Genomic DNA, 64,954 nt, shown 5'->3' with positions numbered 1-64,954 from the left:
AACTTGAGCTTGTGTTATATGTGCGTATTTGATAGCATGATCTACCTAACAGATTAATGAAGACATGTGAAATGTATACAATGACATTACAGGTGAGAAAAAAATTGGGAGTACTGAAAACTTATTGATATAACTGTACTCCAATAACGGCAAAATTTTTGAAAGGTAACGCCGGTAGAGAGAGAGAGGAGGGGGAGAGAAAGAAATGCAAAACCATAGGCACTCCCCAGATTAATTGTTAAAAATACATATCTATTGTTTATAGTATAGTAGATATATATATATTTTTTTAATAATTAAGCTGGGGATTGCCTATGGGCAAAACAGCAAGAGAAGATTGCATACAGTTTATGTAACATGAGCATTAGATTACTTAATTCAGTCAATTGCTGTAAATAAAATTCCTTATTTAAATCAATTTCAAAATTAAATGCAGATACATTGAAATTGTCCATTATTACTTTACAAGGCGTTATACATGTAATTTACCTGTATTTCAATTTGAGAAAAAGTGTTAAAAAATTAAATGTGTATTGGTAAATTCTTGAATTTACAGGAACATTTTATTTTCATAAAAAGTACTAGTTATAGTTTACGTAATTTACACTTCCCAGTCTACTTTTATCGATTTTATTCATGTAATAATCATTTAAAATGAGGATATAGCCATAGAGCGTTGCTATGAAAAACAAACTATTTTGATAACGAAGTACTATTTATAATTTTGAATACATTAACGATCTATTTTTGGTATAGGACTGTCAACTGGTGTACGTTACGGACATAATGTACTTAGACCATATACAGCTCATTCCAAAAGTGAATCGTAACATTTACCTGGACAAGGTGCTTTAGTTGTGATTATTATTATTTTTTTTTAATTATTTTTTTTCTGCTCAGGATTGAAACCGCATGGATTGGAGAGAGAGAGGATCATTTGTCTAACCTGAAAGTTTCTTCTCTGGGTTGATGAAGCAGAAGCGGGTTGTATTTTTGTTTGTTTGTTTGTTTTTATTATTATTATTTTTTTTTTGGTTATGTATTTTTTTTAAATAAACGAATGTATGGATAAATAAATACAAAAGAGAGAAAGGGTGAGGATTCTAGCATGTTTTTTCTCCAAAAATGGAGAGCTTTATATTTGTGGTATTATTACAGGAAAGGTTGGTGGGGAGTTTCCAACTGTAGTTATTTTCACGCTGAATCATCAGATACACATGTTAAAAGAAATGTTGAGTGGTCAGTGAATTTGCTAAGCCACACAGAGTTTGAAGATTCAGATTCTATGATGACTTCTTGTATGCGCACATATATATAAAAGAGACGTTAACTTCTTTCAATCCCCCCCCCCCCCTCCACACACGCACAATCAAAACGAGAAATGCTCTGGATTCAAAGAATAAGATACTAAATGTTGGCAGTCGGTGGTAGTATCCAGAAATTCATAATTTACATAAAACATTAGCCTTCTATCAATAAAGGAGTTAGGCAGAAACATAAAGAAATGAATTGAAAAATAATGTAGAAATCAACTGTATAAAAGCTGGTATCATTTAGAGTGACTGATGGAGATGAAAATAATTAAGCTAAAGGTACCCTTAATTTTTAATTTTAACCCAATGCAAGGGATGTCCATTCTAGGTTTACATATTTTTCTGATGAGAATCGACTTGAATTTTTTTTAAAAACATAATGCTTACATAACTGTATGTCTCTGTACTTACATACAAAATCCATTCAACGATGTCAGCTATTTGTGTTGACGAAATATTTGGAAAGGTGTAATTATATACATATGTACATTTACATGAATGGATTCATGGTGCCTAAACAGCACACCTTCACCAATAAGACTGTGAAATATACCCCATCCCACCCCATCCCCTTTTTTCCTAGGCTTAGCTACAGATCCCCGGACTATATGTTCATCACTCCTGCAGACATGCACGTACATGTACTCATTTTACTCTATGTACATCTAGCTATAGACGTACATGTATAATACTTAGTACATGCATATATATTGATATAACTGTCTGTACATGTACATGCATATATATTGATATAACTACATGGGAACAAATACAAAATTTAAAACATGACATAACTAGAGCTACAAACTTGCTTGAATTTCAAGAATGTCATATCTTAAGAGAGAAAGCCCCTGCTCCACCCCACCCTCCGCCTACCCCTTTTCCCCAGTGACACGTTTTATTCCATAAAAAAATGGGAAAATGTATGAAAATTATTTTGAATCCCAACTTGCAGGATATATTGCTGGTTTCTCTTAATATTCTCTTAATATTTTTCGGTTGAACGACTTAAAATGCAGTCTGACCCCCTATACACAAAAATGATACTTAAGGGTGTTATAATGTATATGCATATCTGCCTGTGGTGTTTACATCTCCCATCTTATTCAATACCCAAGTGCATGCTCCGAATACGATCAATTTTAAAAACGAGACAGGCTACTGACAAATAAATTGGTGTTACAGAGATTTTAACAGACGTTTAAAGTCAGCATTTCGTAAATTCTATGGACGTTATAATAATGACCTTGTTAGCAAATATAATCTATCACTGGGTCGCATTTTGGTTGTCGTGTTTCATATCAATTTTATAATGAATTTGACTACGGAATGTTCCGTCTATCTGATCAATACATAGGGCTCACGGCGGGTGTGACCGGTCAACAGGGGATTCTTACTCCTCCTAGGCACCTGATCCCACCTCTGGAGTTTCCAGGGGTCCGTGTTTTATGTCCTCTTCACAGATTTGTATTGTTTAGATTTTTTATGATCGATCTCTGTTTTTTGTCTTCACCTTTTTCATATGGTTATCCGACATGCTTTCAACTGTATGACAAGCGAGATGCCTCCAGCTTTTCCATCAGTTTTCCTTATTTATGTAGTACTATTGCAGAATCGCCTGCATATGGTGTTTATGTCTTCCAACTTATTCGATACTTTAAAAAAGTGCATGTTCCTACGTGCTCCGAATAGATCAACTTGATTTTTTTAACCGGGGCAGACTACTGACAAATAAGTTGACGTTACAGGGATTTAAACAACCTCGTTAAATGTCGGTATTTCGTAAATTCTGTGGTCGTTATGATGATCTTGTTTAGCAAATACAATCTTTCATTGGGTTATGTTTTGACTAATGTATTCCATACCAATTGTTTGGCCATTGTTTTTTTAAACTAAATTTAAGTACGGATTTATTCCGTCTACCCGATCAATACATATGGCTTACGGTGGGTGTGACCGGTACTCCTCCTAGGAACCTGAACCCACTTTTGGAATGTCCAGGGGTCCGCGTTTTTTTTTGTTTTGGTCCTCTTCTCAGATTTGTATTGTTTGTATAGGTTTTGTGAGAAAGGTTATTTTAAAGTTTGTCATAAGCTTATGGCTTTAAAATGGACGAAAAAATAATGGCTTGACTCGCGATTAGGATTTTTAAGACTTACACTAAATTAGCTGCAGATCTGTATACATAGCTCGCGGATCTGAAAAAAAAAATGGAATAGACGTCCATCCCAATTTTTTTTCAACCCAGCGAGCTACAGATGTGCAGCTAACACTGAATAAGATTTAAGAAGACCAGTTTGTTTCAAGTGCACTGAGATTTTTCCGGAGGGGTGGATGGGTGTATTTTTACCCACCCGAAAGAAAAATTGAAACGACTCAGAATTTTTAAATGAGCGGCAAAAAAAAAAAAAAAAAAAAGATAAATAAATATAAAGAAAAGAAAAGAAAAAAAAATTCGAACTAAAATAGGGAGGTGGAGTTGAGAGACTGGACAGTCTGCTTTCCTTTATATATCCATGACTTAATCATTCTTAGTGAAATTCGGTGGGGGGGGGGGGTCCCTTGAATCGAGTTCCTCCTGGAAAAGAGAGAATTTACATATATATTCCATGGGCAACGATCATTAAACGGCAATAGTATCATCCAGTGCTGTCAATTATTATAGCGGCGACATAAAAATAAAATATTTACCAGAGAGAGAAAGGGGGGGGGGGTGTGAACATTCTATAATTACAAAAAAAACCTTCAGAACTAACAGTCTGCGATTTACAGAAAGTAGAATTGTGTTGATTACGCTAAGAAAAAAAATTTAAAGAAAAAAAGTTTACATATATATATCGTTGGGATAATTATTGGTTTTATTTATCTTTGGCGGCTGGTACATAATTTTTGAGCGCAACTGTACTACCCACAATGCTTTGTAACCCCACCCAGTGCTGTCAATTTGACGTATGGTGGTCTTGAAATGTCGGCGATAGAGAAACATCTAGGAGATTTCTTGTGCAGATTAGACAATTTCAGCCACATGAATGGATTTATACTAGTATAGCAATATCGAAGGATATATAGAGTGTATTTTGGGTAGTGACTGGGTGTTGGTAAACCCAGGGATTTTTTTTAAGGGTCCAGTTTGTGTTGCGACACCGACCAAACAAAATTACGTCCTTTTCGTACATTATGGGATGTTTTAAGCCGAAGGGAGGACCTGACGGCGAGGATGACAAGAAGGCGAAGGAAGCGAATAAAAGAATTGAAAAGCTCTTGGCCAAAGATAAGCAGGTGTACAAAGCAACCCATCGTTTGCTTTTACTAGGTATGTAAATCGAAATCGAGTTTCTAAAGCGATATGTGTATCGGCTGTTGACCTGACATTCCCCCTCGACTTCAAAATGGACGAGTCTGTATTAAAAATAATTTTTTGCATTTTTAAGGTGCCGGGGAATCTGGAAAATCAACAATTGTAAAACAGATGAGAATATTGCATGTGAACGGATTTGGACCAGAGTAAGTAATGACATAGTCGGCCTTCTTTCAGAGACAATCTGTAGCTACTTTATGCTATATTATGTATGCAAAGTTAAGAGTCTCATGAAGGGTTACCATATTAATCTACCAAACCCAAGCAATTTTCTATGATCTGTAAGCGTCATAAGTCATATATCACTATTCTATTTCAGTGAACGAAAGCAGAAGATAGAAGATATTAAAAAGAATATCAGAGATGCAATTTTGGTAAGTAATTAAATGGAATTTTATTGATTACCACCATCTTGGAAAACATGGCCGCCAATACACATTTTGCAATCGATGGGGTTTGCGACCAATAGCAGTTTGTTAAGATAATACAGGATTTGTTTTAGTTTTTGCATGCATGCATATGGAATATGTATGCAGCAATATGTTAATGTCTTTGTTTTCTTTATGAGTAAATACAGTCTAATTCTGTCAAACTGCTTTGTGTTCGTGGAGTATGTAAAAATTTTAGTTGGAAGGTGAGATTAGTACATTTATGTACCTCATGCACAATAATTATTTTGATGAAGAACAAGGTTAATTTCCTTTTATTTATTAAATCAACATCTGTATCCCTATTATTTCTTTAACACTATGCTGATTAAGCATATTTATTTATAAAGGAAATTATAGGAAAACCTCTATAGATTTTCAAGAAATGGAAGATTCATTTGTTTAACTTTTTTTTGATAAGAAAGAAAAAAAACTTGTAATAAACAATCAAAGGGTATGCTTTAAAGTCAAGCAAAAATAATATAATATGTATGTTTGTATGCTGAATTTTATAGTAGAGAGGTCTTGAGAAGTGTTGGACCTCTAGTTCTAATCTAAGAACTTTTTAAAAGGATACATAAAAAATCATCTGTAGTCAGTCACACTTTCCTACCTTTTTTATGCCCCTCCATGAATATGTCTGGGACATGTAACTTTTGTATTGTTCATCTTCCAGCTTTTCATCCTGTCTGTCTGTCTGTCTGTTACACTTTGCATTTAGCTCAGTTTCCTATGAACTGTTCAAGATATTTGAACCAAAATATATAGTAATACACTGATATATATTGATGAGAGCTTTTCAACTTTGGTATAATTTTCTGACCTTGACCTTCCATGTGACCTGAGTTTTCTATTCCTCATTTTGTATTTAGTTTAGTCTTAAAGCAACTATTCATGATATATATAAATCAAAACTCATACACTGAAACATATTGGTGGGAGCTAATTGTTTCATAGTTTTCTGATAACCTTCCCTAGGCTATGACCTTGATTGCACTACTACTTGTTTTGCTGTGTTAGAACAGTTTGGAAGAAAGTGTTCATATTTCATAAAATTCATACATTGATACATATTCGTGGGAACTAGTCAACTATCTCTTAATTTTCTGGCTTTGACCTTCCTTATGACCCTGAACCCACTTTTTGTCATTTTGCTTGTATCTAATTATTTAAAAAAAACTGTTCAAGATATTTTAAATCAAGCTTTGTACAAAGATACAAATTGACAAGAGCAATTCAACTGTGTCATATTTTTTACCTCGATTTTTCCTATGACCTTGACCTCCCAACAGATTTTGACCTTTTTATATATTTGACCCTGGTCTCACTATTAATTGATTTGCATTTAGCAGTTTGGAAGAAACTATTTGGCGAAAGCTATTCAGGTGTGTCATAATTTTCTCTTCTTAACATTCTTTATGACTTTGACCTTCACTTTTGAAGATTTTTCTAATTCAGACTTCATATATTAAGATACATATTGGTAATAGCAATTCAACTGTGTCATTATTTTCTTACCTTGACCTTTTTGATGACCCTGACCTCACTTTTCCCTCATTTTTCAGTTACCTAAGGTTAAAAAAAAACGTTCAAAATATATTCATCCAGATATGTATATTCAATTTGATACAAACTGGTGAGAGCAATTAAAGTATATATATAAAAAATTTGACCTTCCCTATGCCCTGAAATTTTACATTCCCCCCCCCCCCCTCATTTTGCTCTTTATTCATGTAATTTAGTACCATAAAGGATTACATAAGAAACTCCAGACATTGATATATCTCTGTAAGAACATTTTTACCATAGCTACATGCTTAAGAGATCATATATATAAATTTGCTAAATCTGACATAATGAACTTGAAAAAAACTAGACTTTATTTAGCTGTTAGATCTATGTTGAATGGACTGAATCAATCTCATACTAAAGAAGGAAGGTACATTCATTACTTATTTTTTACTTTAGCAATACAAATATATCTTGGATGGAGCATTCATGTCCTATGAACATTTTTTTAGTTTATATTTTTAGTAAAAATATGACAAAATAAGAAAAGAGAGAATAGGGAAACAGACAAGGAAAAATTCCAAAAAGCTGGAAAGTAGGTTTATAGGTATACAAGAAAGGAAAATAGGCAGAATGTTATTATTAATAAAGTGCTAAAATACACTTTAATTTAACATATATGTTTTTTTCTGAATAATAATGTGGTCCTGCAGGATATAGTGAAATTCTGCAAATGTGTCCAGGGCTTAATAACCCTTGTATCTAGGTCTGGTAAAAGTACCCTGGCCCAATTAAAATTTACTCTTTTTCCCAAAATGTTGGTAAAAATTCCCAAACTACAAGCAGATTGTTTTTTGAGATTTTATTGATTTATTTAATAAGATGTGAATGGGAAATTAGCTTTCAATCTAACACTTTATTCAACAGTGAAAGATAATTAAGACATCAGTATTTCCAAATTTTGCCACATTTTGATTTAAAATTCTCTTGAAAGGGCACAGGCACTTGTATCAAAAATGGTCAATGAAGCCCTGGTTTCCTCATTTCATGTACTGGTAATTCTGAGAGCAAATTGGTGTTTCACAAGTTTGTGCCAGGTGTGAAAAAGCCTATGCAAAAGTATTTTGGGTCAATTCAGTCCAGTGTATTGGTATACACAGGGCCAAAACAAATTTTGTCAGACCGAAAACCAACACAAAACGAAGTTGAATAAAACAATAATTGAAAATGCAGAAGTGAAAAAAGGAAGTTTGGATTTGTACAACTAGGTTTTCTGATCTTCTGCAGCCTTTCAACTGGGGTTCGTCACATCATGTTTGAGTAGATCCATGTGGTTTTAGTCGCAATGATTTACAGACTTGAAGGGGTATTTTTTATAAGAATAAGAATTTATATAACACTTTGAAATAATTTAATTCAAAACCGAACAGTGGAGTTTTGGTCCTGTGTAAAGAAAGACACATTAGACCCCACACACTGCAGTGTGCGAAATTAATGCCTGTCCAATGGTATGAATCTATCTCAAGTTGAATCGGGCTACGCTGATCCGAATTGAAACAGACCGAATTGTCTATCTCAATTTGGCCATGGGTAAAATGAGATTGAAATAAAATTACCATTATATTTTTAACATGTAATTATATACAAAATGATTGTGAGAAATAGTTTGATAGTTTTTATATTTTGTGTTAGAAGAATTATTTTTATATCTCATTATTCATTATGATATAAACATTTTGCATCTTTCGGTAAATGTACTATTTTTATCTAATGCTCACTTCTTGTTTGCATCCGTCATGCTGCAAATCCTGACATTTCGTTGGAAGTGGAATGTGAAACACAAACTAAAAAAAACAAAAAGACGAGGGGGAAAAAAAGAATCTGAAAAAAGGAAAGCTACGAAGATGATACTGAAGTTCGTGTATGTCACAAACATTAACTGGTCTGCAGAGTGAAGTTCAAATACAGCAAATCTGAATACAGATTTTTGTGAAAAGCACGAAAATTTATTCATTAATTCCTTAATTTACTCCGAAGAAAATGACAAAATGCATTTACAGGAAATTGACTCTACTATGTGTTAACATATTTTAAGCTATCAAACACCATTAAATAATATTTCGTAAATAAATATTTACATAAATAGAGGTACTTATGATATTCATATAATGCCATGATCACAGGCAATCATAACATGCAACAAATTTAGTGTCTGGTCTTACAATATTCATTTTTCACTTTTATTCCTTTTAACTTATCTTCACTTTCATGTTATTTTAATTATTTTAAGTGCAGGTTATAGTTAGTTGAAAAGTTTGTAGATAAGTATTGTTGCCTTGAGGTCCCATGCAAACATCACAGTACACGTGTCTATGCCTGGAGTCATTTCATTGTCAGGGAAAATTGCTAATTAGGTCAATCTTGGGTATACAAAGCCAGTTTGAGGTAATGAGGGTAAATTACAAAAGAAAATGCATTATTGGACTGCATTTTGACTTTGAGAGATCAAGGGTTTCAAGAGATTGAGAGTTCCAGAAATCAAGAGTAAATTTGCTTGTTAGTCATATAGGAGGAAAAAAAATCGGGACCAGAGATTCACTTTGAGCGATCAAGAACTTCAAGAGATCGAAGTTCGAGCCATCAAGAGTCACCTGTTATATATTGTTATTAAGGACTTATTTGAATAGGTGAAAAAAAAACAGCATTTATAGGAGGTGATTTTGTCAAAGAAAATTGTCTAGTTTGTGGTGTCACATTTTCTTGCTTGTTTTGTAGTCAATAGTGGGAGCCATGGCCAGTCTTAATCCACCTGTCCTGTTGGAAAATCCAGAAAACCAGTTCCGTGTGGATTACATGCTGAATGTGGCAAGCCAGCCAGACTTTGACTACCCTGCAGTAAGTTTATAAACCATGTATATGTTTGGTAGATTCAAAGTTGTAATGAGTTCATTAAGCTGAGGTTATTCTCTTCAACTAGGAAGCTTTTCTCCAGGAACTTTATTATCCCCTTGCAATGAAGTTGGAGGGGATATAGTAACTTTTTTTTAAAACCTTTTAACCTGCTGCAAGAATCAGAGCTAGAAATAATTATTTTTATTTACTGGTCACTCGGGCTATTGCCTTGAATTTTTACTGGTCAGCTTAGTACTTTCACTGTCCCACCATGCCAGTAGATATTAAGAAGACTGGCCCAAAACTATAATAATAATAGTAATATTTTTATTTAATATTGTGGTATTTAGAAGTACAACTTAACAAAACAAGAAACAACAGAAGTTGGGACACACAACCCTGTCAAGTTAACTAGCCCAACTGTGAATGAATTTTATTATGCATAAAAAAATGCTGACCCAAAGGACACATGCCCTCTGCAGAGTACTTGCCCAGATTGAAAATTCATTGGCCCCAGACCAGCAGGCCATCAATTATTTTGAGCCCTGAAGAATTTTGACTAATAGATTATTCTTTATCTGTGTAGTATATAAAATGAGAAGTTTTCACACAGCGATATTGCTGAAATGCGTGATGATACCCAGATTCATTTAGATTTATTTGAAATGTTGAATTACAAGCTTTTGGGTCAAGAATACTAAGCCTTGCTAGAAATGTTTACTAGAAGAAAATTCATTTCAAAATCTCAAGTAATTAAAAATGTGAATAGCATTTGTTCAGTGTATATGGTGGGTTAATTAACATTGCTGAAAGCTATCAAAAATATATATATTGCAGTAAAGTTGTCAGTTCTTTTAAAAAGTTTCAAGTCAGAAAAAATAACATTTATTTAAGTAAGTGTTTTGCTTTCATTGTATGCTTTACTGGATTTAAATAGTCTCTGCATAGTTCAAAATTGAACACGTCGAAGTTCTCAGTTTTGATAAAGGATAATCCCCTTGGTCAATTTTTGGTCACTGATTTTTAAAAATTTTAGAGTAACTGCATGATAATAAAGATCCTAGAATTCTAGAATTGCAGATATAGAAACTTCAGTAAGTGAATTACATACAGAAAATCACACACATATTGGATCTCTATCTCTCATGTGTTGTAAGATCCTGAACACTAATCAATACAAGAATACAGGAAGAGTGCTTAACTGGTAGCTATTTTTAGAAGCCATCCCACTAAAAATAACCTGGTTCCTGATGCTGTGGACATAGTAGATGTAGCAGGGTTCCTGTTCGGTACACGTTTTACCATCACATCCACAGCTCAGATTCTGCTGACTACAGGGAGAAAGTGGCAGAAGTCTGTAGCACAAAAAAGTCTCTGAGGTTACATTTCCTTAGAGCTAAATCAGAGCATGTAAAAAAAAAAAAAAAACAACAAAAGGTTTTAAGGATTGTTTCCATGTAAGATTTTTAGTGTGTCTTAAAGAAGTTGATGAATAAGATGAAAGATGATTAGATATTTTAATGATCATTGTCTTTGAAATGTCTGATTTTGAATCTATGGGAAACCATATTAAACATTTTAAAATTGTTATTTTAAATCATGAGTATACTGTAATATAATTAAGTCCACAAATGAATTTTAAAGATTAGGTAAACATGACTATTAAAAAGGTGCACTATTTCTGTGATCGTAATCCAGAACCAAACTAGGGTGTGGCATTATTTAATCTTATTTGTTTCCTTTGGTGTTTGCTGTTTCATTGAAAAGTTTTAAGTAAGTGTGGGCTGAATAATTATAGGTAGTGTTGTAGAGTGCATTTTAAGGCAGATATATGCTGTTAGGATAAAGAAATGCATAATTCAGTTTTGGTTGTTGCCCCACTCCGTACCGATATTCACTTTGAAGTGTGAGATTTCTGTTCACTGGGATACAAAAATTAAACATAATATTGTAAATTATTTTGTACAGTATTGTACTTTATCGTGTACTTAGTATTAAATACACCAATTCCACACCCTGGGATACTTGCGACTTCACAATACCCCATATCAGCGCCCAGTACGAAAACCCATATCACATATTATTATCAGACCTGCTTGCAAAAATCCATGTCAAACCTGGAAGTAATGATTGTATGTAAAAAGTTTAAATGTTAATTAACTTGATTTTTTTTAGATATACATGTAATATAATGCTTTTACTAAAATTGTAGACTTAATACCTTTTTAAAGATCTAAAATTGGCTCTATTTGATTTTAAAGAAAAAGGCCATAAATTTTAAATATAGAATACTACATCCTAAAATCTATGTAATATGTCAACAGCCAGAGTGGCCTCATATCAGCCCAAGGCCCTTGGGCTGATATTGGGCCACTCAGGCTGATATGTCATATGGTATGGATTTTTTAGTATGTAATATTCTCTGTGTAATCATTATGTATATAATATAGCAGGGGCTGACAAATAGATTTTCCAAGCACTTGCCCAAGAGTCCTTACTGTAGATTAAAAACACTTTCACTAACATTTGAAAGATAACATTGTGTCACTTTGGTGAAAGTGACTTGGATTTTTCAATATTAAATTTTTCAGTGTTGTAAGTGTAGTTTAAATTATCATTCATGCTGAAACTTGTGTTTTTCAGAATCATATATAAATGTTAATTTTTTTTTTGAAGGGGGGGGGGGGGGGGTTAATCTACATTATATAAATTTAAAGATAGGTATATTTGAAGATGTATTACACTATACATTGCCACAGCCCGTGAAAGTCAGGTCAGCCAACTATTAATAGATTCAGATGACATAATAGAGCCAGGTAGATAATTTTAGATCAGAATTTTAAATGCAGAAACAAGTTAGAGCATGATAAGGCTACAACTCTGAATGAAGTAAAAGTGTTCAGATCTAAAATACTTAATAGTAGATCTTTTACTTTTAAATACGAAAATAAGATATGATGGTCTTATATCATCATCAGTTTAAAGATGCAACACTCATTACAAATTATTTTTTGCAAACAAGAAAAATCTGTTTGAACATTTGTAATTTGTTGATTGGATTATCTGTTTTAACTTTTTACTCGTCAGTTGACTTTTTACTCGTTAGTTGAGTACCCTGTACAATAGACAAAAATCTGATGATCCGTAAGATGCTAACAATAGCTATGTAATAATACATTTATAAGTTTCCTGTTCTTTTTTTTCAACTCATTCTTAAGAGGCATTTGTGTTGTTTTACAGGAGTTCTATGAGCACACAGAGATACTTTGGAGTGACAAGGGAGTGCAGGCTTGCTATGAGCGATCTAATGAGTACCAGCTTATTGACTGTGCCCAGTAGTAAGTTATTTTGTATCCCTTCGTATTATACATTTTCCAATTTATTGCAGAATTCCCATTGTTTTGACATGTTTGAAAAGAAGACCAGCAGCCCACTTTACCAAATTAAAAAAAAAAATGTTGAATCAGACCAAGGTATTTATTTAAAATGGAAATCCACCAGATTTTGAGAAGATCCACTAATAATTTCTGAGGCTTGACAAGTTAACATGTGGTCCATCTTGGTAAAAAAGTTAATGTCAAACCCTACCTTTATGTCATATACTTGTTGAGTGAAGAAAAGAGTTGTATTTGTTTTGCTGGATTCTTAGCACAAAACTGGCTGAAGTAAAATATGTTTTTCATTGTCCAATTGGATCTACATTGATGGAGTTGTTCAGTGAATTCAATGTGCTAGATGTTAACCAAAAAAAAAAAAATCTGTTTTGGCATTAGGGATGAAAACAGTATACCGACTTCTTGATTAAATGTGAGATTATCAACTAAACTAGTAAACTGTAATTATGGTCCTTTGGATGAGACCTTTTAAATCCAGGTCTAATGTCACAGTAGATGCTGGCAGCAAAAGGTCCTTCTCTGCTCAGTGGCCATAAGTGCCAAGTACTGGCCTAAATTTGCAACCTTCCAACAGCAATTAGTGGCATTCTGACTTGTGTTAAATATATTTGAAGAAATTTGAAGCAATCAAACATCCAAACTATACCATGCAGGGAAATTCAGATGCAGATTTCAAACGAGAGTTACTGACAATAATTGTTAAAATATATTCTTCAAATATGACCCTGCAGGTGGCCATTAGTGTTAATACAAAAGCTGTAGATTTTTTTATCATGACTGTTTGTGATGATTATTTATAAATGGAGAAAAATGGTTGAATAAATCGTAATATTATACAGTATGTATATAAAAAATCCTCATGTACACCCCCCTTTCACACAAATTGCATAGAAAAGAGGGATTAAATACAGATGGATCATAAAATAACCCTCCTCCCCACCCCTACCCCCAAACACACATCGTGTAGAGGTGGCACGATATACCAATACACTGATACATGGCGATATTTCCTGCTTAGATACGATTAACGATACATGCATTGAAATATCGGTACAAAACGATACACAAATGACTTGTCAAAAAATTGAAAATGAAAGTAGATGTTTTGGAAAATGGCGATGTGTTTACAAATGAAGCAAAGAGATGACTTTGATTTGAAAAACCACTTTGTGCTTGTAGATATGGGGAAACATATTGGCTTTTTAGCAACCTCTGAAAATGGGACAAGAAAAGGCTGACAAAAGTCAAGCAGTCTGCATAACGTTATATATGAAAGTATTTTTTCCATAGCTGATAATGTTGTTATTTGTTAGTGCCCATCTAGCACTAACAACTCAAAAGAAAGCATGGATTATTTATTTGTTGTTGTTTTTTTTGCAAACTATACTAGTTTATAGACATTTGGCAAAAGCCAACATGAATATTATTTTTGCTGAATTTTTAGTCAATTAATTATATTGATGAACTACAAGTATTAATTTCAAAGCACATGTGTTTTGATATAAAATATTTTGTTGACTTGGTGTCAAGAAGACAAATAACATAATTCTAAGTTTATTATAATTTTCTAATTAATTATAATATCAAGATACATGTATTGTATCGTGTTCCATGTATCAAGATATGTATTGTATCGCAAGACCTCTGTATTGTCCCACCCCTAATCTTGTGCTTGAATTTAGAGGAAGACATGATATACTAATTGATCATGAGTAGAAACAGTACCAGTTAATGTGATTTTTTTTATTTAGTTATATGATGCTAAATCTAGAAAGTTCAACCTCAGATTTTCATTGTAACAAAAAATCAATAGAGTCTGGAAACCAGTGAACCTCTTTACTAAATATGGTCATTATCATCAATTGATCAGTAGGTTTGCGTAGAACTTTTTTCAAATGAAGGCAGGGCTTTATTATGCCAAGGACTGCATTTGATGGGGAAAGTACGAGAAAAAGACTTTTTGCTTTTTTTTTTGGAAATTTTTATTTTTGGCATTTCCTTATAACATTTATAAAGACCATAAAAAAGTTATATCTATTGAGTGTTGAAAAATAGATCTTAGATCATGAGGCTACAAGTATAGTCAATTTGAGCTAGAAAATATGTTTACAAATCTGTTCTTTTAAGAAAGGCAGGGTCACAAATAAGTCATACAGTGTATTAATATAAAACTATCCTGATATAGTGTGGAAAACAGTTCAAATCCTTGATGCTGTAGTTAGGAAAATCTTTAAAAAATCTCGATGACAACAGGTAGGTTCACATTTAGTCAAATTGAAATGCAAGCAATCTCTTGTTTGTTCAGGGGCTAGGTAGCCACAATAGGGGGTCAGTGTAGTTTAATATCAGCTTTCCATTTCATGGCTCAAATTCTGCTAAATATGGTCAGTACTGATGTTAGCAGTAGGCAGGTTTTATAAGAAAGATGAAACTCTGTGAATGTTAACAGAAATGTTTATATAGATATATGAAAGCCTATACTCTTACAACTGTGAACAATCCCTGTCTGGTGTCTAGGTGTTGTATTCTAGGGTTGATGGGAGTGAGAATTTGTACACATTGAAGGCAGGGGGCAAGAATTATAAAAGAATATACTACTCTACTGAATGCATTCCAGATTTAAAGGAAATCTTTGTGTGGTGGTAATCCATTAAAACCACAGACTGATCGTATTGTGTGAGGCCAGAGAAATCCTTGTTCAAGTTTTGAAACGATTAGATTTCAGTAGTGTGTATTGATTACTTTCAGACAGCCTAATACACTTCAAGGCAGGCTATTTTTAGGTTTTCAATGGCTGAGAGGCCATTAATAGTAACACTACAGATTTCTTTGTTGACAAGGAATTAACTTGACTTCACATCAAAGTGAACAGGCAATGCATTCCCTTTGTCATGTGTGGTAATATTAACATTTAGCCTAGAGTTACTGTTTATACCGGTACATGTGGTTCACTTACTGGTAAATGCACAGACATAAGATCACCAATGTTGAATTTTTACAACAATCTGTAACAGTTGATTACACAGTTCTATGTAAGAGTAATGGTATATTTTGCTTTGAGATTTGCTCAGTATATTGATCTTAGTCTGACTTTCTATTATTATCCTTGCTATTGATTTTTGGAGCACATGGAATGTTTGTATGTGCATGTTGATAAAGAGACACAAACTGTATCTTAGACAGACTGATGAATAATCATTTAAGCAATTTACAAGGATAATGAAGTTCCTTATAGACTATCATCAACTAAATGGGCATGCTCTGGTTGTGGATAGATCCATTGCAAAAGTCAAATCTCTTCAGAGCACATATTATAGGTATTAAACTTGAGTTTGCGCAGTAGTTGGAACCTAGGTATTCTCTTTAGAGAAGTGGACAGGCTTTCGCCTACATCCACTTCTCTTCGCAAGCCTTCATGTTTTGATTCTGGAAAACGTGTAAATCTCGAACTGGTGACGGTGTACACTTCAACTGACATTTCGTCTAAAACACGTCTGAATGTACGTAATAGACGTGTTGTATTATCAATTTTAACATGAATACACACAATTGTCACAAGAAAACTGACCTTTAAGTATTGTTAATCCATTTTCACAAGTTCTCCATCCCGGATTTAAATTATGTGCAAGTAACTCTTGAAGTATTCAAAAATCTCTAATTCGGATAAAAATGGAAACTATTTTTACAAAATAATAATGAAACAAGAGAAATCGTCTACTTTGTTTAACCTAAGGAGACAGTAATTCCTCAAGTTTCGTTCAAATTCTTTTGATCTTTGTTTTAAATTTTTTTTCATTTCTTGGGAAAGGTAGAGTTATTATCGTTTAAAAAAAAAAAGAAAATATTTTTTTAGTATTGTCAGTGAGGAAGTAATGAAGTATTTTTTAAGCTCAAATTTACATTTAAATTGTATTAAAATAGTAAAAATAAGTATAGGTAATAATATTAATTTTGAATAATATGCTAAATCAAAAGTGAATTGTCAAAAACTTTTTTTGAACATTAAAATACGTCTTCGCCAATTTTTCCAAATTATCCGACTTAAAATTTTCAATTTTTTCTAATAAGCTGTGGTAGATAAACATTAGTTTAAATCCGGGATGGAGAACTTGTGAAAATGGATTAACAATACTTAAAGGTCAGTTTTCTTGTGACAATTGTGTGTATTTGTGTTAAGATTGATAATATAGCACGTTTATTACATAAATTCAGACGTATTTTAGACGAAATGTCAGCTGAAGTGTAGACCGTCACCGGTTCGAGATTTACACGTTTTCCAGAATCAAAACATGAAGGCTTGCGAAGAGAAGTGGATGTAGGCGAAAGCCTGTCCACTTCTCTAAAGAGAATAGAACCTAGGTTTTATTGTATAGTATGCAGTAAAATTTTGCTTCCTAAAGAAGAAATTTTCCTCTGTCTCTTAATCCTTTTGTGTATTTGAAGCCTGAATGATGGTGAATGTAATGTTTAGTTTCTCTCTCTCTCTCTCTTTGTATGTTGCTAAAATTAAAGGAAGTCAACTGACATTTTGAGGATAAGGGGAGGGGGATTTACTAACATGAGACCCTGTCATTCTGAGGGTGATTGGCTAACATGACTTAGCTGTGAGCGTTAATTTTTCAGTTTGTCTCTGCTGAGCAGAACACAATTTTCAATCATTTTTAAAGCTTTATTTTTGGTGTCTGTTTACCATTCAATCTTTTATGTCTGATGGCCACTTCTTTTCCTCATCCCAGGAGGTATATCATTTTAATATAACTCAATTTAAAAAGTATTTATATAAAAATTATACTGACTGGGAGGCAGGTAGTGCCTGTTCTTAATTAGTTCAAGGTCACGTAATAATGAGAATTAAGAGCAACCTGGAGAGAATATTTTTTTAACTATTACTTTTAGATAAAAAAAGAATTTATAATGATCACATTTCTATGTCTGATTTTTATATTTTTTATTTATTTACTTTTTTTGAGAAATAAGAAACAGTAGAAATGTTTGGTTTTTTGTTGGAGAAGCATTAACATCCATGGATTGTATCCATGCTTGTCACCTGAGCATTGTTTTTGAGCAATATATACTCCTACTTATGACAGGAGGCTTTGCTGATATGTTCTGATTACGCCCTTCTGTGGCATTGACTTCTTTCAGGAGTGTAAAGTTTGCACACATTGTTTTGGTCAAAAATCTAAGAAATGAAATGATATACTAAATGTAAGAATATTATCATACCAGGTTATGTATTTTGAGCTTTGCATTCTGCCATTTTTCTAGGAGTACATAGATTATTAAACTGTGCTTGTACTTTTGTTTTGTCAGATTTACAAGTACAACTCTCTTTGTATGTGGAGGCTATATTTGATTAAGCTGAAGCATTAGCTGAAAATGAGAGCTTAATTTTAGAAACACATCCCCTAAGTTAAATAAGAGAGTGTTTAATCAATCTATAAGCATATTTAATTTTGTTTTTATGAAATCCAAGATCTCTTTACTTACATTAAGTATGTACTACCCTGAGTTTAATTAATGGATGTTGGATGATTAAATAACACTCTGTTGACAGATTGGCCAAAGATCTGTTTATAATGGACGTCAAATAACAGGACACAACTGAGATCTGACAAGTTTATGATATGTTTGGTGTAAAATTCCAGATTAACTAAAAATCTTGTTGATTCTATCATACTGAAGGTAGTTGCTAAATGAGCCCTCCAGATTAGTTAACAGTCATTTAAACTTTTTTAAAAAAAGGTTATGAAAGCTATTAATCTTGTCCAGCGAAAAGCAGGACATTTGTGAAGGAGCACTTGGCTGTCATATTTGGAAATATAATCAAGCACACTAAGGTGCCTTGTCCATGACACTCACTCTGGTCACCACCCATCCTTCTGTACTTTCAAAGGACTGTACCGGTAGTTATAATTCTCTGGTTTATGTTACTGAGATTACATCACGGTTTCTTCAATTTAAAGTTTAAGGGGGAGAGGATTTTTTAGAAAAATTGTTTTAGCTTTGAGACACTTTAAGTAGACAGGTACATTTTATAAGTCGAGTGTATGTGTCAGCCACAAGCTTTATTATGTTAAAAAATCTCTGACTTGGTTGTTGAATTCATATGTAATATATAATCAATAAATTGTCTAAAATAATCCTGTTTCTATAGTAATCTTATACAACATGGTCATTACATTCTGTTCGTTGAGCTTTGTGGTTGTCAGGCGAACAAATCCAGGTCAATTCACTAACACTTCTATAAATTATCTATCTGTTACTAATAATAGCTTCAGTATGAGTCATCCTTCCATATCTGGTTTCCGATAGCTGCATGAGGTTAGTGTAGAGGTCAAAGTAAACATCTCCCTTGTACTGCCACAAGTCTATAAAATAGTGGGAGTAAGAGGGGTTTATAATAGATGATAAAACCAGATATTTATAGTCAGAGAGAAGTAAACATGTGGGAAAATGGGCAACCAAAAAAAAACAAAAAAAACTGCTATTGGTATATTTTACCAATTAGATTTTCTCACATGGCACCAATATAGCAGCATTCTTTGTTGAACAATAACATATTATTCCAAAACAGCTCATAAATTTAGTGTGAAAATGGTGTATATATAAAAACTGGATGTATGGAAGTGATATTGCACAATTGCTTCCTTTTTGGTTTAATGTGTATACAGGTGTTTCTGTTGGCTACAGGTACAAGAATAGAAACACTTGCCAAATGACAGAGATATACTGTGTTTAAATAACAAGTAAAAAAGGAAGATCTCTTCTTTCTTTAGTTTACTTGCTGAACAAAAAATCACATTGAAATGGTACGTTAAGTACTGATAATTGTTCACTCAAAATGGCATATTGTATTCCTAACATGAAGGAAGATGTCCATCAACTAAGTAAAACACACTTAAAGCAAACATGCTTATAATGAATTCACTCTATTTTCCTTCCCTCGGGTTTCAAAAAGTATTTCAAACTTAACATATATATATTACGATTTATGTTTATAATTAAGTAAAATTGTTGGCTGCAGACACTTTGCTATAAACCTTTTTTACTGTACATGCACCTTATCCATGAAATAGATACAAAAAAAATGAAAATGCTGTTTTTGGATGGGTCAGGGGTGTAATCTTTATAATGACTGCATATTTTGTGCTTTTGTTCATTACATTACTTGTTAGTAATATATATATATTTTTTTCAATTTTTCAGTTTTCTAGACAGAGTCCATATAGTGAAGCAGAGTGATTACACCCCCTCAGAACAGGTAATGTTGAAAGAAAAATACTGGATAAAAATATTGATATCTTTTCATTATTATCAAAAATTAAGAAAAATTAATTAAAAACTAAATTTTATTTCATCTTCAGATTCATATCTATTGAGTGTTTGTATGATAACTCAGGAAATAAGATATATAATGCAAAAACATAACCCAGAGAGATAATTGTCATACAAAGTCAACTGCACAGGAAACTTTTGATTAGATTATTTCCGTAATCTCGTTCAATATTTCGAATATTTTGTCCAGAATATTATTTATAAAAATTTTAAACTTTTTATCACATTATTTGATTATTATGTACATATACTTAATGTTTTGTTATTGATAAAATTTGTGAAAAATAAGATTGTGAAAAGAAGAAATGACAGCAGAGATTTGAAATTCTATAGCTTGTTTATTAAGACAGACTGAAGAAATGGACACTTTACAGGTACACGTATAACCTTCCAGACACTAAAAAAAAAAATAACGGAGATGAAACTACAAACTCAGTGGTTTATAATTATAATAAACAATTTGCCAGTGGTGATTTTAATCAATCCATCATGTTAGATAAGCAGCCACACCCACCATTTCTATCTTTAGAAAATGGCAAGGATTTTTTCTGTTGGTCATCATTTGAGCAGCAAGTTGTTTGTACATGTAATTAAACACTTTTGGTTGGATTTTAGCCTTCTAGTATAGTTTGATAGGCACACTAAACAATGCAAGATCCCTAAGAGGGCCACAAGGAGAGCTTTGTGCAGGAATTAGGTTATTTGTTAACAATCAATTTTTCTACCTATTTTTAGAATCATCTGAGCATTGTTGTGTAATACATACAAATGCCTTAAATTATCAGAAAATTTAAATAGAATTGATTGCTTTCATCTTGGGTTTTAAAATATTTTTGTGCCATGGTTAGCTAAGTAAGCATAGCATAGAAGAAAGTACAATGACAGTGAAGAAATCCCATTGTAAAAGTTTAATTTAGTGGTGCATTAGCAAATAAAAATAGTTGCTCTCTCTCTTTCTCTCTGATTTTGAATGCACCACTTTAGTGCATACAAATTAAATCTGAAAATATTTTTTTCTTGATATATTAATACCCATGTTGGGAATTCCCAGGATTTATAAATCAATAGATTAGTAAGAAGCAAAATAACAAGGATTAGTCATGTTAAAACCTGGTACATGTAGTAAGAATTGTTGACACATAGGCATGCACATTCTGCATGTGAATGTTGCAAAATCCTTATACTGCAGAGCAAAGGGTTCAGGCTAGTTGAATGAACCCACAAATACATGGTACATGTACATCAACAACGTTCACCATTAACATAGGTCACCAAATTACAGGCTTCTTCAGATTTTTAAATCCCTCTAAAGTTGGACTTCATTCAAATTTTCATATGAGTCTTGTATGACTTGATTGAACTCTCTGCTACCTCGAATATTTATAGACATGCAAGTCTTTTAACTATAGTATAGAGCTCCTTATGTCTTTTGGATAACATTTTTGACAATACCTTCATGGCTTTATCACATTTTTGATGTCAAATGTACACTCTGATATTATATCAAACATATGATTAATAATTTATATCAGTACTAATCAGCTCATAGTAGATAGATTTGATGGAAATGTAGGAAAGCAAGCCTAAATGTATTTGACAGATAATACAGATGTATGAAACAGTTTTTAATTTGTAAAACAATTTTTTAGGTCAACTCAGTCACCTAGGTGGCCTCATTGTCTGTTTTTGTCCATCATCATATGTCGTCCATCATGCATGATCTGTAGACATATGAATATTTTCAGCCTCTTTTTTGAAAGGGCTAAACCAATTTCATTCAAATTTGGTACATGGCTAGAATGGGCAAACAAAAATAGGGAATTTAATGGTCCTTGTCTCCATGAACCCTCAGAGATGAGGCCAAAACCATCAAAATTTAGACAATCTTCAAAAATCTTGTTTACTCCTAGACATCGAGTACCAGGTAGTCAAAGTATTGGCATGATTATACAGTAGAACTCGTTTATTACGAACACGGATATTGTGAATTCATGGATATAGCGAAGTTTTCTTGGATCCCCAGCTATATAAATTTAATAAATTCCTTGTACGGATATAACGAATTACGGATATAGCGAAGTAATTTCACAGGTCCCAGTGACTTCGTTATAACCAAGTTTTACTGTAATGAGAATTGAGCCCTCTACCAAAATTGTGAAATTTGTGGCCCCTGGATCAGGGGCTCTGGTGCTAGGGTGGTGCCCTTTTGATCATAGAGAGAAAATGCATTAATTCTTTAAAAATCATCTTCTCTTTGCCTGAGTATTTAGCAGATGAAATGAGTGCATGAGTATGATGAGCAAGGGTGCCTTTACTTAAATCATGAATGGCCCCTGGGTCAGGGGTTCTTGTGTTAGGGTGGGGCACTATTGATCATCTAGCATAAAGGCATTAATTACTTAAAAATCTTCTTCTTTCCCCTTGTATACTTAGAAGATGAACTTAGTGCATGGTTATGATGAGCAAAGATGCCTCTAGTCATTGTCCAAGGGTAGGGTTCTGGTATTGGGGCATAGTTGTGTTGACCATAGAGTGAAAATTCATTAATTCCTTGAAATATTATTCTCTGCTCCTGGAATTTAGTAGAGAAATTAAGTGCATGATTCTGATGAGCAAAGGTGCCTCTACCTAAATTTTGAGAAGTATGTTCCCTGGGACGGAGGTTCTTATGTTAGGGTGGGGCTCTATTGATCATATAGTGAACATGCAAAAAAAATCTGCTTCTGGACATCTAGCAGGCTAATCAGGTAAACATTTGTAATTAGCAAAGGTGTTTGTACCAGATTTATGAAATTCATGACCAGGTTCTGATGTTAGAGCTGCGCTCTTTTGAATATGTAGAGACAATTTTACTGTACTTTGAGAGAAGTTATTTCTCTTTCATTATTCGCTTAGGATAATTAACAGGGCTGTATTATACTCAGGTGTTTGTTTGTTTTTTTTCCATTTCACTGACCAACATGCTTTATTTTTCAGGATATATTACGTTGTCGAGTATTAACATCAGGAATATTTGAAACAAAATTTACAGTTGACAAAGTTAATTTTCAGTAAGTATTCCAACAACTTTCTCATGTACAGTGTTCTTTAAAAGTAATTCTGTAGTACTAGAAACTTGATACAAATCTTGCTTTATTCCTGTGGAGTTTCCGTTTTACTGATAATTTTTGTATTGCCAGTAATTAGAATTCTTGACTTTTTGTATTACTTGTAAGATATAATACTTAGAATCTTTGTTTTTTGCCAAAAATATACTTCATCTGTCTTTCCATTTGTCACATTAAAGAATGGAGTAAATTTCTTATTTCCAAATGTCTACAAAGAAAGGCTTCCCAATTTATGATCAGAGAAGTGTATGACAAGTTTATATTAAAGTGTTATGAAAACAGTATCTGAGAAACTTTGAACTAACACTGGTTATGCAAAGTCATTGAATTGCAATATTTGTGAAGTATTGTCCAGAAAAAAAGTCATATTTGATAGACTCTCAGATTGGTTTTCTAGACATGGTGTTGACTGACACTGAATCTTTTTTGTGTGACTTTTTAAGATTTTGATGAAGAAAGTGCATTGCAGTAATTATATAGCGATACATTTTTGAAAAAACAAAAACAAGTATTTGCCATATTTGGCCATACAATTATAGTCCTAGGATTGCAAGTCATCTGGTTTCAGAGGTCACTGATATAGAATTTATTGGCTTACTAATTCTTGAACACATTTACAAGTACACATAATTAAATGTCAAGGTTTAAGTCATATTCCAGCTAGTGATTTTTGTGAGAGATTTTGGGCATGTTGATGAATTATTGAAGATAAATAGCATTTGATTTATTAGCTCACCTAATCTAAAGGCTTAAATGAGCTCTTCTGTTCACCTGTTCTTGGTGTCTGGCTGTCTATCCATCCGTCTGTCTTTAAACTTAAAATATTTTCTACTTTTTTTAAAATCCACCTAGCCATCCTTAATTGAAGGGAGTATTATATTTGTTCAAATGAAGGGATACACTCACTTTCAAAGGGAGATCATTAAGAAATAGTGAAAAAAATTGGAAGAATCTTTTAGAAATCTTCTAAGACAGAAAAAATTTAATAGAAACCTTAAGTAATAAGTGTGGATTCAAGTATTTTCTAATTAAGAATTCTACGGATAGGTTGGGACTTAAATCAGGGATCAAATTTTACATAATGCATTATATAGGAGGAAAAATCTCCTCCAGAACCTTGCAAGATAACTCAATTGTTGCATTTACAGGTACTGCTATATGCATAGCATATTAATTTCTCTTTGTTTTCCAGTATGTTTGATGTTGGGGGTCAGAGAGATGAACGAAGAAAGTGGATTCAGTGTTTTAATGATGTGACCGCCATTATTTTTGTAACGGCCTGTAGTAGTTACAACCTTGTCTTACGAGAAGACGCAAGCCAAAACAGACTGAAAGAATCTCTTGTCCTTTTCCACAGTATTTGGAACAACAGGTAAAGATCAACACAAGGAAGAGTCTCCCATTTGTTCATATACATCTCTCAAAATGAGGACATAACAAATTCAGTTGCCAATGTATATAATGTCATTTAAATTTTAAATAATTTGTGGGAAATTGCTGAACAGGTGGTTTTATGGAAAAAATAGCATTTTTTAATATGAATTTAAGTGGTACATGTTTTTAGCTTTCAGCTCAGGTGAGCTTTTCTGATCACATTTTGTCTGTAGTTCGTCTGTCTGTCCGTCTGTAAACTTTTCACATTTTCGACTTCTTCTCCAGAACCACTGAGCCAATTTTAACCAAACTTGCCACAAAGCATCCTTGGGTGAAGGGGGATCAAGTATGTGCAAATGAAGGGCCACGCCTTCTTCTAAGGGCAGATAATTAAGATTTAGTGAAAATTTGGTGGTATCTTTTAAAAATCTTCTTCTCAAGAACCACAGGGCCAGGAAAGATGAAACTCATGTGGAAACATTCTCAGGTAGTGTAGATTCAAATTTGTTCAAATCATGACCCCCGGGGGTAGTGCGGGGCCACAATGGAGGATCAAAGTTTTACATAGAAATATGTAGGAAAAATCTTTAAAAATATTCTTCTCAAGAACAGGAAAGCCATGATGAGTCATATTTATATGGAAGCATCCTCAGGTAGTGTAGATTCAACTTTCTTCAAATCATGACCCCCGGGGGTAGGATGGGGCCACAAATGAGGATCAAAGTCTTACATAGAAATATATTGGAAAACATCTTCTGATGAAGAACTGCAAAGCCATGATTAGTCATTTTGATATGGAAGCATCCTCAGGTAGTGTAGATTCAAGTTTGTTAAAATGATGATCCCCCGGGAATAGGATCGGGCCGCAATGGGGGATCAAAAATTTTACATAGGATCATATAGGAAAATATCTTCTTCTCAAGAACAGAAAATCATGTTTAGTCATTTTGATATGGAAGCATCATCAGATAGTGTATATTCAGTTTTGTTCAAATGATGACCCTTGGGGGTAGGGTGAGGCCATGATGGGGGATCAAAGGTTTTACATAAGAACATATAGAAAAAAATATTCTTCTCAAGAACAAAAGCTATATTTAGTCATATTGATATCGAAGCATCCTCAGATAGTGTAGATTCAAGTTTGTTCAAATGATGACCCCTGGGATAGGGAGGAGCCACAATGGGAGATCAAATTTTTAAAAAGGAATATATGGGAATTTTTTTAAAAAAATCTTCTCAAGTGCAACAAAGCCATTTGTTATACTGACATGGAAGCATCATCAGGTAGTTTAAAATTCAAGTTCCTCCCCCCCCCCCCTTCTCCCGCTAATCTTTTCAACTGAACAGTTTACTGAACTGATTTGTGCTGCCTAGCCAATGTGCTCAGGTGAGCGATGTGGCCCTGGGCCTCTTGTCGAAGTTATTTACCTTTTTATATTTGTGATTTAATCCAATTTTAAATTTTGTGTGAAAATTTAAACACTTGGCAATATAAATAATTTCATTGTAAAAATTGAAGGCTGACTATATTTTTTTATTTTTAGGTGGCTACGGATTATTTCTATAATTTTATTCTTAAATAAACAAGATCTTCTAGCAGAAAAGGTGAAAGCTGGAAAATCAAAAATCGAAGACTATTTTCCAGAATACAAGCGGTATCAAATACCTCCTGATGGCAAGTTGTTTGGTTTTTTAATTTTGCCAAATGATTTAATTTCACTTCGTCCAAGTCATGCAATAATTGTGAGTGTTCAAAGAGGGATAACTCCTATAATGCTATTTAAGAGACGTATAAATATTGAATGTATTTTACAGCTGTGTTAGAACAAGGAGAAGACCCAGAAGTAGCAAGAGCCAAATATTTCATTCGAGATGAATTTTTGGTAAAGTTTTACTCATAATATTATGCTGAAATAATTTCTAAAATTTCAAAAATTTCATTAGAATTATGCAGACTTCATGCAGAAAACTAAGCTGCAACAAGATTTTTTTAAAGTACAATTTCTTAGCTAAATTAGCATTATTCTTATACCAGTAATTGTGGTAAAAATACATGCATTTGCAGATACATTTTCTTGTTGAAAAAAAGACGTCTTATAAGGATGGTGCTCTATTGATGTTATAAGGATGGTGCTCTATTGATCCTTGTTATGTGAACCCAGCACATTGTAAAACAAAACTGCTCTATTTCTAATATCAATTCAGGAAAAGATTTACACTACATTTGTTTATGGTCCAGTTTTCTACCAGATTTCCTGGAATGGCATTATTGAAATCAAATTGCTGTAATTATCCACAAGTTATTAAATTCATGTGAAGCAAAAATGATCTCTAAAAACATCAATGTATTGAGTGCTATGAAAATGGAAACTGAGGCAATAAAATGGGAGTTTGATGAAATATGTTTGTGGAAATAATATTAAAGCTGACAAATACCTGATGATAAATGATCTAAACAAATTGAAATATTTATCATGAAACTTAAACCATATATATCATATACATCATAGATAATTTTGGATAAGGTGTCCAATACTGTATGTGTACATAACTTGAAGTATTCAAAAATCATTAGATATTGTGTTGTTGGCATAATCACAAATTAACGATACACATGTCTGAGGTACATATACTGTATTAATGATTTACTAATGGTATTTATGAATATGCACATTGGTGTCTACGCCAAAGCCGCTAAAATATGAACCTCACTTTTTCATCTACATCTACAGTCATGATAATGCAGCATGACCAAAGTGTTAAGCTTTACAATTTTGGAATTTTTTCTTTGATTTTTAAAGAGCACCAAATATGTGTAAAGGTATCCTAGTACAGTTCAAAACAGAAGTTTTGAAGAGCTAAATTGCATAAATATTGTGATATGGTTGTCAGCAATACTAAATTTTAATGAAGAAAAGCTCCTAAACTGACTGATTCAGTCATCATTTTCTTGAATTTGAGCAAAATGATTTAAAACTTTAATCGTATTTTTAAATCTTGCTAATCTATATACCTGTTTTCTATTTTTCAGCGAATAAGTACAGCGAGTGGTGATGGAAAACATTACTGCTATCCCCATTTCACATGTGCTGTGGACACAGAAAACATTCGGAGAGTTTTCAATGACTGTCGAGACATCATTCAAAGGATGCATCTGAGGCAGTATGAACTCCTGTGATCGCAATTTCTTTTTGACTTTGTGGCCTGTGAGCTGGCTTCAAGTCATCAATTAATACTGTACACTCAAAGGGGGAAGGACCTCGCTGTGTTTACATGTGTATGTGACAGAGTAATTCATACACTGAAAACAAGCAGAGGAATAAGAAGAAGCAGAATCACATGTTTAGAACTGGGTAATTCTTCTGGAATTGACCAGCACTGTTAGGCCATGCTGACCTCATGTTCTCAGTACATTAAGTGCTTCATTGTTGGAGTTTGGGACGACATCACCTCCTCCTGTGTGTTGGAACTTCACTCCGTTGTCATGTGACTTGGCGCGTAATAGAGATGACAGTATTTCATATCATCGCCTGATCTGTTTTAGGTTGTCTCACAGGAATAACATACAGTCCCGCAGTATTTAATCAATACTAGTTGTTTTGCTTTTTTTTTTTTAAATATTGTCTTCTAGATTTTTGTATGTTCTAATTATACTAGCCATTAAAGGCCCACAAAATTGTATTATAGCCTTTGAGTGATAACTATAATTTTCTGTTTTTCATTCTGATAAACATTTGAACAAGATCTTTTAACTGGTCTACAACCTTGAATTGGTGGAACCTTATGGTATGAGAGTAACTGTATTTCTCTACTCTGGATACTATACAGAGTTCCAAAATTGCAGAGGTTCAAGTATAGAGCAGTTTAAATATCTCACATTTAATAAGGCCATATTTCTCCCAGTCTTATTGAAAAAAAAAATGAACAACTTGTCTTCAGTTTTCAGTAGCTTTATTTATTGGTGAAAAAAACTTGTCTTCTTGTGATAATGAAGCTCATTCACTGATCAGAAAACATGTGACCTATAAGTGATTACAGCTCTTTAACTAAATGGTATTGATACATAGTAATTGTTTAATTGACTAGCAAATGGTCATGTGATATATGTTCAATGTTTACATCACTTTGTCTTCATTAAATTGTAATGATGCAGTTGATGGCAAGTCACAGGAGGTCTGGATAAAACTAGGAATGGTCAGGAACATGACAAGGAGGAATTATCATGCTTGCTCACTTTTGTTAATGCTTGTTATGCAGCTCAAAAGCCAAGAGATGGGAACTAAGATTGATTATGCAACAGCAGGAGTGAGTTGGGTAATGATGCTGTATTTTTTTTTTCGTGTAGAATGCCTTATGATGGATTGATTTCTGAGCCTGGTGTTTCCTGTGATTTCAGTTGGCTGCTTGTTGTTGCAATTTTATTAGGTTGTTACTATGTCAGTTGGGGCTTTGTTCTTCTTCACTTGTTTCTGTGTATTCATGTTTTATACAGTTGTTTACAAATTCTCTTGATGGGAATTCAGCCAAGTTGATTTTGTCAATCTGTATGGAATGTTTTGGGCTTATTTATGTATTGAAATTGTTTATCTGACAAGTTGGATGTGAGCCCCTTCTAATTTGATAACAGTATTGTGGTGTCAAGTTGTCATCAGTTATGAGAAGCAAAACCATCTACTGCCAGACTGTTATTAAATGTAACATCCACAATGTGTGTGCCCATACAGTCTGTTCAAACTTGTGACAAAATTGTCAGTGATCTTAACTTGTAAGAGAAGTCATCCAGTTTTATCTCTAGTGCTGTTTTAACATTAGAAGCCTCATACTGACATAGATTATTTTCAATCATTTTCATCCATGTTGATTTGATGCTTGTATGACAAAATGTAAAAAGTGTATACAATGTCATTTGCATGATTAATGAATTTTTATATATAAATATATATAAATATATATTATTATTTTTTTCTGTTCAAAGCTTCAATATTGAGTGTGTTGACTGGATGGTTGGTTTGATGTTTGTTGGGAGAATGTATGTAGTACATAGCTATGTTCTGCTCCACTGTTGTTGCATCATATCTATAAAAAGACTTGAAACTCCATCCACAACCCATCATTGTTAGATTCTATGGCAATGTGATAATTATAAATAAATGTGTAGAGAAGGGTATATGTGTGTATTTTTATTTTAGCTGGAAAGGGCATTTCTTTTAATTCACATCTTTGATTAAAGTATTTGATTTGATTTTTTTTTACAGTGAAAATTTGGAAATTTCATTTAGAAAAATATGATTTTGCCACGTGCATATATTATTGCCATAGACCAAATTTTAGGTTGTAAATATTGTTAATCTTGATTTAGAAACAAATGTCTTCAGTATATGATTTGGGTATATTTTTGGTAAGTTACATGAATTGTCAAAGTATTGGATGAAAATGGTTACTTAATTGTTTTCTGTACTTGCTAATCTTAACTCTATCTGGTCAGTTGTTAATACAGTACTGCAGTTAACACATTTAGGCTACTTTCAAGTTTTATATTATGTTAATACTTGATTAGATCCAATATTGATTTGATTTGACTTTTGTCTGGTATCTGTGTATGTAGTTGTGGTGATGCCTTGTTACACCAATATATGTTTTAAGTATTAAATGCTTGAAAAATGAGGCAGGAAATTTTGTCCAGAGGAATTTTAACAGACTATGCACAAGGAGGGAATGTGGTATGGTTTTATGAAGGTTTACAATGTTTTAAGCACTAAAAAGTTTCAATGTGCAATTTATATGTGGTTAATCCATGGATTCTGTGTGACAAAGTTTGCTGCCACTAACTCAAGCAGTGTACAAATATTTTAAACTTTTGGACACTTGCTGCAGTAGAAACTGAGTGGATAGAACAGATGCTGTATGAATGAAAGGGTTAAATTCCATTACTTATGTAAAATAGAGAGCTGGAGAATTTTGTAGAAAAAGTGAAATATTACAAAAGTGGAATATCTTTGTAATGATTTCATTTGTGACACCTATAAAAGATTTAAATTATTGTATGTTTTGTTTTGTGTAATTACTTAACGTGGTGAAATGGCAGCCAAAGGGTCCAAATGAAGAAGGGAATCAAGAAAGATTATATTTCTTCAAGACATTATACCCAGCCAAAAATATTTATACAGTAAAATCACTAAGAACTATGCACACTAACTCTTGATTCCCACCTACATTTACATTAAAATTTTATGGCAATTAACTTTTCAAACTTTTTTAAATGCAAAGAAGAGTTCATAAGTAATTGATTAATAATTTTAAAACCAGAATCAAAAAGTGTGCTTCTATTTACATTTTTAGGTCACCTGAGTCACTCAGGTGACCTATTGCTATCTGTTTTTGTCCGTCGTCGTCCGTCGTGCGTTAACTTTTGAACATTTTTAACTTCTTCTCTAGAACCGCTCAACCAATTTCAACCAAATTTGGTATATAGCATCTATGGGTGAAGGGGAACAAAAATTGTGAATTTCATGGTCCCTGCCCCCCTGGGGCCTGAGGGGTGGGGCTAAAACCACCAAAAATAATGCAATCTTTAAAAATCTTCTTCTTTACTCCTGGACATCAAGCAGTCAAACTGTTGGCATCATTGTAATAAGCATTGAGCCCTCTACCAAAATTGTGAAATTCATGGCCCCAGGGTCAGGGGTTCTGGCCCCAGGGTGGGGCTATATAGATCATATAGTGAAAGTGCATTATTTCTTTGAGAATCTTCTTCTCTGCTCTTGGTTATTAAATAAAGTTACTAAGTACATAGTTATGATGAACAAGAGTGCCTCTTCCAAAATTGTGAAATTCATGGCCCCAGGGTCAGGGGTTCTGGTGTTTGGGCGGGGCTCTATTGATTATATAGTGAAAATGCATTGATTCTTTGAAAATCTTCTCTGCTTCTGGATATTTAATAAAGTAACTAAGTACATAGTTATGATGAGCAAGAGTACCTCTTCCAGAATTGTGAATTTCATGGCCCCAGGGTCAGGGGTTCTGGTGTTAGGGCGGGGCTCTATCAACTATATAGTGAAAATGCATTAATTCTTTGAAAATCTTCTCCTCTGCTACTGGAGACTACTAGTATTTAAACAATCTAAGTGCATGGTTATGATGCATAAGGATGCCTTTTCAGAAATTGTGAATTTCATGGCCCCAGGGTCAGGGGTTCTGGTGTTAGGGCGGGGATCTATTGATTATATAGTGAAAATGCTTTAATTCTTTGAAAATCTTCTTCTCTGCTCCTGGGTATTATTTAAAAAAACTAAGTGCATGGTTATGATGCATAAGGATGTCTTTTCAGAAATTGTGAATTTCATGGCCCCAGGGTCAGGGGTTCTGGTGTTATGGCGGGGCTCTATTGATTATATAGTGAAAATGCATTGATTCTTTGAAAATCTTCTTCTCTGCTACTGGAGACTATTTAAACAATCTAAGTGCATGGTTATGATGCATAAGGATGCCTTTTCAGAAATTGTGAATTTCATGGCCCCAGGGTCAGGGGTTCTGGTGTTAGGGCGGGGATCTATTGATTATATAGTGAAAATGCATTGATTCTTTGAAAATCTTCTTCTCTGCTCCTGGGTATCATTTAAATAAACAAAGTGCATGGTTATGATGCATAAGGATGCCTTTTTAAAAAATTGTGAATTTCATGGCCCCAGGGTCAGGGGTTCTGGTGTTAGGGCGGGGCTCTATCAACTATATAGTGAAAATGCATTGATTCTTTGAAAATCTTCTTCTCTGCTCCAGGGTATTATTTAAACAAACAAAGTGCATGGTTATGATGCATAAGGATGCCTTTTCAAAAATTGTGAATTTCATGGCCCCAGGGTCAGGGGTTCTGGTGTTAGGGCGGGGCTCTATTGATTATATAGTGAAAATGCATTGATTCTTTGAAAATCTTCTTCTCTGCTACTGGAGACTATTTAAACAAACTAAGTGCATGATTATGATAGACAAGGATGCCTCTTCCAAAATTTTTAAATATATGGCTCAGTTTTTGGGGTTCTTGAGGAGGGGGGGGGGGGGGCTCTATTGATTATATAGTGAAAAAGCATTAATTAATCCTGTCTGCTCCTTAGTGTTGAGCTGATAAATAAATTGCTTAGCTATGATGAAAATGGGAGCTTCGAACAGAATTTTTAAATCTAATCTTGTCCTAGGGTCAGAGGTTCTGGCATAATGGGGGGGGGGGGGGGGGCTTTTGATAATATAGTGGAAAAGTGTTAATTCTTTGAAGTCCATAGTTATGATGATGAGGGTAACTCTTCCAAATTTGTAAATTTCTTGACCCTTGGTCTTGGGTTCTGGTGTTAGGGTAAAGCTTTGTTGAATCTGTAGTGAAAATGCATTGTACCTGTGAAATTCTTATCTGCTTCTGGGCATATCGGAAGCAAACTGAGTAAAAGTTTAAATGATATGAGTAAGCGTATTTCTACCAGATTTTTAAACATCTGGACCATTCGTCTAAGCATTCTGGTCCTGGGCAGGGCTCTATTAATTTGTATTCTACTGAGAGAAGTTATTCCCCTTTTCCGTTCACCTTTGATAATTAATCACTGTAAATAATGTATTTGAAAGGTTAATAGAATAAGATAATTATGCAAGAATGTTTATCGTATAATTCAAAAAGTACTTTCTTAGTTTTAATAATCAGGTAGACCTGTAAGTAATAGATAAATAAAAATGAGACAAAAATAACTTATCTTATTAAAAGTTCTTCAAAGACCATACGAGAGGTCAATGCTAGAGGTCTTAATATGGGTTTAAAAATAGTACAGAAGCACTAATAGTTTGTTAATAGTCTGCATGGTGATAATGTTAAGTGGGGGACAGATTAGAACTTAATTTATGAGTTGATACTGAATACTAGACTAATTATTTTGTTGATTCAGATCTTCCTACTTCTCTTGCTTTAGGGCAACAATGCTTCATCTATCAGTGTATTTAACTTCTAAATTGTTGTATTATACTCAGGTGACCGTTAAGGCCCTTGGGCCTCTTGTTTTTTACAGGTGGTGGGGAGGGGGTGTAGGTTAGATATTCATCCATTTAAATCAGGCTTTAAAATATAAGATTTTAAAATAATCTCAAGGATTTGAATTCATGATCCTTAAATCTTTCTGTATGTTGAACTTGCATAAAATAAAATATGATTGATAAGGTAAAAATTTTAAGTTGAAATCTCATTTGAAATTGGTAATGAAATGAACATTTTACTGTATTTTTAGGTCACCTGAGTCACTCAGGTGACCTATTGCTATCTCTTTTCCTCCGTCGTCGTTCGTAAACTTTTGAACATTTTCAGCTTCTTCTCTGGAACCAGCAAACCAATTTTAACCAATTTTGGCATATAGCATCTATGGGTGAAGGGGAACAAAAATTTTGAAATTCGTGGCCCCTGCCCCCCTGGTGCCTGAGGGGTGGGGCCAAAACCATCAATCTTTAAAAATCTTCTTCTTTACTCCTGGACATCAAGCAGTCAAACTGTTGGCATGATTGTAATAAGCATTGAGCCCTCTACCAAAATTCATGGCCCCAGGGTCAGAGGTTCTGGTGCTGGGGCGGGCTATATAGATCATATAGTGAAAGTGCATTATTTCTTTGAAAATCTTCTCTACTCCTGGGTATTATTGAAACAAAATGAATACCTAGTTATGATAATCAAGGGTGACTCTACCAAAATTGTGAAATTCATGGCCCCAGGGTCAGGGATTCTGGTGTTAGGGAGGGGCTTTATAGATCATATAGTGAAAGTGCATAATTTCCTTGAAAATCTTCTTCTCTACCCCTGGGTAATATTGAAACAAATTGAATACATAGTTATGATAAGCAAGAGTGACTCTACCAAAATTGTGAAATTCATAGCCCCAGGGTCAGGAGTTCTGGTGTTTGGGAGGGGCTACTAGTATATAGATCATATAGTGAAAGTGCATTATTTCTTTAAAAATCTTCTTCTCTACTCCTGGGTAATATTGAAACAAAATGAATACCTAGTTATGATAAGCAAGGGTGACTCTACCAAAATTGTGAAATTCATGACCCCAGGGTCAGGGGTACTGGTGCTAGGGCGGGGCTATATAGATCATATATTGAAAATGCATTATTTCTTTGAAAATCTTCTTCTCTACTCCTGGGTATTGTTGAAACAAATTTAATACATAGTTATGATAAGTAAGAGTGACTCTACCAAAATTGTGAAATTCATAGCCCCAGGATCAGGGGTTCTGGTGCTAGGGCGGGGCTATATAGATCATATAGTGAAAGTGCATTATTTCTTTGAAAATATTTTTCTCTACTCCTGGGTATTACTGAAACAAATTGAATACCTAGTTACCTAGCAAGAGTGACTCTACCAAAATTGTGAAATTCATAGCCCCAGGGTCAGGGGTTCTGGTGCTAGGGCGGGCCTATATAGATCATCTAGTGAAAGTGCATTATTTTTTTTGAAAATCTTCTTCTCTATTCCTGGGAATTATTGAAACAAATTAAATACATAGTTATGATAAGCAAGAGTGACTCTACCAAAATAATGAAATTCAAAGCCCCACTGGGGTAGGGGTTCTGGTGTTAGGGAGGGGCTATATAGATCATATAGTGAAAGTGCATTATTTCTTTGAAAATCTTCTTCTCTACTCCTGGGTATTATTGAAACAAATTAAATACATAGTTATGATAAGCAAGAGTGACTCTACCAAAATTGTGAAATTCATAGCCCCAGGGTCAGGAGTTCTGGTGTTTGGGAGGGGCTACTAGTATATAGATCATATAGTGAAAGTGCATTATTTCTTTAAAAATCTTCTTCTCTACTCCTGGGTAATATTGAAACAAAATGAATACCTAGTTATGATAAGCAAGGGTGACTCTACCAAAATTGTGAAATTCATGACCCCAGGGTCAGGGGTACTGGTGCTAGGGCGGGGCTATATAGATCATATATTGAAAATGCATTATTTCTTTGAAAATCTTCTTCTCTACTCCTGGGTATTGTTGAAACAAATTTAATACATAGTTATGATAAGTAAGAGTGACTCTACCAAAATTGTGAAATTCATAGCCCCAGGATCAGGGGTTCTGGTGCTAGGGCGGGGCTATATAGATCATATAGTGAAAATGCATTATTTCTTTGAAAATATTTTTCTCTACTCCTGGGTATTACTGAAACAAATTGAATACCTAGTTACCTAGCAAGAGTGACTCTACCAAAATTGTGAAATTCATAGCCCCAGGGTCAGGGGTTCTGGTGCTAGGGCGGGCCTATATAGATCATCTAGTGAAAGTGCATTATTTTTTTTGAAAATCTTCTTCTCTATTCCTGGGAATTATTGAAACAAATTAAATACATAGTTATGATAAGCAAGAGTGACTCTACCAAAATAATGAAATTCAAAGCCCCACTGGGGTAGGGGTTCTGGTGTTAGGGAGGGGCTATATAGATCATATAGTGAAAGTGCATTATTTCTTTGAAAATCTTCTTCTCTACTCCTGGGTATTATTGAAACAAATTAAATACATAGTTATGATAAGCAAGAGTGACTCTACCAAAATTGTGAAATTCATAGCCCCAGGGTCAGGGGTTCTGGTGTTAGGGAGGGGCTATATAGATCATATAGTGAAAGTGCATTATTTCTTTGAAAATCTTCTTCTCTACTCCTAAGTAATATTGAAACAAATACATGATTATGATGAGCAAGGGTGACTCTACCAAAATTGTGAATTTCATGACCCCTGGATCAGAGGTTCTGATATTAGGGCGAGGCTCTATTTATTATATAGTGAAAATGCTTTAAAAATCTTCTCTGCACCTGTATATTTAGCAGATAAACTAAATGCGTGATTATGATGAGCAAGGATGCCTCTTCCAAAATTGTGAAATGTGTTGCCCCAGGGTCAGGAGCTCTGGTGTTTTTTGGGAATCTGTTGATTATATAGTGAAATTGCATTATTCTTTGAAAATCTTCTTTTCTGATCCTGGGTATTAAGCAAACGGACTAAGTATAAAGTTATGATGAGCAAGAGCGCCTCTTCCAAAATTGTTAATTTTATGGCACCTGGGTCAGGGGTTCTGGTGTTAGGTTGGGGCTTTATTTTTTCTATTGATTATATAGTTAAAATGCCTTAATTCTTTGAAAATTTTCTTCTCTGCTCCTGTGTATTTAGCATATAAACTAAGTTCATAGTTATGGTGAGCTTTTTCCAAAATTGTGAAATGTGTGGGCCAAGGGTCAGGTGCTTGGGGGGGGGGGGGGTCTATTGATTATATAGTGATCATGCATTATTTCTTTGAAAATCATCCTCTTTGCTCCTGGATATTTAGCAAACAAAGTAAGTGCATAGTTATGATGAGCAAGGGTGCCTATTCCAAAATTATGAATTTCATGGCCCATGGGTCAGGAGTTCTGGTTTTAGGGCAGGGGTCTATTGATCATATAGTGAAATGCATTAATCCTGCGTGGCACAGTGGTTAGAGCGTTTGCTTTAGAGTCGCAGAAGAATGAGTTGATCCTTTCCTCAGGGTTCAAATCCCACTGTGGGATGTGGAGACTGGTCCTTTGGATGAGACCGTATAAACCGAGCTCCTGTGTTGCAGTAGGTGCTGGCACAAAAAAGATCCCTCACTGCTCAATGGCCCCAAGTGCCAAGTATAGGTCAAAATTTGCAGCTGTCCACCGGCAAGTGGTGGGTCTCCATATGAGTGAAAAATTCTCAAGTTGGATGTTAAATAACAAACAAACAAACATAAATTCTTTAAAAATCCTATTCTCCTTGGTATTTAGCAGATAAACTATGTGCATGGTTGTGATTAGCAAGGGTGCCTCTTCCAGAATTGTGAATTTCATGGCCCCTGGGTCAGGGGTTCTAGTGATAGAGCAGGGCTCTATAAATCAGATGTTGAAAATGCATAAATTCTCTAAATATCTTTCTCTGTGGCCTTTGGTATTTAGCAGACAAATTAATTGTATATTTATGATGAGCAAGGAAGCTTCTTCCAGAATTATGAAATTCATAGCCCTGGGTCAGGGGTTTTGGTGTTAGGGTGGGGCCCTGCTGAATATATCGTGAAAATGCATTATTTTTTGAAAATCTTCTTTTCTGCCCCTGGGTATTTAGCAAACATACTAAGTGCATGGTTATGTTGAGCAAAGATGTCTCTCTCAAAATTATGAATCTCTGGGCCCATAGTTCTTGGGCTCTGGTGCTAGGGTGAAGCTTAGTTGAATAAGAGAATTGTACAAGAATTTTGATAAATAATACAAAAATTACTTTCATAATTTTTAATGGTCTGAAAAAGAGAGTTGCAAATAGTAGATAAATAGAGACAAAAATGCCTTATCTTTGTACATCAAATGTTCTTCAAAAAACTAGAGGCCTTCGTGAGAAGGGAATGAGATTGGGCTTCTAATAGTGCTCAAGCACTATGGTTTTGTTTAGACAGAATGGTGATGATGACAAATGGGTACAAGATATATAGGAATCACCTTGTCCGTCTGTCTGTGCAATCTTATCTAGTCTACAACTTACATAAGGGTTAATGTACGAGTAACGCTCCATTCCTTAAAGTAATGGAGCTGAGGCCCCGAAGTGGCCGAGGCCCATTGCTGTTAAGGAATGGAGCGCTACGAGTATATTAACCTGCGTAAAATCCACCTTTTTAAATGCTTGTAATTATTGTGTTAATATATAATAAAGAATATTATTTTATAAGATTTCAATGATTTGTATAGAAAAGGTACCCATGCTCATCATAAGCATATACTTAGTTTCTCTGCTCTATATAAGAGGGTCATTCAAAAATTTTTGTCCTCTCCAGTCCTCTATTACATGTAGATCACTTCAAACATACTTGTAACGGTTTATTGAATTTCTTATCTACCACATTGTCCTTGCAGAAAAAAGAATCGTTTGAGTTTTTGAAGATTTAGGAAATTTTGAAAACACCCTACACGTGAAACTCTATTGTTTTATCATGGGAAAAAAGTAAGTACAACAGCGGAAAGTCTGTGCTCAACTTAAAATTTCAGCAAAAAAAAAAAAAAAACATTTGAAGAAGTACACAATATATATGGAGACCAACAACTATCATATAGAACAGTTTCCAGTTGGTTGAAATTCAAAGATGAAAGAGAAAGTGTTAAAGATTATGTACAATCTTGGAGACCAAAAATGGTTAGTAATGCAAAAAAACTTGCTGAAAATCAAAGATTAAGTAGAGAGAGGGATACGATACACTGTTAAGGACTTAGCTCGTAAAATAAGGATATCAATGGGAGCAGTTTCTAAAATTCTAACAAGAGACCTCGAATACAGGAAGACCTCTGCAAGATGGATACATCATTTACTGATGAGGAACGTAAAGTTAACCGTGTTTCATGTGCAAAAAATAATGATGATAATTAGATTATTCAAAAAATTTTGACATAGTAACAGGAGATGAAACGTGGGTTCATAATTTTCAGTCACAAAGAAAGTTTATTAATAAGTATGGATGACAAAACATGGAAAGTGTCCAGTCATTGCCAAACGTTGTCAGAACACAAAAAAGATTCATTATGCTATTTTCTTTGAAAGGGAGGATGTTGTGTTGCAATTTTGCAGAGACTTAAACAGCGATACAAAAGCAGACGTCTATAAACTGGTATCAAGGGTCTCTTATTGTTGCATGATAATACCCCAACCCACAAACCAAAATTAGTTTTCTCAGTTAAGAGAACCCTTGTCAAATGCTGACTGACGTTTTTCACACTAATTGTTAGGCCATTATTTACACACTGAATTGTCGACGGATTTTTCCGTTATTTCCCGATCATGACAAGGAGCACACGGCGGGTGTGACCGGTAGGCAGGGGATGCTCACTCCTCCATGGCACCTGATCCCACCTCTGATGTTTAGAGGTCCTTGTTTGCTCTGCTCCTGTTTTGTATTGATTAATGGATTTTTGAGCTTAAATACTGTTCGTTATCTCCATATATTTCATTGTTGCTTCGTCGTCACTTTCTAGGTCATCTAAGGTGATAGAAAGAAAACAGATAGCAACAGGTCCTGACTTTTCACGAGATTGTTGACAACCCTGTAATATCAACTTATTTGTCTGTAGCCTGTATCGGTTTACAAAATTATCACACTCAGAACATCCACGTATCGAATCTGTTAGTCTTCAACGTATCGAATCTGTTAGTCTTCAACTCAACTTTGAAATATATCGACGACGTTTTATCAATCAACAATAATAACTTTTATCCATATGTTGACTCGATATATCCTAGTGAACTCGTATTAAAAGACACTATAGTGACTGTCACATCTGTTTTATATTTGGATGCTTTACTGATTATAGACGACAACTACCCATATTTATGTAATATATGGTGTATATGTCTCCAAATGCACATCTTCAGGACACTACAAATCATTCTCTTAAAAAAGTTACTCTATAAAATGTAAGAACATGATATTTGTTGGGAAATGTCTTTTTTTGGCTTCCCCAATGAAAGTGAAAATTCCGAGACCTTATTCCACATCTACAGGACACTATTAATCATATAAATCATCAAAGATTTTTCGGTTCTGCATAAAACATGTTGTTTTGGTCCCAAATTTGCCTCCTTGATGGAAATGAATCAATCAATCAAATTCCAAAAGGTGATTTACCAACTACATAAAACGAGGCGTGGGCACCAGGTTTTCGCAGAAAGTTGTTTTTCTACCTCAGGGTGAAAATAACAATTCAAAACCTTATTGCCCATCAATAAGACATCACCAACCATATTCCAAATGATTTGACTACTGCGTTAAATTAAAAAGAAGTTCGAACTAGGTTTTTATAGGAAAACATCAGTTTTTTTGAACCCAAATTGGCCCATTTATTGCACATCTGAAAGGGACCGTCAGTCATATTCCAACAGATGAATTGTCTTCAGCTAAGATGTAAGAGGAATCTGAGATGAAGATATTGTGACAGGCGGACGGACTGACCAGGACAATAACAATTTTCTAGTACAGTTAATATTTTTATAGAAAGTGCATGGATCAAAATTTCTAAGTTTCATTTTTATAGAAGAAGCAGTTGTAGATGATGTAAAAGACTAGTTTTTAATTTATTACGAGGAATGGTTGTATAAAGCGTTGAGATGTCATGTTTTGGAATTCAGTAAAGGTACGATAAATTAAAATCACCTCCATTGACTGAATGTTGAAAGTATTAAAACTGACACTTTATTTGGTTTGTACTTAAAAACTCTGCCGAAATGTGGCTGATATACTGCCGACTCGGCAAAAAACAGTAAACGATCAATCAATACTTTCTATCCTGATGGAAAGCTCTTGAAGATTGTTTAGGTGTCGATATACTTTTTTGTTGTTGTTACTGTGCTGTTTGTCTTCCCCCAGAGATTAATCTCTATAATAAACTCACCCCAAGCATTGGTTTTCTTTTTAAGTTTAAAAAACTGAGATATTAAAGAGATTCCGTACATTTAAGAATCGCCAAATAACAGTGCATTGCTTCAGTAAACAAGATGTGAAACACTGATGCCCCCATATGGCAGCTAATGGCAAAGGTTAAAGTTTCTTAAATGCAAGTCAAACTCCAGGTCAAAGGATCAAACATGTTGGTACCCAAAGAAAGGTCTTGTCTCAAGGAATATACCTGTGAAACATGAAAGTCCTAGCATCAACCGTTGAAAAGTTATGATTAAGGTTAAAGTTTTTTTTTAACATAAATAACACGTCAAGGTCAAAGGGTGCTCAAGGGAAGGTCTTGTCACAAGTGATACACATGTTCGTGAAATGTGAAAGCCCTAGAACCAAACGTTCAAATGTTATGGCCAAGGTTAATTTTTTTTCAAAAAATAGTTCAAACTCCAAGGTCAAGGTAAATGCCAAAATTGTTGCTATCCAAAAGATGGTCTTGTCACAAGAAATATACATGTGAATTATGAAAGCCATAGCACCAACTGTTTAAAAGTTATGGCCAAGATTAAAGTTTTTCAAAAGTAGGTCAAACTCCAAGGTCAAGGTCAAAGGGTCAAAGTTGTTGGTATCTAAAGGAAAGTCTTGTTACAAGGAATGCAAATGTGAAGTACGAAAGCCCTAGGACAAACTGTTTAAAAGTTATGGCCAAGGTTAAAGTTTTTCAAAAGTAGGTCAAACTCCAAGGTTAAGGTCAAAGGGTTTAAGTTGTTGGTATCTTGTAACAAGGAATGCATATGTGAAGTACGAAATCCCAAGCACAATCTGTTTTAAAGTTATGGCCAAGGTTAAATTTTTTTCAAAAGTAGGTAAAACTCCAAGGCAGGGCTCTAAATGGCAACTAATTTAGTCGCCATGGCGGCTTAAATTTTTGATTGGCGCCTAAAATTTTTCAAGAAGTCGCCAAATTGGCGACCATTTTAAACTGACTTGGCGATCGTCGAATTTCGAAATTTTTCACATTTTTAACAATTTTTCTGAAAAAGCGAAAAGCAATTTAAAACTAGAGAAAATTATTTTTATCAATGGACATGTCATGTTTTCTTAGGCACGTCATGGGTCCCTATATTCTATTTACTTTTAAAGTTAGCGCCTCAGAAAAATTGCCTGGCGACTAAAAATTTGCATTGGCGACCAATTTTTTTTGATAAGGCGCCACCTGGCGCCTAAATTTTAGAGGCCTGCAGGGTCAATTTCAAAGATGTTGGTATTCAAGGAAGGTCTTGTCACAAGGAATACTCATGTAAAGTATGAAAACCCTAGCACTAACTGCTCAAAAGTTATGTCCAAGGTTCAAGTTTTTCAAAATAAAATTAAAGTAGGTTAAACTCCAAGTCAATGTCAAAAGGTCAAAGTTGGTGGGTTGGTGGTATCCAAAGGAAGGTCTTGTCACAAGGAATACACAAGTGAAGTGTGAAAGCCCTAGTACCATCTGTTCAGAAGTTATGGTCAAGGTTAAAGTTTTTCAAAAATAGGTCAAACTCCAAGGTCAAAGTTGTTGGTATCCAAAGGAAAGTTTTGTCACAAGGAATACACATTGAAGTTTGAGCAAGCACCAACTGTTCAAAAGTTATGGCCAAGGTTAAAGTCTAATAACATTTTGCAAAAGTGGGTCAAAAGGCCAAATATGATGGTACCCAAAGAAAGTTCTTCCCACAAGGAATATACATGTGAAATATGAAAGCCATAGCTTCAACCAATCAAAAGTTATGGGCAAGTTTAAAGTTTTTGCGGACAAACAGACAGACAGCTAGACAGACAGACGGACGGACAGGACAAAAACTATATGCCCCCGAATGTTTGATTACGGGGCCATAAAAACGACAAGTACACAACTTGCAAGCAATTTCCAGACCCGTAAATATGGATATATTGTGTGTGTTGTTAGTCACAGCGGCCAAGAAAAAAGCGAAGTTCTGGGGACCTGCTAATCCATAGGGGATCGAGATTCCGGAAGCTGGTGAATTTTCAACATTTTTGTCAGCTATTTGTTAGTGTTCAGAAATTTCTTTTTACAGAAAATCAGCTTGAGAGAGAGAGAGAGAGAGAATAGTTGGATATGGAATTTATTTCATGAGTGGACAGGATTTTTTTTTTATATATTTTCACGAGTGTCGTCATCTTGAAACATCTTGAACACTAGAAACCACGCGAAGATAATATAGTTTTTTTTTTAGCCAATGCTTGGAAATCACAGTTGAAGTCTTACCCACAAGAAACAGATACTAGTATACCATCCTCTGAACAGTGAAGGTAATGCATATGTTATGAAGTAAGGTTCCATCTTTGATTCAACTCACTGTTTTAACTGAAAGCTAAGATATATAACTATTGAATGGATGAAAAAAGTAAGATTTGATGAATTTCTCTGTTTTCATTTGAAAGATGTAAGATTTGATGAATTTGACGTTTTGTTGTACATTATCATAAACAAAGAGAAATAATTCGAGAAAGTATATCAAGTTTTCATTTGAAATATTTCCAGACGAACTCCACACTTTATATTTTTCAGTTATATTCCAAACTTTTTGATTACAAAAAAAAACCTCTATAGCACCTACAATGATGCGCATTGAAGTGGTCCGCTAAAATGGAACGTTTGGGTCCTTCTCTTATTACACGCCAATGGCAGTTACATGAAGACACGCCTATTTCTTTCAGCACCCAACTCTGTGCGACTAGAACACGAGTTTTGCTGAAACGGGGATTTTATGAAGTTAAGAGACTCCCCGCTTCTGTAAAACTCACGTATTGCAATGAATATGTACAATATTATGATTTTTTGGGTTTAAATTAACGTACCTCTCGAGAATTTTTCACTCATATGGAGACGCCACCACTTGCCGGTGGAAGGCTGCAAAGGACTTTAGACCTACATAGTGTAGGCACTCGGCACTCAGGGCCATTGAGCAGAGAGGGTAGCTACTCCGACACGGGACCTCAGTTTATTCGGTTTCATCTGAAGGACCAAATTCATGTCTCCCAGATGATTCGACATGCAAGTACATATTCTACACAGGAGCAATTTCTTCAACAAGGTGATCTAGTGACAAATAAGTTGATGATATATAAGAGTATCAACATTCTCGTTTAAAGTCAACATTTCGCAAATTCTATGGTCTATACAATGACGTTGATTGCATATACAATCTGTCTCGTAGGATCAAATGTTGACGCGTTCTTTCATACAAATTGTCTGATCCTCCGATGTTTCCAGAGATCTGTGTATGCTCTGCTCACAGTCTGTATTGATCAATTTAATAGAAGGGATTGACCAATGAAAAAAAAAATTGTACAAGCAATATGACAAGTATAATCCTGAAGAAATGACCATGGCAATAGGAAATCCCGGTGTTTAAGAAATTTAAGAAATTGAAATTATTTAGTCATATGTAATGTATATGTACTATAATTAAGGCAAACTGAATAATCATAATCACGTTGACTACGTATGCGATATTTAACTACAAAAATACTATAAAGTATCCAAGTTTGTAATAAAAATACCCCAACATTACAAAGTTATGAAAGACAGAAGTACTGTAAATACAATAAGAAATTTGGAGTTAGTTATTGAATGAGGAGCTTTAGAAAATAGCCATTCAGATCAAACAATTAATGAAATTTCACTTTGAACAGATTACTCAGTCGACTGGTTGAGAGGTTCATTCAACCTATCCCCACTTTCTAAAATTAGGGCAGTAAAAGATAAAATTCCATGTGGAAATAGGTGGAAAACCTGCACACTGTATAAACAGTGTTTCGTTTTTAAATGAATGAAAATTGATTAATGGCAAGTTATTTTTGCATGTAAATTCTCATATCTCTCAGTAGTGGAAATCCTTTCATTTACACTTTTTTAGGTCACTGAGTCATTTAGGTGACCTATTGCTGTCTTCATCCGTCGTTGTTAGTCGTGCGTCCTGAGTTTGAACATTTTCAGTTTCTTCTCTGGAACCGCTGAACCTATTTCAACCAAATTTGGCAACGAGTAAAAGGGGGACAAAAATTGTGAATTTCATGGTCCCTGTCCCCCTGGGGCAATCTTTTAAAATCTTCTTCTTTCCTCCTGGAAATCAAACAGTCAAATTGTTGAAATAATTGTAATGAGCATTGAGACATCTAACAAAATTGTGAAATTTGTGGCCCCTGGGTCAGGGGTTCTGAAGTTAGAGTGGGGCTTTATAGATCAGATTGTGAAAGTACATTATTGCTTTGAAAATCTTCTTCTCTTCTCCTGGGTATTTAGAAGCAAACTAAGTGCATAGTTCTGATGAACAAGGGTACCTCTTCCAAAATTGTGAACTTCATTGCCCTATGTGTGCATTATTGCTTTGAAAATCTTCTTCTCTGCTCCTGGGTATTAAGCAGATATACAAAGTGCATAGTTATGATTAGCAGGGTGCTTCTCTTAAAGTGTGAAATTTGTGGCCCCAGGTTCAGAGGTTCGGTTGGGGGCTCTGTTGATTACATAGTGAAAATACAATATTGCTTTAAAAATCTTCACTGTTCTAGGGTATTTAGCAGATAAACATGTGCATGGTTATGTTGAGCAAGGATGTCTTTTCCAAAATTGTGAAATCTGCCATACCAAGGTCAGGGGTTCGGGGGGGGGGGGGCTCCATTGATTGTAGAGTGAAAATGCGTTATTTCTTTGCAAATCTACATCTCTGCCCCAGGGCATTAGGAGCAAACAGAGTGCAAAGTTGTAATAGTCGAGGGTATTTTCACCAGGCTTTTTGGAAATTCTGGACCACTTGGTCGAGTGTTATGGTACTGGGCAGGGCTCTAAAAATTTGTATTCTACTGAGAGAAGTTCTTCTTCTCTTCCATTCACCTATTCATGATAATTAATCACTGTAAGTAATGTAATTGAAGGTCAATTGAATAAGAGAGTTAATACAATAATTATAATACCGTGATAGTGACAAATTGGGGCAAGCACAGGTAAGTAAATAGATCTTCTTTAAGATTTCTTATGGAGTACTAGACTTATTATTTTGTTGACCCCTGATAATCCTATTTCTCTTCCTTTTGGGCATGAAAGCTTCATCTAGATCAGTTATTTTGATCTATTTTTTACTTCTATGAATCCTTTAAAGAGTTGGTTTGGCCGTCACGGTACCTCAGTCGGTAGAGCGCTCGCTCCGTGATCGGAAGGTCGTATCTCGGCCGCGACTGACCTAAGTCAATAAAAAATAGGTAGCAACTGTTCCTTCGCCAAGCGCTTGACACTTTGAAGTGAAAGTCGCGGGCCCTTCGGATGAGACCTTAAAACCGAGGCCCCGTGTCACGACAGGAATTGGCACGGTAAAGATCCCTGACTGCTCACAGGCCCTGAGTGCCGAGTAAAGGTCTAAATTTGAAGCCCTTCATCGGTATATGGTGACATCTCTCTATGAGTAAAACAATTCTCGAATGGGACGTAAACTAACATAAAATCAATCAATCAGAGTTGGTTATATCCAGGTGACCGTTAGGGCCCTTCGGCCTTTTTATTTACTTTTTGGTAGCTTGGTTATGAGTGTGTTCAAGCATTACGAAACCCATTTTAACGGACACATTGATGATACCTTCTTGTCATCCTGGGTAATTGGTTCAAAACAATCACCATTGAAGGTCATGTCATAAAATGTAGATCTCTAATGTCTTATCTACAATCTACAGACCAGGTAAGGTGGATTACCTGTGCAAATCGTAAAAACGAATCCAGTAAGATGATTGTTGATTAAAAGTGTTTAAGGACTCAACTGAAAGTCTTTAAATATACATATCAAATACATATGAAGTGGGAAAAGATCGCTTTTTTGATATTTTAAAGCATTTTTTTTTAAGAAAAAGATTTACTTTTTTATCGAAAGATCATGAGAACGTTTAAAAAAAATGATCTATATATAAAAAAAAAACTGAAATAGGTGAAGTGGATGACACTCTTGAAGCCGTCATGTTTTGGCGTTCCTAATTTAGGCTAGATGACAAGGATTTTAGAAAAGTCAACAAACCTAAGTGTTGGTTTATCTCTGTCGGCTTCTCTTTAAAAATCTGGAGATGGGAAACTTTTGATTTTCAGATTATTGGGTCATTCAGTCTTATAAAGAGATAAACAATGTAAATTTAAGAATATTATACCAAGAAGTACTATATAAATAACATTGATCCTTATGGAAAACTTTGTTCGAAATAACGAAAACAGTATAGATAAACTTTTTACACTCTCTACCCGAAGCCTCGTACTGATCACATTTTCCAATTTGAATAAATATATTTATAATAATTTTATCCTTAGAGATTTCACATCAAGGTCACCAGCAAGGCTTTTTGTCTTCTTTAATTGGCCGAATTCCTCTGCCCGGAATCATCACTAGGGTAAAAAGTTTGTTTGACATTGTTTGGTAAAGTTTCATGTGGAGATTGCAGTATTTAGAGCAGGACACTCTTTGGTTGTGAAAGCTCCCCGGGGGTCCTGTTGTTGGCCTTTTTCACAGAACACAGGTAGGCATGAAAAATTTTGATATTACACTAGTTTTTTTCTTTACAATTTAAAATCTGTTTTATGAATAAAAAAAAAAATCTTACTTCAGATTTTTCTATATAATTATCCCTGTTCTCCATAAGGTTCGCAACATAGCAAGAATTTTTATTATGCCCAGCCCCTCCCCTCTCCCCTTTAAAAGTGGGGAATATAGTGACGGGGTTCCCGTCCGTACGTCCGTCCGCCATCCCTTATCCGCAACTCCTCTTATACCAACTAAAGCAATTTCATAAAATTTTAAACGAATTCTTTATTATACATGGTGGCATTGAGCATCTCCTATATTTTACGTTTTCCATCGGACACATATTTTGGGTTTTCAATAGCATAACATGGACACTGCCATTCGTTCTATAATACTGGGGATACCCATCTCTAATACGCAAGTCCTCCCATCCTACTGAATAAAATTTAATAAGAATTTCACAGTTTTTTTTACAGTGTCTTTGTGACTTCCTATTTTATGCTCTTATAAAATTCGACAGATATATTTGGGGTTTCCCATATCAAAACATGGATTTTGGCATTGTACTCATATGGGAGCGGAGGTTATCATTTTGTGAGCTCAATGCTCACAGTACCTCTAGTTATACCCCCGTAATCAAAGATTCGGGGGGCATATAGTTTTTGCTCTGTCTGTCTGTTTGTTTGTCTTCAAAAACTTTAACCTTGCCCATAACATTTGATAAGTTGGAGCTAGGCTTTCGTATTTCACATGTGTACTCTCTTTGACAAGATCTTTCTTTAGGTACCAGCATATTTGAAGTCTTGACCTTGGAGTTTGACCAACTTTTGAAAAAATTCATCAAAACTTAACCTTGGCCATAACTTTTTAACAGTTGGTGCTAGGACTTTCATACTTCACTTATATATTTCTTGAGACAAGACCATCCCTTGGGCACCAACTATTTCGACCTTTTGTTCTTGACCTACTTTTGAAAAAACTTTAACCTTGGCCATAACCTTTGAAAGTTAAGTGCTAGGGACATATTTCACACGTGTTTTTCTTGTGACAAGACTTTCCCTTAGTTACCAACAGTTTTGACCTTTTGACCTTCACCGTGGAGTTTGACCCCCCACTTTTTAAAAACTTTAACCTTGACCATAACTTTTGAACAATTTTTGCTATGGCTTTCATATTTCAAGTGCGCATTTCTTGTGACAAGACCTTTCTATGGGCACCATTAATTTTTACCCTTTGACCTTAACCTTGACATTTGACTTGCTTTTGAAAAATTAAACCTTGGTCATAACATTTGAACGGTTGGTACTAAGGTTTTTATATTTCACACCTTTAGTACCTTAGTTGGTACTAAGGTTTTTATATTTCACACCTTTCTTTGGGTGTCAACGTTTTTGGTTTGTTTACCTTGACCTTCGAGTTTGACTAGCAGTTGTGTAACTTTAACCTTCGCCATGAGCTGCCAATGTTATGAATCTACTTTTTCTTAGCATTCCTTATTGGTTGTTATTTCGTGCAATGAACGCAAAGCAACGTAAAGCAACATTCCGTAATCTCGTGTTTAGACATTTTGTTTAGCTAGAGGAAAAATATTCTATAAGAGATCATAAACGTGAAAAAAGTTTCATCTTAATCTCACAATAAAATTGCCCTTGTCTATCCTGTAGACCATTTATTACTTTAGGCCATAAATATTCTTAGTATCCGAAAATAAATAAAGCCATTAGAGTGGTAGCATTCAATCTATTGTGAAAAAAGGAATAAATTCTGTTCGAAGTGATTTTTGACTCGGAGGGTTTTAAACATCAGTTTCAAAGCGAAAAGAAAAAAAAATAAATTTTTGTCTAATTCGATTTATTTTATCAATTGAGTTTAAAATTATTTTTTTTTTTAAGTAAAACTGGATGTTGCAATAAACGCTTAATTCTTAAACCTTAAATTCGCTAGCTTTTATTAAAAGGTTTTCTAACAGATGCTACTCAAAGGATTTATTTTATCGTCTCATTCGCTCCTGCTCCTTATCCCAAAGCTTAGGTTTCAAAGTGTCAGCTGAGAGCTCGGACTGGAACTCTTTATTAATGCGCAATCTTGCAATGTGCGACCATATAAAACAGAAAGTATAAATCCATGAAAACAAATGAGAGTGAAAAATCAAGTGGATTTATCTTTCTGTAATTTTGAACAAAACTATCAAAGGAAATTTAGAGGATATGTAATTAATACTTGAAATATTCTGAAATTAGCAAAAGATTTTTACCACTGGCTACCAACAGGTTATGATAAGTATGTCTTTTCATAATTGTCTTGGCATATGAAAGTCTTCCGGATGTACCTCTCAGTTTATGTTTTATACATTTAATGTTGTACATGTACTTTAAACTTTCGAGGGAGTACAAAAAGTGAACTCGGCGAGGGATGTTGATAATGTTGGACATATGTATTTACATGTAGGTTGATAAATCTTCAAGTTCCTCGGAAGTCTTACTAAGGTCACAGAAGGTTATCGCAGGTATAGGTACTTATCGCGTGTGTATTTACTTACTATATGACTACAAACAAATAGCTTATAATGTCCTTGCAATGACGCGCGCGCGCAAACAAATAGCATATAATGTTCGTGCAATGACGTGCGCACGCGAGAGAGAGAGAGAGAGAGAGAGAGAGAGAGAGAGAGAGAGCAATAATAACAAATGAAAGTACTGATGAATAGAAATTACTATTGTTTTCTTCAGTGGGGAAGGCATGCCAAAAAAAGAGTTTATTTAATTCATCTTTGTCTAATAAATGTAAGGAATTTTTGATTCGATTGATTAATTATAAAGACTGAGTGATTTAATACACTGTCCAATTTCTCTTTTTAGTAGAAAACTTACTGCAAAGGGGGGGGGGGTCTCAATAATTTTCCTGGAATCACTTATTTTCATATGAAGTTTACTATTTTCATTCGACATCAGATGCAATTTTTAGGTACGATTTATTTGGGTTTGACAAAAGGAAAAAATTACTTATTCAGCTTCCAGGAAGTCAGAGATGCTCTAAACAAATACATCAAAAAATAAACAATTTTGATACTCTAGGAGCTCACCTGCTGTGCAACATATAGCGTGACAATTCATTAGACCGAACTTCTGATAACTTCTGGTAACACTTAATCATACATACTCGAGGGTAGGGTGGGGGTGTTTCCCAACAGGTCCATTATAGCAACGGTTTTAAAAGGGGCCCCCTCCCCCTAATAAAAAGTATTCTGTCCATAAAGTGCCCCCCCCCCCAAAAAAAAACAACAGTCCGAACTCGAAAATCCTATTTCATAGGTGGTGGATGAGAGACCTTTCTCTTACTTTTTGGGTACATTTTTGTTCTTTAATCCTGGATTTTGTCAGTCCTCGACCTTACAGCAACAAAAAGTTGGGGGGGGGGGGAACCAGCAAATCAGCATTGGAGATTGAAAAAAAAAATCACGAAGTCATTGTTTATTATCTACGCTCAATTATTTAAAAAAAAATTACCAACCAATATAACAGCGACATGATTTTTTTAACCAGAATGGTGCAACACGGAAAAAGGTGACTGTATTTAACACCGGGCTTTGGGTCTTTTTCGGTTGCTTCAATTGCTTTTATATCTTAACCTTATTTCACTTTTGTTTATGTTTGAAAGAATTCTGTCAATTTGGAACCAAATTTAACTCTTAAAAACGATTTTAGACTGTGATACAATAAAATGATTCGACGTTTTTTTTGTCCTTACTCTTTCCAAATATAGAGAATTTACACTTACCTGCCCTTGATTGAACATTAGGTATGCATGAGAGGTGGACCTAACATTGTAAGAATGGGTTTAAAATTAGACTAGATAAATAACAATGACATGTTTGAAAAAAGAACGTGATAATCTTTCCCATCTCCCTTTCCATTCTGTGCATGGCACAAAAGGTTTCAAAACGAAATTAACAATATGAGCACGTTCATGTTATTAAAGGAGATTTTACGTGTTCGAACACAATGTCCTTGTTTGCACAAAACATACCTTACAAGTCATGTGACGGAATGCAGTATTCACAAAGTTACCTGAGGTAAGAAATCATATGGTGATTTATAATATTATATTTACATTTCCAATGTCTTTGTCCGAGATAAAATTTCAAATAGTAAAAATACTTTATTTCTACATAAATCTACTGGTTCATCGATAGGCGTGGAGAAAAAAAATCACGTGCGGGGCGGGACAAATAGAGACAGAAGCGGGGCTTGTAGCACGTGAATTTGCAGAATCAAGAGCATGTAAATATAAGGAATAACTGTCAGATTTTTTGGTTTCATGACGATGATCAATCGATTGGCTTGCATGATAATTTTATGCATAAACGCCTTCGGCGTTTATGCAAATTATCACGCAAGCCAATCGATTGATCACATCATGAAACCAAAAAAATTAGACAGTTATTTCTTAACAACATGTCACGACCTTTGGTTACAATAGAGAAAGCGAATATATAAGAAGAATCAGTTTTTTTTCTCTTTTTAACCATGAGCGCATGTTTATCTATCAATCTCCTTTTGACACATCATTATTTATGCAAATATACAACTACTGTTAAACGTAGAACTATAAAGAAACATGCGCTGAATGTGTATGAGGTCAGTAAAAAAGAAAAAAAAATTATCGAACGGAGATTCAAGAAATTGTGATGAAACCTGTCTTTGAAAAACAATTTCGAACTTCGTAAATACACACTTTTGTTAAATGTAATTACATAAAGTTGTAGATTGGATTTTGACCGTTCTTGCAATTAAAAGAAAAATGCTTGTTTTAAAAGTTTATTTTGTCGTAAATTTCGCATGTCCTTATAGTGTAGTCATCCTTTGTTGACAAAGGAAAAAAAGTATCCCCAACCCCCCAAAAAAACTATTTCATGTGTGTGTGTGTGGGGGGGGGGGGGGCATTTTCCCTCACTTCTTATTAAGGTTCATATGTAAGACTTTTCCTACCAACTTAACAGGGGTCTGCGTTTTCAAAACTGAGGGGGGGGGGGATCCGAGGTCATTTTTGAGTTACTTTACCTGTGTCTACATTTCATATCTCCAGAAATTCCAGGGGAGTCCGGACTCCCTCTAGATCTGTCCATGTCCCGAGACAAGGATTATTTTTAATATATCTAGTCTAGTTCAAAGAAAAATGTAAAAAAAAAAAAAATAATCGCGAAAAAAAATGGTAGGCTATGAGAGTTATGATAAAATATTTAAATTTTATTTATCATTTAAAAAAAGTATGAAAGGACAGTAGAAAACAGCTGGTAAATGTACAAATATTCACAGTTTATATTTCGCGCGTTTTTATAGTAGGCCTAATTGTTAATTAATTATCGGTAGTCTCCCCCTTAAAGCTGGAACTCTTTAGCGTTTTAGGGAGAAAATGACAGTTCATCTGGATGGAATGGCGTCTGCAAGGCTCGCAGACCCTGATACCACAGAATCAACGAATGACATTTCTGGGACTAAAAGCAACGATAAACATGGAAAGGATACAAGATACAGAAAAGTAAAGGTAATGTCTATACCCATTTTTTTCTCGAAAATTACTGTTTTTGATTAAGTCATGCATGGATTTTCACTCGGCACATTGCACTCTGAGAGTGCAGTAACCTTCGAGACTTTTCCTGCGCTCCTATTTACTGAAGGTCATATACCCCACTAATTGTGTATTGTCAAGTGAAAAATGTTTTTTCAACGATGAATATTTTTAATGAATTAAAAAAAGTACCTTTCAGATTCGGGACTTTTTCGAGTCTTAGTCGAGAAATATTTCATGAATCAAATACTGATATGTACTGCCTGATCAAGAACTGCCAGGTTTATTTATACTAAAGTAATCTATATAAAACTTGACTATTCAAAATTTTACCATCTATTTGTGGCTTTTCAATAAAATGAAATATATTCATATAAAATGAAAACACTATCATTTCATTGTATGAATAGGTATACCTATTAAGTTAATGAGTTTCTAATTGTAAGAGATAGATTTATACTATGATAAAGTCAAAAGTATGTTACTTGACTTATATGGAATGACATACAATATGGATATAGCATGGAGAATTAGAGTCCTATAGATGAGGAGCTGATTCATTCATTACTTTTTAGCTAGCAGGATTATTTGGATTTACAATATATATTAAATTTGATTTTCTGTAGAAAACTAAAAGACCAATGCATGAAATAATTCTGCAATAAAGTTCAAATGATAAATTATAACAACTGTGAATTGTGTCAAGAAAAGTTAGTTTCGTGTAAATTATTATGTCAGATGAGCAATGCATACTGGTTTCAGAAAAATTGCTGCTCTGAAAGAAAAAAAAAGCATTGCTATGTAAAAAAATCTTTCCTGCTTAAATTTTACTTTTAGCACTAAAAGCTGTTATGTGAAGGAAAAAAACATAAAGGGACTTTTTTAAAAATATATTTTGGTTACTCACTGAGGCTTTGCATCTTCTTGATTGAAAGATAATTTAAACAATCCTTCATGTTACTTAATGATTCATGTAAATGAATAAATACTCATGTTTAAAATGATTGTTTGTTTAGATTTTTTGCTCCCTCATAGGTTTTTAATTTTTAATAGGTTTAATGTATAAAATTCAATTAAACTTGTTAAAAGAAATAACTATGATTTGTCTTGGTAAGAATGTTTCAAAAATGTTGGCTATTTCAAATATGAATGGTAGATATAATATTTGTATAATTAATGACGATATTTACAAATCATTATCATAAAACTTAGATAACCCTAGGCTATGTCAACATTCATTTGTCTTGATCTGATAAACTGCAAAAGATCACTTACCACAGGGAGGTTCATTATGAAATGGGGTTGAACATGTTCTTATCAACTACCCTCCTCTGACATATATGTTCAAATATGTACTTTGATTCTAAACAAGTGATGACTTAGATGGTAGTTTATAAGGTAAAGTTGTTAGAATGTAGGGAGATTATTGAGACTGTCGATACAATATGGATGAGGTACATACTGTTTCCTTGGCGGGGGGTGAGAGAGAAATCACAGTAATTCCACACGGAAGAACAACAAGACGTCCCAGCACGGTAACCAGGATTATGATATATTGTGAATAATTTTTATATATTATATTTCTTTTTTTCTACAGAGACATACGGTAAATTTCTCTTTTTTTAGGCAGGATATATATAGCTGGATAATATATTGGTCGCGGCTGCACTGGGCTGCATGCTGATATGGTGTTACATGTACTAATTTATACTAAAAAAACATGTTCTTTATAAGCAGCACTAACATGTGCTTCTCTTAAATTTATATAGGATGAAATTAAACAAGTGGGCAGTGAATCAAAGGTATTGCTATGTCAACCTCAATATTTGGCAAAAATATTGCTCGTCTATTTTCTTTTAGTTCTATTTTAGCTACCACCTTTTGATAATTAAGTATATGAGATGTCCCTGTTTCAAGGGAAGCTTATCATCCTCTCTATAATACCATGTAAATTGCTGTAGTTTTTGCATTCAGTGTAGTGCCAGAATTGTTCTGCTCAATGTAGAGAATTTTTCTAATTATATACATGTATATATATACTGAAAGTCAGACAATTTATGGGAGAAGTAATGTCAATGCATGCATGTGATAAATGTCTATCTTTGTTTTTATTCCTTCTTTTCTGCAATGCATATTATCTTATGCTTTTAAGTCCTGTATAAATGTTTTTCATTTTAAGAAATTGCATTTATTGTGTCATGAAAATGTCACCTGTATTTTATATTTGCATGGCAACAGTGGCTTTATTGGGTATAGGCAGCTAGAAAAAAATATAACATATGGAAAAATAATGTGTCTTGGAAATGTATTATTAATCTTCAATCTTTGAGGTTCCTTCAATTGAATAGCATGCTTTAGATGTAAGCATACTGGAAAATTACCTCAAAGTTTGTATTATTTGATTAATAAAACAAGAATTTCCACAAAACTTTGATTAATGTGTTGGGAGATATCATGATTAAGACAAGGAGGGTATAATTAAGTTGATTGAGGAAAAAATATTAGATAAGTCATTTATAGGAATGCTCTGCTTTGCATTGTTCTTGTATTTTTCACAGTGACAATGACAGACAGAGGTCTAATACCAAGGAAGGTAATAATTAACTGGACTGATTTGATGCAGTGTGTTGTTCAGTATAAATGTACTAACTGGGTGTCCATACAGTCAGTTAGGTGTAGATGTGCTCTGCTTGATGTTTCAGTAATAGTCAACTTTGTAGCAACCGTCATATGTTACAGATAATTGCACAATGTAATTCCAGTCCTAATTAATATGATGATAAAAAATGTCATTTAAACATTACATCCCAGTTGTTAAATGTTGGGATGAATAATAAATATAGAGTATTGGTTACAGACATTAAATACATTGTTTTATAAGAGGACTTGGAATGTATTTTCTTTGTTTATTTTGACTTCACCAACTATTGCTCTTTTACTGTTACAATCATAAAGTTTTAGATAAAGTATTTTTTACATACTTAAGTTGTTTACATCTTAATGACAACCACTTTAAGGAGATTCATAGTATAGACAGATGTCAGTATGTATATCACTAGCTCTCTTACTTGAAGCATGTTCATATATACTTTTATGGAGGTTGAAAATTTGATCTGGTTTAAGTTTAGGTTAACGACCTTAATGAGGTAAATGACACCCTGATTTGACTACTGGGGAACAATGGTCACCCCCCCCCCCCCAAAAAAAACGTAGATATCAGAGATGGACATTTATACAAGATTTAGTGACGTACATACTATGTGTACTAAATTCTTCAGAAAGAAGGCAATCACACATGATATGTGACGACTGACAAGACATACTTTTATCTGATTTAAATGTATTACATCTTTTTCCTTTGATAAGTATTGTAAACAAATGATAGAGTGCGACCCGATCAGGTTGAATTGATGGTGACAGATAAGAGATGGGAGATGATAGACTTTTATAAAATGCATATTGTAACTTCTAAACTATATAACTTAGGCAAAACAGTTATAAACTATACATATTTTAAAAAGTTCCAAATAGGTGCAGATAATGAAGTAAAAATTGATCTCTTTTTCAGTTCTCCTATGTTAACAAAATTATATCAAAAGATATTATTACAGGGTGTTGAAAATATTTTGTATCATAGATGGTTGCTACATTTTTTTTTTTTTTTTTTTTGGATACAAAATAGTATTTTTATTTTTATTTGTAAGTTAGACATGTAGTTGATTGATTTTTTAGTTAGAAAGAGAGAGAACAAAGAGTATATCGATGGAAAGTGAAATTGATGAAAGTTAAGTCCCTTTGGTTACTTATTAAAAAAAGAATACAATTAATGAGTTATAATGTCAATGCAAATATTGTTCCTTGTGAGGAAAAAAAAAAACAAAACAACAACACAAAGTTATAGTTATTTGAATAAAGATATTTCTTTGTCATATTGCTTACAGTAACAAAATAAATTCAGGTAAAATGTACAAGATGCCAGTTAGTAGAGTATGTAAGTCCACTTGATGTTGTACATGTAGATTATTCTTTTGAAAAGGAAGGGGACAAGGGAGTTTGGGTAAACCAGATTTATTTATATACTTTGTTAGTAATTTGTTAGTAAGTTTGTGTTACTTTTTCCCCATAACTTATATACGTATGTGGAACTTACACATTAATTTTCAGACCCCACCCCCCTCTGTAGCAAATTGCTATCAATTATTTAAGATCTTATTCTCAAGAATAGCAAGGGCACAGTATGCAAAACTTCTAATGAAAAGAGCATTCAAGTTTGTTCAGAACATGCCCACCCCATGTTCATGGGATTTCATTAGGGTATCAAAGTTTAACATGGGAGTAAATAGGGAAAAATTCTTTTAAAATTTTGTTTTCAAGAATAGGAGGGTCACAATGAGTGATTTATATTTATATGCAAGAATCATTGATGAATATTCAACTTTATTGAAATCAAGGCCTCCAGACCTTGGATGAGTGTGTCAAGAACTGAAGTATCCACAATTAGTCATAGAAATATTAAAGCATCCTCATATAGGAAAGAAATCGTGGTACTAAGGGCTTTGGGGCACACAAAAGGGGTCAAATTTCTACATAGGAATAGATAAAAATAATTTTTGAAAACCTCTTAGAGATAATAGGGCAAAAGTTAGTCATTTTAATTTGCATGCATCCCCAAGATTGTTAAGTCATGGCTACCAGGGCTATGGTTTGGCAACAATAGAAGTTCAATTTTTTTTAAAAACTTTATAGTAATTATTAAACTGCAAGGATCCCAATGTATTGTAGATTCAAATCATCCCCCCCCCCCCCCCCCCCCCGGGGCCAGGGTGGAGCCAAAAGAGATGAGAGTTTTAAACATGAATAATAAAAATCTTTTTCTTGGTACATGTAATAGCAGGGCCAAAATGATGTAGGTTAGCATTGTGGACAAATAAGTCCTCTTGTGTTTAATGTGTGTTTATGTGGTATCTAGCTAGGTTATCAAGATTGATTTTTTTTTTCAGTGCTGACAAATTCATAATGTGGAACTTATGTTATCTTTGATCCCCATGTCCTAGATTGTGGATTATGTAATGTAATGTTATGTAATATCTTTGCTGATTGCAGAAAAAAATGTGTAGGACACAAATTTATGACAGATGATTTACTTGATTTATATCAACCCCCCCCCCCCCCCCCCCCCCCCCGAAAAAAAAGAGAAAAAAAAGAAATTAAAAAAATAATTAAAAACTGTAAGAATAGCAGAGCATTAGTCATACCATAGTGAAAGCATTCTCAGATAGTGCAGATTTTTTTTTCAAATCATGGCCTGGGGTGGGGTGGAGGAAATAGAATATATAGTGGAGAATCTATAGAAATCTTCTTTTCAGAACAGAGGGTCATGTTTAATGTAGATTCAACATGTTCAAGTTGGATAACACTTGAGCCCATAGGGCTAGATGGAGTTTTGATATTGAAATAAAATAAGAAAAATTTCCAAGGAACAGCAGGGACAAGATGACTCATGTGAGCATTGTTGTCTGTGGAATTCTTTGAGACTATTATACCTAGTAGTAATTTTGAGATAGTTCTACAGTAAAACTTGTTTAGTATGAACACGAATATTGTGAATTTATGGATATAGCGAATTTGTTTGCAATCCCTGGCGAAATTCTTAACAATTCCTAGTAAAATTTTACGGATATAACAAACTCGGATATAGCAAATTTATGGTTATAGCGAACTGATTTTGTGTCCCCTGAAAGTAAAAAATTGATGAAATTTACATCTGTTATAACGAATTTTCAAGGATCTCAATTTTAAAATATTGAACTGACATTAATTTTGTTAGTATTTATTAGGGATGTCAACGAATATTCGAACATTCGAATATTCATTCGATGAGTTGATATTCGAATATGAATTTAAGATTCGAATATTCGGTGTTTTTCAGATTTCATAAAAAGATGTACTGTGAATAATAAATTTTGATTAGAACAGTGCTGAAATAAGCCCTGTTTAATTTACTAGCGATCAATTTCGATCGCCTTTTCTTTCACTACTTTCTTATCTTAAAGATGTATTAAATTAAAGAATTAAGTTAAAGAATTGTACAATAATGCTTTATGTATAATACAAAACGTGCTTTCATAGTTTTTTTTAGTTAAATACGATCGGATCTAGAATTGAGGACAACAAAATGAAAGTTTATTTTAAACGTTCTTCGAATGTTTAAAAGACGTGAAGAGTGTACTTATCAAAACAAATTTAATTGATCATTCAAATGAATGTCCGATAGAATTAGTCTGTTATTAATATTGTAAAGGGCTCAATTTCAGAATAAATGATTATCTCGGGTTGTACATAATCCTGAATTTTATATTCATTATCAGGAAATTAGTTAATTACCCAGGAAAATTGTCTTTGTGTTTGTATATATTTAAAAAACATTGTATCAAACATTACAATCATATCACTTATTAGGCTGATAATTGTAATTAATTACACGTATTGAAATCTGAACAGTATACGACTATCCTGCCTTTGGTAAGACGACTGGTTCCTTAGTTGGAGCTACTATAAAACACGTATCTTTTGTTAAAGTTATACTTTTCTACATTTAAATCAATTATTTATTTCAAACATTGACAAATATTAAATGGAATTTCTTATTGAAAACTTACAAAAGTCTTCATACGATTTTACTTCCAATATAAGAATACCTACGATAAACCTTTCCTGAAAGTATAGGATGATGCATATTTAAAATAAACCAAATTTTATTTATTTTATCGAATATTCGAATATATTCGAATACTTTCATTGAATATTCGAATATGAATTATTGACAAAATTGACATCCCTAGTATTTATATTTGAAACTCAATTCGTCTGAAAACTTATAAACCCCAAGGTTAATTTCATTTTATATTTTATACTTCCCTAAATACATTTGGAAGTAAAAAAATCTATATTGCAAATTCACTATCTATACTAAAACAAAATCGTAATACGGAATGTAACAAATTACAGATATAGTGAAGTAAACTCGCAGGTCCCCAGAACTTCGCTAGAATCAAGTTTTACTGTAAAGTGTTTTAATACTATATATGGACAGTTTTATAGTGTATTCTTGAACAAACATTGAACTGCTGCATAACCTTGAAATATTATTGGGTACTTAAGTAATTGATTGATTCAAAGACTTTGGTTGTTAATCAGAAGTTCACCTCATTTATATGGATAAAATATAGGACGTTGCATAGTCATATACCACTTTTTAAAAATAAATTGCTCTTAAATTTCAATAATCAAAAAGAAGTTTGTTGAGAATGTTAAGAATTTCTTTCATGATTTGCTGTGCATTAGTTTAACTGTAGAACCTTAATGGACTCTTTAGAGTCATTATTTTGTTAGCAAATAGACAGATTCAAGCTCAACGTAGACCAGCTCAATATTGAATTATTTTGTAATGAAATTCCATGACATGATCATATGGTCTTATTCATTGTATTCACAGCTGAGCTAGAAAAGATCAACCCTGTGATCTTTTAGTAATTGATTTCTAGAAAACAATAGTTGGGTTACAATCATTATTTGATAGAAAGAGATGCTGTGTGAAGAAATGTGGAGATAGAGTCCTGCCATATTCTTTATCTCTTTAATAATTTACAGGGGGTGTTTTTTTTTCACAGCAACAAAGGGAAAATGTTTGTCTTCAATCTTGAAATGTGAACATTCATGGAAATGAAATTTCTACATTCGTTGATCTGATGCTACATATGTAATTGTATGAAGAAATTTAAAGTAAACAAAATCCTAATGTCAATATTAAAGTGGTATACCCTTGCAAATACCATATTCAGTAACACAGTTTTTTAAAACTTTAAAAAGGCTGTCTTGTATGCTGAAAACAAATTATTATCATTATTACCACTGTTGTTGTAAATATAGTTTTCATCAACATTTACAAGGTGCAAAAGCTGCAAACAGATGGATATTATTGTTAAAAACATGAATGTGTGAATGAACTGAGTAGAAAAATGAGCAAATAAAATGAAGGAGGATTGGAAAGAAAAATTAATCTAATTATCCCAAATTATGCTGTAAGATTTCTCAGATTTTGTTTTGAAAAGTAAAGCATCAGATTGGCATGAAAAGACTTGAATGCCTAGTAAACACAGTTCTCTATATCTGCTCAAAGATGTAAAGGAAATAATGCAAGGATCAATATTAAGACTTACCAGTATATGTATTGGGTGATTTTCCACAGGCTAGAACCATTTGTGCCAAAATTGTTAGACTACTTCTCGGTAATAGAAAACAGTGCACAAAAGTTAATAGAATTATTCTTAATTGATGTGCTCACTGATAAAAGGGAAACTTGGATTTCAAATGGGGATTTTTCTTTAAAAAATTGTTATAATTGAAGATGTGAAATTGACAGAAGGAATAAATCCTTCATAATCAGAGACATCTCCCATGTAGGGTTTTATTGAAGTTAATTTCCCATTTTAATGAGAATTTATTTTGACTGAATGAGGATTTTAGCAGTTTTGGATTTTTTGCTAACACCATGCAGTGAAATGTTGGAATTGGTGCAAATTACTATCCATGAAGAAGATGTAAGTATATTCTCCCTTTTGGAAAACGGAGGGAAATAATCATAGTACATTTATTTCAAATTATATATATATGTCAAAGGATTTTACAATTATATGTAAAAATTTTCTATAATTAAAAAACATTACCGGTACATGTATTTTTTAAGGATTTTAAGATGATATGTAAAAACCTATTACATACGATTTTATAAAAAGTTGCAGATATTCAATTAAGGGAATTTCAAAAATGAAGTTTAATGTATCAGGGTATACTTTACATTGTTAAATTTCTGCATACTGGAACTTCCCTGGCACTTGCTATCATATACATTTTTTTAATCACCAAAAAATAAGCTTAATACCCAATGGATCACAAGGTACATGCCAATAAATTTGCCATGTTGAATTTTTCTAGGACAGATAATCAACTTTTTTTTTACTTAGACTTTGGTGATAATATTCTGTCACGTTCCCTTCATTATCAATTTGAGTTGTTCTGGATCTTACTGAGGACAGTGCAAGACACTTAATGCATGTGATTACCATTAATAAAATATTCTCTTCAATCTCTGTTTTCTTTTCTAATTGAATTGTAATATTTATTTTAAAAGAAATGAAAATGGAAAAAAATGATTTTAGTGAAGACAAAGATCCATAGAACCAATATTTTTTTCAGTGAATTGTGTGAGAACAAATTGAGTCATGATAACATAAGCCATTTACCAAAATTTTAAAATTCATGACCCCTTGGTTTGGGGTTCAGGCCCCAGGGAAATGACAATGATCATGGATTAAAAATGGATTATATTTTAAAATAAATTTTCTGTACTTGAAAACTGATTTCATGGTTGTAATGAGCTATTGGCCTTGTACCCAAATTGTGAAATTCATGTCCCATGGATAAGGAGTAAGTTCCTGTCCTATGATGCAGGGCTGTATCAATCATATGCATTAACTTCTTTAAAAATTTCTTCTATTGCTGATCACCAAGACAAATTGCATCATTATTATGGGCATAGAGTTTTTTCTGCGGAATTTGGTAATTGATATACCCCAGGATATAAGATTTTGCCTCAGAGCAAATAATCTAATGATATGTTAGAAATCATTGAAAAAATTAAGAAATGATTCTTTTTACTTGGTCTTGATTCAAAACATAAAAAAATATGACATTATTTTCCATTATCATAGTGATATAACAACTGGATAAAATGGACCAGACCTTAAAAGTGTAGGGTAGTCTCAGGTGACCATTGTGGCCCATGGCCTCTTATTTAAATTTTCTAATAAGAAAAAAATTGACTTCAAGTACTTATATTGTACTGTTTATATTAGTCAGGATATTGAAGTTACTAAACAGTTAACTGATGATAGCCTTCTCAAAATATACTGTTGGTTAATGGCAAACATTTTTTAAATTTTGTTGTTGTTGATAAATTGCTTGCAACTGTGTTTTTCAAATTCCTAATCACTGATAATTTAGCCTCTTCTGTTTGGTCAATGAAAGAAAGAGCTAATGAGAGGCCCAAAGGACAAGACCGTTCACTTTAGTCCATATTTGTACCCAGCTATTGAACAATTGATCATCTATAGATGAAGACCTAGATGCTACAGATCATGTTGATGTTTTTGATGATGGTCATTGTTCACAAAATGGACATTAAATGTAGGTTTGATCATCAGTGCTCCCTCTTGATTAACTTTTTTATTGTAAGTTTGTATGTTTGCCAGTGAAAGATCTCTTATGCACTGAACATATGATATTTTCTATAGTTCTGCATTTGTAACTTCTCAAAATAAATACCCAATAAAATGTTATGCACATTTGCTCATCATCAGGTGGAAAGGTTTTTTGGTGTGGAATTTAATTAAATTCACTTCAACTTGAGTCTTTCCTTTTCTTTTCTTTCTTTTTTTTTATTGTAAAAAAAAAATCAGTCCACTTCCTTTGCTGCAAATTTATTAATCTACCCAAAAGAAAGTATTTGGCATCAGTAAATAAAGATTTTATTGTACCTTTTGAACCTGTTATGTATAATTTGTTCAAAATTGTTAGGTATTCAAGTTATGATAAATAATACGAAGTCACCAAGTGTTAGAATTTACAATATTCAAGAACTATGATAAGAATTTCTGACTAATATGTTGTCAAAGTGGCTGGGTTTTTGCTTTGAAGATAAATGTAGACCAATATTGTCTTTTTTCTGTAAGTGTTAAATGTCCATTTACAGTTTAGAAATGGGTTATCCATGCCTTTTAATAATATCTTGGTTTCAACAAAAAGCTTACATTATTTACTCAGTCTGATTTATCAGACTTTTAATTACACAAACATAAGACCAATTAAGACTAATGATGGAACTGTCTTTGGTTGTAAATATCTTATTTAAAGAAAGACCTATTTGAATTTTGTATAAAACTCATTTTTTAGTGCAATTTTTTTTGTATTGAAAGCAGAATTTAAGGTGACATTTTGATAAAGGCCTAGCAAAGAATTTGCTGATTTCTTCAAGCACATAGCATTAGTTTTTTGATAACAATTTTGTGATAGATTGAATTCATGAACACTGTATGGTGCCAGATTGAACACTTTCTGAGGTTTGATTTATCAATAATGGATGCTTATTTCTGATGAACTTTTGATTAGAAAACATGAGTTCTTTAAGAAAAACCAAGGATTTTAATCCAAGGAAGACACATGTGAAGGTGCAAGTATTTGCTGTGCATTTAATAATTAGACTTACAAGTTAGGAGTATCAATTAGGATCCAGATTAATCTGGATCCTTTAAATGCTGCTTTTGTACTTTGATGTTTTGGGTTAGTTATTCATTCTGATCTAGAATAGACTAGTTTTTTTGCACTAATTTTTTTTCTCACCTAGACTGCATTGTTTAAGTTTATTTAACTGTACTATGCACAGGTGAGGTCTCATAAAAATTGGGTGGGTTTGACGTCATGTTTTGAAAGAAAGATTTTATTTCACAAGCTTCGGACTTTATTCAGTTTATTGATTCCTTACAGGGTGACTTTAAATAAGAATAATAGTTTATATTTTAAATTGATGGCTTTTATAATTTATATTCAATGCTCTAAGCAAAGT

The 64,954-nt window shown here is 33.6% G+C and overlaps 2 protein-coding genes across 7 annotated transcripts in view; both read left to right on the top strand.

Moving 5' to 3' along the window:
- Positions 1-4,254: 4,254 nt before the first annotated feature.
- Positions 4,255-30,758, top strand: LOC133171510 (guanine nucleotide-binding protein G(s) subunit alpha-like). Its single transcript, XM_061306271.1, has 11 exons — positions 4,255-4,626; positions 4,745-4,817; positions 4,991-5,045; positions 9,384-9,503; positions 12,741-12,838; positions 20,105-20,159; positions 23,210-23,283; positions 24,533-24,712; positions 26,259-26,389; positions 26,530-26,597; positions 27,746-30,758. The coding sequence occupies exons 1-11, from the start codon at positions 4,491-4,493 to the stop codon at positions 27,890-27,892; spliced, it is 1,137 nt and encodes a 378-aa protein (XP_061162255.1). The 5' UTR covers positions 4,255-4,490; the 3' UTR covers positions 27,893-30,758.
- Positions 30,759-53,120: 22,362 nt separating this feature from the next.
- The window catches only part of LOC133206322 (H(+)/Cl(-) exchange transporter 7-like), a 53,134-nt gene continuing 41,300 nt past the window's right edge, over positions 53,121-64,954 (top strand). For 2 of the 6 annotated variants that reach the window (XM_061342278.1, XM_061342276.1), the window contains exons 1-2: positions 53,121-53,250; positions 55,044-55,076. In XM_061342278.1, coding sequence (XP_061198262.1) covers positions 53,140-53,250; positions 55,044-55,076 — 144 coding nt within the window. In that variant the 5' untranslated portion in view covers positions 53,121-53,139. Of the gene's footprint in view, positions 53,251-54,660; positions 54,810-55,043; positions 55,077-55,832; positions 55,868-64,954 lie in introns of those variants that run through there. The other 4 variants (XM_061342277.1, XM_061342279.1, XM_061342280.1 and 1 more) reach the window with 4 other exon arrangements.

The sequence above is a fragment of the Saccostrea echinata genome, unplaced genomic scaffold (assembly GCF_033153115.1).
Source record: "Saccostrea echinata isolate AGI-Se365-2 ecotype Australia unplaced genomic scaffold, CSIRO_AGI_Sech_v1 ptg000054l, whole genome shotgun sequence".
Lineage (NCBI taxonomy): Eukaryota > Metazoa > Mollusca > Bivalvia > Ostreida > Ostreidae > Saccostrea > Saccostrea echinata.
The sequence above is the reverse complement of the archived record's forward strand: the minus strand, read 5'-3'. Positions and strand labels throughout refer to the sequence as shown.

What these genes read in the sequence shown, in the direction of transcription:
- LOC133171510 (XM_061306271.1), top strand. Translation starts at nt 4,491, where the DNA reads ATGGGATGTTTTAAGCCGAAGGGAGGACCTGACGGCGAGGATGACAAG. An exon ending in CAGACTTTGACTACCCTGCA is followed by an intron (nt 9,504 to 12,740) that starts GTAAGTTTATAA and finishes GTTGTTTTACAG; the next exon opens with GAGTTCTATGAGCACACAGA. An exon ending in GTATCAAATACCTCCTGATG is followed by an intron (nt 26,390 to 26,529) that starts GCAAGTTGTTTG and finishes TGTATTTTACAG; the next exon opens with CTGTGTTAGAACAAGGAGAA.